We start from the raw sequence: 70,284 nt of genomic DNA, 5'->3' as shown, positions 1-70,284 counted from the left end.
ATTCTAATTATGTGTACCAATTATCAAGGAAACTGTATCATAACTCCCTCAGCACAATTCCAGAATATAATCCCAATGCCTTAGTGTTTGGGATAGTGCAATGCTGCAAGTTTGAACACCATGCGATTTTTAAGCAATGAGAAAAATATGTGAACTGCCATTGTACACATCTTGTCTTCCAATGCCCAGTTTTCAAATAGCAGTTCAGTTTTCCAACTTGATTTATGTGGCTCAGAAGGTAAAGGACTGAACTAAAACAGTTTTCTCCAGAAAAAACATCTCATTAAAACCTGACATTCAGCCACTAAAGAATTCTCCAGTGGCCAAATGAAAACTGAAGAGTGTTGAGGGATATTAATGTCATGCTAAGCCATATCTGCCTTTGCCTTCCAAATTACAAACAATCAGAATTAGCTGAAAAAAATTGCTCCAGTCAAATCAAATTTTAAAAGATACAAAATTATTAGAGTGAAGTAAATTCATGGCAAATGTGAAGGGCAGCTGGAAATGCGAATTAATCAGCGATACGGATATGGAGATCATGAAAACAAAATGGTTCAACAAAATTGTAGCAATGTTGTTTTCTTCTTCTTCCCAGACAATTAACAAATTGGATTGTCTCTGTATTTTACCACTGATTAAAAAGCTGAAAGACCCATTCTGATGTGCCAGAGGATTACAAGGGAAGGCATCCAAATGTACAGCCTGGGCACTGCCACTGCCTTAGGCACACTCACCACAGACAGCTGCTCTCCTGTTGCCTCCCTCAATACACCAGGCCACTGGCTTCTTGGTACCTAAATTCTCCATGTTTGCTTGGAGTTTTGATGAGCATTGTAGTCTTCATCACCAGGATGAAATAAAGAACTTGAAGCACACATAATGGGTAAGCTACTGTATCTGGTATTTCAGTAAGACAGAGACTAGGCTCCTTTATTTCTGAATTTACAAAAGCAGCTCTAATTAACAGGTTGTTAATGCATCTGCCAGATTATGTACAGACCACATGCAGTCCTCCTATGGAACTGGCCCAACACCCTCCAAAGAAAAAGAGCTGTTGCAAGCTATGCTAAAAATGGGACCATCTTTAATGTTGGGCATAAAATTCTTATCCGGAGGCACAAGAAAGCTTATGATAGTGGATGACTACATCCACTGGAACAAACATCTTACTCTGATCCTTTCACATAATCTAGAATCTTTCAGGAAGAAGAAAACAGATTGTTTCAGTAGCCAAACAGTATAAATTATAATAAATTATCCTTTGAACAAGCAACTGATCCTCAATGTGTATATGCACATTTTGGGAATACGAGTATTTTTAAAATGTTTCCTAAGTGTATATCAAGACTCCACTAAAGTGCTTTCATCTTTATTTTATGCAATGCAAATTTAATTCTCTTTTGCTACTCATATTCTCAGTTTAAGCAAATCAAAAAACAACTTAGACTTTTAAAAATGATAGCATGAACAACAATAGGCATCTTTCTTTTGGCACCATGGGAAAGCTGCAACAACAATTTCTTTAAAGAAAAGCCATAAATGCCATTAATCTAAATGACCAGGGAGCAGATGCAGTGGCCAGCAGACAAATAATTTGCTGTTATAAAATAAAGCATCCTTTTATGCAAATGAGCATCAGTGATACCAGGATAGGTAGGATGCATTAAGAAGCTTAGGAGCCAAGTTCACTATTCCAGTTTCTTTAGCATTATTTCTGTGACTTTTATGACTTTTAGTTATTTCATCCTGTCCATGCAGTAACTTCACTATACATTCCTGCTCCCAGACTCTTCCAGGTCCCCTTGTCTTACCACCTTCTTTTGGCATTAGGATTTCAACAGCCGTGGCACTTAAGCAGCATGCTCTCCCTCCCTCTCATTACAGCCCATGGGCTTCTAGCACCACTCACCTTCTGTGCTCCTATAAGGTGGAATATTCATGACTAAAAAAAAAATTAAATATTAACTAAGCTATTTTTAAATTTACAGCCATAACTCCTCGCCCAATCCATTCCTCCCAACCCAAACCCTGCTGTACAAGCAAAATAGGTACAGCACAGCAAACGTGTTAAAGGCAGTGTCTCTCCCAGCATCAGATGGGGGCTATAACACAAGGCTTTCCACTCTAGATTCCTCTGAGAGTCCTGCAAGGCAACTGCAGTTAACAACTACTGCTACAATTAGTCTCTCACTTTTAAAAGGGTTTTTCTCCTTCATTGCTATTTGGTAGGAATGGTGTTAATTGGTGGAGACCCCTTGCAGTCTGCAGTTCTAGTTAAGCATTGCTATGGATTGTCACAGAGCTGAGCTTTAAGGGGTGGTGAGGAAATGCAAAATGTGTAAAAAGCAGTGTAATGGTCTGCTTGAACAAAAAATATTTCATTTTCTGACAGGCATATTCTGCTCTAATTTTGCAAAGCTGTCCTGCTTCACTGAGTTTGTTTTACTAGCTCTTATCCATGGCAAATGGACATTTTAATTCATAGCTGCATATTACACTTGTTCTTACACACCATTTGCAGTTTACACTGCTTCTCATTGGTGATTATTCCTCTTGGAAGGAAACGATCAAGCAAATTAGTGGACAGCATTCAAGATGAGCCCTTCCTCCTTTTCCTTTAGGATATTCCTGAAGTGCAAATGCTGAGAACATGAAATGGTTCACTACTTTTTAAATAGCTGTTTGTGTCAAGGTTAATTAGATTCCATCAGATAGCCAGATATTCCTAGAGAGAAAATCTTTGAGGTTATCTCTGCAAAACCTTACTGCTCTGAAGGGCATGGCCACCTCAGCTCTGCAGGCCAGTGTGGCCTGAGATAGTCATGAGAAGTCTTGAGATGGACAAATGAGAAATCCTGGTCGTGTTGGGACTAATCCAAATTCCTGCATCAAAAACCTGTGGAAATGGGGATTGGCTCCTATAGTAGTTGCAAAGGTGGAGCCAGTTCCATGTGAGCTGTGCTTTGGAAAACACACATACAGTAATAAACAAAGGAAATAAATGACATCTGGAAAGAATCACTGAGGTTTCCAGGTTTTGAATGCAAAACCTACTTGCTGCTTCAGTTGGATTCCTGTTTAAGATGCAGCTGCTGTGGGAGTACGTGCAGCATATTTAATTTGAAAATATTCCCAGAACTTCTTTGCTGCAGACAGAACTTGCTCAAATGCGTAAAGAAACATATTTAGTTCTTTAAATCTCAGAGGGTTGTTTTGTTTGCCACAGATGTCACCCACAGCAAACATTTTTAATTAATGGCTCTCTAGCAGTCATGTTACCTTTCTCACTTGCCTGACTTTGAGGGCAGCTAATTTCTGTGTTTATCTGTTCTACTTGGCACGTACATGATGTGCTAATGAAGAGAGAAAGAGAACAATAATGATGCTCAGCACTTATACAGCATTTATTCCATTTTAATGCATAAATATTAATTGTGAATCTTCACAAAAGCCCCAAGGAATAGATTAATACTATTATCTTTCTATTTAGGGAAATAGAAGCAAAGGTGAAAGACTATGAACAGGAAACAGAAGTGCACAGATGTACTTTGCAAAGCTTTTTATAGCTTATGAAAGAGGTCTGTAGATGTTGTTTATAAATCTGATTACAGTTTATATTTAGGTGTTATAGGAATAGTAAATCTTGCCTTCCTCCCTCTTTCCTGGGAACCTGACAAACGAGGAGCAGAAACATCCAACCAAAAGATGAGAAAGTTATTCCATCAGGGAGGACTTTGCTTCCAAAAGCCTTATTTTAATGGACATTAAAGATAGTAGAGACTTGGAAACAGAATGAATAAAAACCACTTTTCTCAGTTAGGCACTGCTTCCCTGCCAGGCTGCTTTCTCCAGCAGAAATCACCCTGCTCCTCCATGCCCTGCCCTGCTGCAGTGCTGTTTGGGCTGCTTTAGTGTCACTGCAGGTCCCCACACCATAATTCTTGCATCTGTCTCTTTAACCTAAAGTGGGCAAGAGAAAGGACACCTTGTTCTGGACAGATGATAAGCACTGTCTGTGCTATCATCCAGTTTATGACAAACTCTCCAGGACTTCTTTAGTAATATTGAATATATTTAGTTCCAAAGAGCAGAAATTAATCAGTTCAGCAATTAAGGCACTTGATTCTATGATAACATTACTATCCTTGAAGAAACACAATACGTAAATGGTTTTTATTGCTTGTATTCCTTGAAAGATGCATTTGCCCTTTCAAAACAGAGACATTATGTTCTCAAAATCCATTTCCAATTGAAAAGCCTCCCACTGCCTACATGCAGGTGTGGATATTTTCTGATTACTCCTAATCAAAGTTCAGGGTTGCTGCATTTCCCGTGCAAGGGAGAGCAGGATAAATGCATGTTAATGAAAGAGAGGAAGCAATATTAGTCCCAGAGATGAAAACAGACGGGTTTACTCTGACTTCCATTGAATTTGCAGAAAGGGAGCAAACATTTATTTTAGATAGAGGATGTTCAATTAGATGCAATGTTTTCATGTACAGAGTATATAATAAAAAATGTGTTTATATCCTTTGAGATGACTCCTCTGCAAGTTGAGGTGTGGATGTCCCCACCTCAGTTTGTCTCCTCATTGTGTCAAGGGAGGGCTGCAGTATTTTGTGTCTTAGCTTGTGAATAACACTTGGGGCCAAACCTGCAGCACAGAATGGCCAGGACAGGAGGCAGGAGAAACTTGGTGCGTCCTGGCTTGGCACAACAAGGCATCACCCAGCTCGCAGCTCTCCCGGTGCTTTGTCAGCCCACCCGTGTAGGGGTGAGCCTGGCATGCACAGGCTTAAACATTTCAGTGGTTTATCAGGACCAGAACTAAAGAAAAAAAGCACATACTTTTTAGTTAGTTATGCCTGGTTTTAACAAGTTTTTCTTCCAAAGTTATAAGGTAACTATAACACCACAAGCTATAAGGTAACTTAGAATTTCCAAAGCTGAAAGGGGTGCTGAGGACCCTGCCCTCTACTTTCAACATCAGTCCTTCCTTGTACTCCAGGTTCATTGGAGTAACCTCCTGAGTACAGATTTTCCTCCCCAGAGTATTTTCTCTGAGATACCAGCAAATATAAAAGTAGTGCTTTGACATCATAGTTAGAAATGACTTCTTCAAATCTTCCTTGTGTTCCTTAGTTAACACATTTCCATTTTTCTCCTCAGGACTGCCATAGGTACTTTATAGACCATTAATTGTGAGAAGCAGTGGTTGTGCTGAGACCTTTGTAGAGTTGTGGCTTCCAGCTCATTGTGAGCTTGGCAGTGAGTCTCTGCTGGTGGTTTTGCTGCCTGTATTAGTTAATTTTGCTGCCTTTTCTCAGTTCATGTTCCTCACTCCACCTACTGTCTGGTACTCCTTCTGCCACAGACTTTTAATGTGCATAATGCAATCTGTGACCAGAGCCACTTGGAAAGTTCCTTGTTTTCAGTAACAAAATGTACCAGTGTCTCATGGCTGCTGCAGCAAATCTTGCAGTTAATTTATTTTAGAGGATTTTGCCACTGTGATGAGCAGATGTTTGGGGCAGATTGCAGCTATGCAAATGTGCACTCACTGGCCAGGGCAGTTGTGACTCCTGCAATGTCTGCTGCTTTCTTTGACAGAATTTTTGCTCTGCCCAGCTTAATTCTTTCTACCTTTTGCTTCCTGAAGGAAAGCAGTGAAATTACTTTAAGTGGCATCCCAATAAGTTTTCATTTCAGAAATAAATCTCAGTAAATTAGACCACAAGTTATTATAAGACAGACAGGCTGCTAGTGACTCAGGCTGTTTCTTTTGATTTATTTTTAATTATTATTTTATTTTAACAAAGACACCTGCACAAAGCACTGCACTTAAAATTGTTCATTTGACCCAAACAGCCCCCATTCAAACTCCTGGCAATCAAGGAAACACAAACCCCCTCACTTCAATTTTGTTTTCTTAAGCGAGCAAATGCAAAGTGTACTGTGTCAGTATGGGCCAATTGAACCTCACTGCATCTTCTGGTTACTCTGAACCATTCACAGGCAAAAACTTTTCTCTTATTTGCAGACCTCCACATACTTTTGGGAAAAGTGCCTTCCCAGCAGGGCCTGGTGATTAATTGGCTGTAAGTTTCCAGGAGTCAGTAAAAGCAAGTAGATTGGGCTGATCTCTTGTATGAACCCATCAGTTTTTGATGGAAAAGCTTGAATGTTAAAAAACTGTGGGATCCTAGCAAGTATGAAAAACATTGTTGTCTCATCCCTTTGCTTTTTAATGGAGATTACTGCCTCTAATATATATGAACATATTGATTTATCTTTTGAGTAAATGATAAAATGTGTTTCTGCATCTTTGCTTTTCATTAGGCTGCATTTGTAACTGGTGCCAATAAATCATGATCTTGAGCTAAATGGGAGCTAAATGGTCTGTTACCCCTGGTGTTCCCGCTGGGTCTGTTGGTCTGCCTCTAATATATATGAACATATTGATTTATCTTTTGAGTAAATGATAAAATGTGTTTCTGCATCTTTGCTTTTCATTAGGCTGCATTTGTAACTGGTGCCAATAAATCATGATCTTGAGCTAAATGGGAGCAGTGTCTGTTACCCCTGGTGTTCCTGCTGGGTCTGTTGGTCTCTACATCCACAGGGATCAGCCCATGGTCAGAGATGCTCCCTAAAAGCACTGCTGTACTTGGGAGGCCTGTGCCAAGGGATTTAGGAGCTACAGAGATCCTGGCAATCCTTCCTAGTGTTTGCTGGAGCTACCAAGCCAGCACTTGGAATTTTAAATTGTGAGCTCCAAGACTTGAGGGATGCAGTGAATATTAATTCTGTTATATATAGGACTGAAGCCTTTCTGGGGAAGGTGATAAGGCAGCCCTGAGCTGACAAGGGCAGCTCAGAGTTTTAATGCAAAAAGGAAATGGCAGACTGTACAAATGGGATCTGGTGTTTTATTCCATGGAAATCTAAGAGAATTGTCCAGTGAAAGTGGTTTGAAGCCTTCTGCAAAATGAGTTGCTTGAAAGAAAATGAGCTGACTCATTGGGTCACACCAGGAGCCTTTTTACTGGGCTGGCTGGGTGGCTGAGTTCTGTTTTCACATGGTCTTCACTGGGTTTCCTCTGATTTCCTTTGAAATAGAAATTTTTGGCTGAAATGAGGACCTGTGGACCAATCTTTGCAAAGGACTATGTATCTTTCTATATTGCATCTCATCAAGCAAACCTTCAGAGGCACAATTATCAGATTAGGACTGGAAAATCATGTCAGGCTGTTTATTCAGATCAACAAGTTTGGTTTTTAGCTTTGCTTCTCAGGGAGGTGACAGAGCAGGGCTGTCTGTGCCAGCAATGGAAAGGCTGCCTTGGATCCTCTTTTCTGGGGAATTGGACCACAGCCATTGGAGAGCTTTCATTTTTCTGTAAAAGCATTTAAGTAAAATCAGGATTTAGGGCACATTATAGCATCTTTACTAGGACAGAAACTGGGAGCAGCAGGTTTCTACTATTTGCTTTCCTCTAATTCCAGGTACTATTCAGCTGGCTGAGACTTCTGTTACAGTCTGGGTACTGGTGTGAAAACAGCAGCATATCACATGGCGGGTAAATCTCTTTCCTTATCAGTAAATAAAGCATTTCATTTCTAGCATATTATTGCAATGACAACACTAACAATAAAACCTGAAGAGCAGTTACACTTTGACACAGTTGAAAGATAAATCTGAAATGATCCTTATCACTAGTACCAGAAGCTACTCTCATTTTTTCTGCCTCTCTCCCTCATTGCAATGAACTGCATTTTTACACCAACCCCCTGCTAGTTATCTTCTCTGATGCTGAAGAACTGTATCTTCACCTCCCAGAGTGCTGGAAGGGCCCTTGTTCTTCACCTGGTTGTAAACAACACCCTACTGCAGTCAGCTTGAACTAAATAAGTACTTGAGGGCCTAAGGAGGCCGTAGACTGCTGGGGCTCCTGCTTCTGTGCTGCTGGGTTGTTCTTGCTTGCTTCCATATTATTCTTTTACAACATTGGATTTGTGGTGGTTGAGGAAATAATGAGTTCTCTGCTGGAAAGTTTAGTAAACACAGGAAAAAATTGCATGCAGTGACTGAAGACTCTGGTAGAGGTTAAGCACACAGCTCTCAGGTATAATAAATACAGACAATCCTGGCTTGAGACAGAGAACCAGACTGTAGAACTGCAAGGCTCCTTGTAGCTCAATTTCAATTCAGCTCACACAGGCTCAGCAAACCAACCTGCTAATCACCTCCACTCTGTTCCTGAGCTAGGCAGGAACACTGCAAATTCCTGTACACAGCTAAACCCTGAGTGCAGCTCCTGCACCAATGCTTCCCAGTTCCTCCTCCACTACTTGCCTTCTCTGTCCTCTGAGCCTTTCTGGTGGGCAAAGCCAGCAGTCCTGCTTACAAAGATGGGATTGATCTACCTGTGCAGCAGGCACGCCCCTGAATTCTCAGGTTTGGTCATATCTGTATCTGGTATGGCCACCACAAAAAACATGGGAGAAAAATAATAAAAGCAGTAGAGCCTTTCTGTATTTGCAACTTCTCTTTTTCTCCCAATCCCAAATTAGTGGTGTCCTTACTACTTTTGTGTTATAAGTCACCTCAAGTCCTTACCAGGTTCCCAGCTACCTAGTAAATAAATTCTATATTGCATCTCATCAAGCAAACCTTCAGAGGCACAATTACCAGATTAGAACTGGAAAACCATGTCAGGCTGCTTATTCAGACTCTTAACTCTTCATGCACTCACATTTATTGCCTCATTTTCTCAACTTCTATCTGAGGTACAATCATTTCTGTTCGTCTGGTGGACCTGTGTTCTTGCTTCCCACTTCTGCCCCTTTCATCACATTGGTCTCCAGTTTCCACAGAAACTGCAAGCCTCACCTTGCCCTTGGAATCATGGTCCCTTTGTTGCATTTCATGACTGCAGAAGAACATTAGTTTGCTCTAGGCATTTAAGTAAGAAAAAAGATGCATTTGATTCCCTCCACAGAAGCATAATTTAAATGAGAACAGCCTCAGACCACGGAGGGACTAGAGAGAGCAGGTTATTGTGCAAAGGTCACTGTGTGGAAGCTTTAATGAAACCGAGTTCCACGGAGCACATAATAGTAAATGAAGGCAGGACCTTGAGATCTCAAGAGGAGGCAAGACTATTCTAATTCCTCTAATGCAGAAGCAACAATGTCCTTAATACAGAAAGCCAGCAAGATTAACAGGTGCTGCTTACAGCTCCCAGGCATTAGCTGTGTCTGCAGTGACCTGCCCTCCTGTTGGTATGAGGCTGGCTGTGCACATTGTGCACATGAGGCACTGCTGCTGTGTGTGGCTGAAAGGAAATACCTGTGGCTGGAGCAGCTGGAGCTGGCCTGTGCTGTCTGCTGTGCAGGAGGGCAGAGAAACAAGCTCCAAGTCCTGTTAGCACTTCTCTGACAAGGTAGTGAATACAGAGATCACCTGGAGCAGTGCCTGGGAGGGAGGGGTGCAGCGGGGCACAATCACCTAGCTTGGTTCACTGGTGTCATCTGGAGCTGTTGCCTACCAGAAACCTGTCCAGTTGTGTTCCCACTGCTCCTGCAGGAATGAAAGAATAACAGAGCAATGTTTTCATCCTATGCCCAAATGCCATCTATTAGGGGCCAGCACTGGTAGCCAAGGGAACAATCCTCCCACAGGAAAATAAGAAAAGCACAGCTGAGCAGCATGTAGAGAGGACAGAGCACAAAAGGCTCGTTCGATCCTGAGAACATTTGGATTTTGTTGTGGGGTTAGAGTTGTTTCTCTTTTTTTTAATAGAGATGTCTAGTTCTAGTCTTTTATCCATTCAGAGCACTCCGACTTCCTGCAATCCTAAGTGCTGGGGTACTCTTCAGCCTTTAATGGGTTCTCAAAAATCTTCAAACAGCTATTGCAATCTCATCAAGTAAATGCACAGCTGGGTCTGAGCTCAAAAACTCCCTCAGTCTCTAAAACTCAGACGTGTCTCTGTGTGTGTGCACCTACCCACTGGCTCAGATGGGAAGTGAAGAAGCCAATGAGAAAAAGCTATATTTTTGTTTCCAGCCCTCACCTCTTCTGCCCTACAGGGGTTTTAAGCCTGGACCTTATTTAATAAGTTCCCATCAACACCTAATCTATGCCATAGAGTCATATTCCTGTATGGAGTTTCACTCCATAGGGATTGCAGGATTAATTAACAGGGGAGATTTTGGATTGCCAAAGATTTCTGTTCCAGGTTGTCCAGACACCTTGCAGATACCTGAGGACTAATTTGATCTGATTTGGGATTCTGTTCCAGAAAATACATGATCTGAATATGCCATGATCTGGATCTGGCTCCTTCATTGAATTGGGATTGAGATGATTTCCTTTAGGAACAGGAAAAAAGGATCATCTATCTCCAGAGCTAAACAAGGCAGTCCAGCATCTCTAAGGAGTCCTCCCAGACTCCCTGTTGCACACAGCATAACTGCAGCTCTTGCTGCACTCTGGAGACATCAGGAAAAAGCAGTTTGATATGACCCTTTCCTGGCATCAAAAGATGCTTCAATGGCCAAATTAAATTACTTGTCCTTTTGGTTTACTGCATGAGCAATGAGAATAAATAAAATTCGCTTCAAATTAATTAATCACGTGCTCTCATTTTGTATAAGGACAAGTAGGTTCTGGCCAGAAATAATTCCTCTCCTATGCAATTTATTCCTGATCATTTCTGTTGTGAAGCCACCCTTCTTTTCAGACTTTACTATTTTAAAAGATCCTGTTTATCTTCACCAGCTCTGCTATGAGCTGTCCTCTTGGAATGATTGGGCCAAGCTGAGTTACGCTCCAGCAAGTCCCCTAAAGCAATCACATAGGTCCCAGGTGGGGGAAGCTGGTGCTTGATGTGCTGCAGGAAGTGTGCAGAGTGCCTTTGGTTTGAGCTGTGTTCATAGGCTGAGCAGGATTGCACATAGCAGGTTCTAACAAGAAACAGCGTTTATGTTTGTCACTTATTAGTTCAAGCCTCCAAGTACAGACAGTACTCAATCAATTCCCCTCCACACATTCATCTGATCCATTTGCAGAAGCAGGACAAAAGCAGAGAAATAGCCCCAAATCCCCAGTTGCACAAGGGCCTTCCTGAAAGAAAATTTTCAAGCATTAAGCTTCAGTGTAATTAGTTTTCAAGGGTACATCTGTTTCCAAGCCTCACAATATCTCTGGTTCAGCCAAGTGAACAGGAACTGAATCAAAAAGCTTTGTTCTTTCATACTTTACACATCAAAAGATGTTACCTTTCTTTCTGTCACCCTCTGTCCCCAGCAACATGAATGCATTTTGAGAACACCGAGCAAGGTGTGAGCAGCCTGGACTTGCAGCCCCTCAGCAGTGTGAGCAGCAGGAGCCTGAGCACCAGGTCCTGCCTTGCCTGTGGATGCTATTTTCCCAGGTTGTGTGCATGATGCTGGAATTGCACCCTGCCAAATGACCTTGCCTTTGGCTCTCCAGAGGGCAACATTTTGACTGGAGCTTCAAAGATACAAAATTTTTCCAGAATTTGGCTCAAAGCTCAAAGTCATTGATTGTTGTAATGTATCTGCCTGTGGGATGACAGCAATTATTCTGGGTCAGTACTGAAAAATGCAGGGGGAAAATAGTCACTGAAATCAAGTGGAGGTTACTTATTTATTCAAATCATAGAACAAAAGCCTTTCTTGAAATTGTTCCCCAAAGATTATAACGGGGAAAACAGTCTGTATGTATACATATACATGTAAAATGGCCTTAGGTTGCAACTTGTAACTGTACAATAGCTAAAACAAAATCATCCTTCATTTAAAAGGACTGAAAGCTTTAAATTCTTACCTAAAGGGTACAGGTACTACATAAGAAAATATTCTCTGACCATAGGCTTTAGTTTGACACACATATCAGGATGGCATTAGATTAGGAAAGAAAGGTCATAGAGAGTTAGAACCAGTCACTAGAGATCACATATCTCCTGTCATTTATAGAGCTATATTAACTAGCTGTTGATTTGTGTGCAGTTTAAGCCATCAGTGGATCAGCATTGTCATTACAGTGTGATAGTGTGGTCTGGAAATGTCCACACCCTGCTGTGGGAGCAATGAACAGAACAGTCAACAAACATCACACTTGGGCATTGCATGCTGCAGTACACAGAAAACAGAAATTATCAAGCCAGGTACACTGCAGAGATGTTTTGGTTAAGTGTTAAAGGGTGTGGAAAGTTTTCACTGTTTGCTGTAACAAAACCATTGTGCTGCTCCTGCAGAAACCTTCACTTGTACTGAATTTGTTCACATATTCTGTGGCTTTTGTAACCATGTCAGTCCCTGGCATCTTCTGCTATCAACCCCTGAGTTCTGAGGAACGTACAAAACTCACAAAACCCAGCAGAAAAGAATTTAGAGTAGGGTCATGATTTCAAAAATATCTAGATTTTTTGACTTCAAATTATACATAATCCCTCTGAGGGCCACTGTCTGTTCATGAATACTACAGCATGTGAGCTGCCAGTCTGAGGCAAGTTTGGATCCCTGTGACAGCTGATGTCCCTCTAGCTCAGCCTCCCTGACAAGTAAGATATTTTGTATTGCCTTTGTGTCAGCTGCAGAACAAATAAGTAAAACAATGCTGTGGAGAAAACATTTCACTTAAAAAGACACAGAAAATAACTTCTCTGAAGGGCTGATTGCAGTGTTGACAATGTCACAGCTTCTTATTTTCTCTTCAGCCATTATTGATAACACTTGTGCTGACGTGGCTATCACATGTGTCTGCAATAATACTCCATAAATATTATCAGGATAGCATTCAAAGGGCAGTTTCCCATCTTAGTGTTTCTTGGCTTGTAAAGAATTGATAAGTCCTTGCCTTGCTAAATATCATTTGGAGAATAATCAGTTTGGGCCCCTACTGACATTGTGTGTCCTGCAATGAGTCAGTAGCTGCTCAGTGGCTTGTCCTCCTATCCTGAACTAAAGACATAATCCAGGTTTCCTTCTCAGGAGTTTGCAGAAAAGGTTGTTGCAAAGCAACAAGAGTTTCCTGGGCAGGAAGCTCTATAGGAACATGGCGTGCTTCCAGTGGCAGGAGAGCTGGAAGGAAACCAGCCCGCTTCTTTTCAGTGTTTTTGGTGAAAATGAAATGTGCACACCAGGCACACCATTATGTGTCAAAAGAGGACTGTCAGAATAGGGACATGTTATGTCTAACATAAATTCAGGTTAGCCTCATCTTCAAGGTATGAAATTACATCACAGCCAAACAATTAACACTTTTCTTTGGTGGCTTAATTGCCCCAGCTCTGTATGGAATGGCTCTCTGTGAGCTGGAAAGGACTTGGTGAAGTGCACTAGAATCTTGTGGGTGACAACTGCTGTACAAACATGTGGGTTTTTCTCATCTTCTTTCTTTCTTCTTTTTTATCAGTTGCTAAGAAAAACTCCCCAGGGTACATTTAAAGCACTGTTCTTCAGTTTTGCACAGACAGAATGAGAACTTACAGAGAACTCCCACCACACTCGTGAATTCGAGCACATGAATGCATTGCAATTATGCTGTTCACAAATCTCCATCTGAAATCACCACTCCAAAGTGGCCTAAATTTTATAATTCCATAGCACACAAATGTCTGACTAGTTGATGAGGATAAAAAGATTACAAAAAAATTTTAAAAAATTTTACAGAACCATATAATGGTATTACAAACAAGACTGCAAAAAACTAAGTGTTTGTAAGAAGTAAAAACACATTTGGAATAAATACAGCAATGGTAATTTGTAACTAATATTAAGAGTAGAAGACAATAACAACAAATAAGAAATATGTGATATAGTCTAAAATTATTGTAATAACTGGTTATTGTGCTTGCTTCAAGTATGGATACAGAAAAATGAAAGAACTGAGAGGCTACAGATCTGGCAAATGAAATCAGACATCAAAAATTTGGCACAGAATTGATCCTTATAGTCTAAAGATTCTTGGGGAAATCTGTTTTTTGTGGATTCTGGGCTGTATTGTTGATACAGTGTCTGGAAAATGAGAGCAGGGTGCCAGTGTTTAGTACTGAAATACATGCTGGGACTTTGGACCATCCTGAATCTTAGACTGTGGATCTCTGGATCAAGGGTGTCATTATGGGTGCACACAAATGGCATAATGTCAGAATCTGAATTGAACCCCTGGGTGTTACCCCAGCACAGATTACTGCAATAATGATACAACCAGATTTATTGCTTATTTCCTGATCTGTTTCTTGCTGTGCAATGACTCCTTTTTCTTCCTCTCTCTTCTTGCTTCACCCCCAACAAAAAAGCCAACCCTGAGCAGAACTGTGTTGCTCCGAGGTTTAGTGGAGGAGATGCTGGGAAGCATAAAGGAAGGAGGAATTCTTCTCTTTCCACTTACCAAAGGAGAAGAGCTACTTGAGAGTTCTTCTGTCTTACATGATGAAGTGAAAAACTGCCAACAGAGTGAATTTCTTTCTGCTGACCAAAAGGTTTGTCCTATAACAAGGAACACTACTATTTTTGTTTCTTGGTGTGATGATGACACAAAATCTCCCAGACCATCCCTCTGGGTAGGTGTGTACTGCCACAAGAACTCCCTTCACACACACACTGCAGAGAAGAGTTGTTACCAATGGCTGAACAAAAGGTCAGCAAGCTGCAAAACTGCTTTTATTACAGTATAGCACATAAACAGAACCACTAGAACGATTCTCTTTATCTACAAAATCATGTGGCTTCTTTACCCAACAGCATCTTTTGTCCAGGATTAATCCAAATGACACTTAATGACACATGATGTGGTGCCAGTGTTTAATCTTAGTTCAAAACCAGCCCTCCAGTGGTGATCTTTTCACAGCTGCAGGAACCATCCTGCAGAGAATGCTTTCATCATTTACAGCCACGTATTCAAATGCCTATTTAATTAATTAGGGTTGGCTCCTTCTGAAGTATATTGCTGCTTTATTAATAGTTGTATGCTTAGATCAATACAAACAAATGAAAAGGAAAGCAGACAGTGGTTTAGGAGCTGTGAAGCTGAGATAAACTCCTTTATTTCTTAGAAAACCCACTGATCCTGGAGAGCTCAACAGGTTCTTCCACATTTCCAAGTATTCTGCTATGATCACATATCTATCACTCTTTCTTTATGACCTCAGAGGCTTTGAAGAAAGTTTTCCTCCAGAAGAACATAAAATTTAGCCTTTGTAACATCAGGTAAAAAGAAAGAGCAGGAAGATATTGGCCTTTTGGTAATACCCCCATAATATCAGAGCAAGATGGTTATAAGCCAAGATTTGCAGGACAATTTTCACCTCTAAAGATTTTGATTATGTCTCCCAAACAGAATCTTGAGGTTGAGCATAGCCTGCTATTCATGGAGTGTATATTCTGCTACAAACTGCATTAACCACATATAATTTGTAATACTCTGCAATGAGACTGGCTGACCTTTTTTTGGATGCTTTGCCACTTTGGAGGGAAAAGAGTCATATAGGCAAGGGCCTTAGCTAGCTAAATGCATCTGTCATCAATATTTGTGTAAAAAAACCTGTTCAGAGACAGCCTGAAAACACAAGAGCCTTCCTTAATTTGGCTTTGCCTTTTCAACCAGTGGTGCAAAATTGGATGACATTTCATAAACCTATCTTACACACTTCACAGCTTTTATGAAAATGGTTTCCTTTACAGTATTTAAGCTCTGAAAGTCTGTGAGTTCTCAAGTGCTATGAAAAAACCTCCCCACAACATGCACTTTATATGTGGCTTTAATTATCCACAGTGAGCATCAATCTACTGGGGATGTTCTCTGGTGCCTGTTTGCTGTGTTGATTGGAAGTTTCTGGGAGGATCACTGACAGTCATTAGTCCTGCTGGAAGAAAACTGCTCTAGTGCTTGGGCTGAGGATCTGAACAAGGCATTCTGTGGCAGTGAGCATTACAGGGCTTAAAATATCACCCAATTCTCCAGTGCCTTGACCCCCCTGTAATTGCCTACTCCAGAACACACGGATTCCAAATTGTTTTATTACTAGTGTTAACACTCCACAGAGGTAGCATTTACTGACCTTTCCCATGTGAAACAAATGCTCAGAATAGTACCTAGCAAAAAATCAGGCAAAGAGTGTTCCTCTAAGAGCTTCACCTTTTTGAACTGCCAAAAAGTAATACCTGTTAACAGAAAAAATTACTCTGATTTTGCCACTGCTGTTTGTTTTTTTTTCCAGGCTGCACCAGAGCCACACCAGTGTGCAGTTTTCATACACTGCCATCTGTTGTTACAGGGTGCCTGTGTCACTGCTGTGCTGTGCAGCTCGGGTTTCTGTTCCAGCAGCAAACATCCTTCCCAAGAACTCTGTTAAATTGGAAGAACTGCTTTAATTCATGCATGCAGTGAGATTCCAACAACTCTGCTTTCACTTGTGGCCACAGCCAAAGTAATGTTGCTTTTAATCCCACTTCACTTATTTCAACAGTGAAGTTTGTATCTTTATTTAGTCTAGAGCCAGAGGATTTAGGTTCAGAGTAGTAAATCTACAGCAAAACATATACACCACAAGCGTCACATATATTTACACACACCAAAATTACAAAGGATCCTGTCAGTGCACAAATACATTTACAAACATTGCCCTGCTTATTTAAACAGCTGTTTCAGAATCTGCATGTTTAGCTACAGTTTGCATATATATAGGCTATGGATTTGAGTCCAGGATGAGTTAGCACCTTGTTCCCTAAATCTGAACTAGAAAAAATAGAACATAATGTTCCAGAAGCTGGCAGGAAGGTGAAATAATTTGTGTGTGATCCAGTAAGGAGCAATCGTGTTGGGAGAGCAGCCTGCAGCACTCAGACACATATGACAGGCAGATACAGAGTCACAAACCAGTTGGCAACTGGAGGAATTAAGGGAGTGAGGAACTGGCCTAGAGCTACGGAATTACAGATGAATATCCATGCCTTAGATATCTGCACAAGGGTGCAGCTATCAAAGTCCTGAAAATGCTTGTGAGAGATGGAACAGTTCAGACTGCCCAAGCTGGGATTACCTGCAGTTGTGGTTTTTGTGTGTGCTAGAACTGGTCAGAGCACAAGCCTGGATATTGAAGCATTGGACACAAAATAGATCCTTTGTGCTTGAAACCATGAGGGAAAACTCCCAAAAGACCACAAGTTTTTGGCTTCCTTAATAAGAAGGGAAGGATGTAAGCAAAACCCACTCAAGAACTTGTGTGTTCAAAAACACAGAAATGCACAGCAGAGATAATAATTTCTTGTATCCACAAAAATATTATTTTATTTGCACATCCAAATACAGGATATTTATTTAAATGAAAACTGTACGCTCACAATTTAAATAACAAGTTCACTTGCCATTTAAAAACCAGTCTTAATATCTGCAACTGCCAGTTTTACTCCCCGAATGTTAGGGAACTTGCAGCTTCTTTCTGTTCTTTATGCAACCGTTTTGCCCTGTTTTTCAGATCCTCTGCCTTGGCATCATTCTGCTCAACGCCATCTCCCAGTTTGTACATGCGGCTGGCGTTGGCACAAGCCCACACGTGCCCCAGCTCACAGCCTTTCAGTGAGTACTTCAAGGCATGGCTCATGTCCTTGGGGACCCCAGGTGCTCCCTGCAGGTATATCACACTCAGGTTGAAGCAGCTGGGAGCAAAATTGCTATCACAGGCTTTTGTGTAATAGTCTCTAGCAGCAACAGGGTCAGGCTGATCATTGTTGGCTCTCCCGTCCTGGGCCAGCAGCCCAGCGCTGTGACATGCATTTGGTGACTTCTTCCCACCTTTCTCACATGACTTGATGAAAGATTTGTAGGCAGCTTTCAAATCTGGATTGAGTCCACCTGTCAGTCAAGACATTACTGTGAGGACATGTTAAAACAGCTGGGAGCTTTCTGCTTTGCAGGATGCTTCCCACCGGAAATACAGCATCCACCACTTTAGATATTACAGTCAACATTTAGGACCTCAGAGACATTACTGTTGCCTCAGTGACAAACATCTTTGACTTAGAAAACTCTCCTCCACTCACTAGTAATCACAACAGCACTGGTAACCAAAAAATAACCCAGACCCACAAAACATTCATTCCACTACTACATCCACGGATTTAATATCTTAACACTAGCAAGTATTATTTTGCCAGTATACCTACACCAAGACTGTTACTAGTTTTGAACTACAGTAATAATATTGTTCCTTACTAGTACTTTCATTTGGAAGATCTCTGACTAATTTATTTTCCGTTACTGTGCCAGCAAATACATTTTGAACAGACTTGGGGACTACTGAGGTATGCGTGTTACTAGTCTGTGAGTTTCCTTCTTTGTTACTTTCTTTCTTCTGTCTGACAAGAAGAAATGTTGTGAACTGAATATGCAGCAACGCTGAGCACTGGTTGTACGTACCTGTTAAACAGTTGTAATTATATAAAAATAATACACAGTTAACATACAGCTGATTTTCCAGAAGCAAGCAATTTTAGGTTTTCCATCCTCCCCCACCTTTTATGAGGTGACCATGAAAGGGGCGGGACAGGTAGTTGGCCTGCTCCTTCAAGGTCAGGAGGACAGGCAGATGTGAGGGTGGCCAGCAATCGGAACAGGTTGCCCGGGGAGGTGGCGGAGCCACCTGCGGCCCGAGCGGCAGAACCCCCCTGCCCACCTTTGCCGAGGGCCTGGTAGGCGCCCAGTTTGTAGCAGCTCTCGCTGTGCCCGTGCACCTCGCAGTTGTCGCGCAGCACCCGCGCCGCCGCCACGAAGTCCTTCTTCACGGCGTCCAGGTAATCGGCGAAGCGCTGGCAGCCTGCAAGGCACGGGGCACGGGCTGAGCCTCCCGCCGGCCCCGCGGCGGCGGGCGGGGGGCGGCGGGGCCTTACCGTCCGGGTCCTTCTCCTTGAAGCACTGGTAGCTGTACTCCACGTGCAGGTTCTCCAGGTACGCCCGCACCTCCTCCTCGTCCGCGAAGTCGATGAAGCCGGCCATGGCCGCGCTGGGTCACGGCGCGATCGCAGCGGCGCCTCCCGGGAGCGCCGAGCGCTCGATTCGGCACCGCCCCTTCCCTTCCCTGCCCGCCTCCGGCCCCTGCGGCCGCTCCTCCGGTCACTCCCCCGTCTCTTCCCCAGCTTCTCTTCGCTCACCTTCCCTCAGCTCCTCTCCTCACGGTTCCTCCTGTGTGCTCCCGCGGTCATCGGGAACTCTGACGGTTCAGCAGTTTTAAGCGATAACACACTGTTAGAACTTTACTTTCAGAGTTTTGCGCCACCGGATGCGTATTCCCAAGGTCTGATTCTGCACAACCCATAGACTGAGACATGACAGTACATTAATTGCGCTCTGCATGGCCTAGAAGCCCGGCTGCTTTCCTATTCCTCCGCCTGCCTCCTGTATGCTTTTGTCTGGAGTAACAGCTCAATAATTTCCAAATCCGTTTTAGAACAGAGGTGCTGCTGTGAGAGACGCTCCCAGCCACCACTCCTTTCTGTGGTACCATAAAAGCTCTCACAGGTGCTTTTTGAAGTACTGGAACCTGCACTGAGCAGGCAGTGCTGGGGCACTGGGAACACCCAGAAACGGGTAAGCACTTAACACACAACGAACCCTGCTTCTCCTGGATCTGAGAATCACAGAATAGTTTGGGTGGGGACACCATGGGGAGGGAAGGGACCTTAAATACCATCTCAATCCATCCCCCTGCCATGGGCAGGGATACCTTCCATTATCCCAGGTTGCTCAAAGCCCCATCCAGCCTGGCCTTGAACACTTCCAGGGATGGGCACCCACAACATTATGGATTAATTCAACCCAAATGTGATAATAGAATACTTACAGAAAACATGGCACACTATCCAATTCCAGCAATTCTGAGCACTAACTGAATTTTCTGTGAGTAAAGTAGCACATTAGAAATCTGTGTGATGAATTGCTTAAAATCAATCTGAGTTTGAGCTAAAATAAATTTCAAAGAATATTTGCAATATTTGCAAATGCCTTGTCCCAAATTATTTAAGTAGAATAACACCAGCTTGTCAAGTTTCTGGGATAAATACACCTCAGTTAAATCCTCTGCAGAGTCTCCCATAGAAAGAAGCCTTATCCTTTAGTAAGGGCTAGAGCTAATTTTGACCAACCATCACCATCACCAGCTGGACTGGCAGCAAACCCTGCCAGGTGCATAGTTGAAACACCAGTTACACTTTCTAAAGTATTTCCTTAAAACTTTTTAGATTTAAAAATTTGGTTTGACGTTAAAACACATTTTCCATATGCAGCTAAAGTCTTGTTTTCAACACGTATTGACCAAAACCCACTGCCATGTGTGTGAGACTGCAGGAAGAAGATACACATTGCTTGGCCACTGCTGGCTGCAATCTGAGAATGTTTGGGTGAATCTCCATTCTGGACGGGGCCTTTAGAAGATGAACTGCTTTTGTACCAGCAGTACTGTTTCTCTGGAAATCCAGCTTTGAAAACATTTCAGTTTGCATAGGCTCAGTAGCAATTCCTGGAGTTCATTAGTTTTTAAGTCCTTGAAGGGTCTGCTCTTGCTGGGATTTTGTCTTTGCAGTTTCTGATGCCGACGCTGAGCCTGTGCCAACTCAACCATATGGCTGCTCCATACCAGGAGTGGATTCCTGAGCACAGGGAGGCAGGCTAAGAACAGCCACTGGGAGCAGGGGGTCAGGCTGTCACTGAAAGTTTCCACTGCCTGAACCCAGTTCCTATCATAAATTTGGAAAACAAGACATCTGGTGATAGGTCAGAGTGAATCAGTGAATTTAAGAGCCATTGAATGGGCAGTCTGGAATCTTGCAAAGACATTATGAAGTGCAAGAAACAGGTAATGGACTAAGAATAATAGTATGAGCTGCTTCCTTATCTAAGCTAATATCTGTGTCCATAATTATATAAGTTGTTTCTTCTAAGCAGATTAGGTTTTTAAGTGGTTAAATTCAGAACTTGAAGATTCTTAACTCTGTGCTGTCAGATCCTGAGCATGTAATTTATTTTCTCTATATCAGCAGTCTAATCTAAAGAATTGGAACTATAACTGACCTTTATTATGCAGTCCTTAAACTGGTAAAACTGTGTTTCATAGTATTTATAGACTCTTTTGCCATCTTGTAAAGACAGAAACATAAATAATTTTAGCAATTGTTCCTTAATATTTATTTATGTGTCTTGCTGCTTTGCAAACAACAGCTATCCAAAGCTTCTGCATGTAGAATCAGCAATTCTTTTACATAAATTCTGTATTCTAATTCACTTTATTTGGATAGGGAATTTGTATCACTCTTCACTTTGTATACTGAAACAAGAAATAACTGTATTCTCCTGACCAACAGTACACTGTATGTATAAGACAGGTTTTCTTCACTACTACTGTTATGTGAAACCTGAAATTACTTTGTACGGAATGGTTTTTGCTTACAGCAAAGCTCCCCTCCAAAGCAGGTGGCAGAACCTCTTCTCTGGTGTAGGTTATTATTCATATTACCAGAATAAACCAGTTTGTGCAGGAAACACTTAAATTGCCGAGGCTTGAGAGCACGAAGCGTGAAGCTGACGCCAGTTCATGGCCGTGGGAGGGCCACAGAGCTGCGGCTCACCTGCTCCAGCCGGGCGCTCAGAGGCGCCTCAGAGTTCTCGGGTCCCGGCTCCACTACCGGAGCCACCATGCCGAAGAAAAGGTCCCACACACTCGTAGCAAGAGAGGCCGATGCTCTTTGCTGCGCAATGGCCCCTTCTCCCCACACTTCGAGCCTTAAACGCGAGTGTGGAGGCTCCGCTCCCCGAGCACGGCACGAACCTGTGCTGGCGCAGCCCCTTTAAGGGAGGCGGGTTCCCCGGCCGGCTGAGTCAACATTCACTTCCAGGTCGGAGGGGTAAACACGGGGGAAGGGAGGGAGGGAAAGAAAAAAAACGAAAAGAGAAGGAGCCGTGCGACGGGACCGGCTGGCGGGGCGCTCGCCGGCGGCACCCAGCGCCGCGATGGTGAGGGGATGGCGGTGGCGGGTAGGGACGGTGGGAAGGAGGGAGGCGGGAAGGGAAGGGGAGCTGTTCTCCTGCAGTCCCGGGGTGCCGGACCCGGTGCAGGTAGCGGAGGTGACCCCGGGGAAGGGGCCGCCATGGCGGCGGCGCAAACCCGGCTGAGGGGCTCAGACCGAGCCCACTCCTCTCCCTCCTGCCGGTACCGCGGCCGGGCCGGGGCAGCCCCGCCGTTCGTTGTGTAACCGCGGCGCTGCCGCCCGTTATGTAAAAGGGCGCACGGGACCCGGCGGACGGCAGGGAGGGAGGCTCGACCCTGGTCGGTGTGTCCGGGTGTCCCCAGGGCGCCGGGAGGGCGATGACGGCCGGGGTAGACCCGCCGCCCTGACCGGCCCCTCACAGCTCCGTGCGCGGCCGAGCACCCGCAGCCGCCCGGGCCGAGCGGGGCAGAGCCTCTCGGCCGGCCGGCGTGAGGGCACAGCCCGGCTCTGCACAGCCCAGCCGCCTGTGCCTCCTCCGGCCCCTGCCTCCACCAGCCCCACAGCAGCACCTTCCCACTGGGAATTGCTTTGTTCGGGGTCTGTCCGGAGGAAGCCGTGCCAAGGCACGGTGCGTGGGCCTCCCTGAGCTCTTGGAGCGCGGAGCTGCCGAAGGAGCAGCCTTTCCCTGCTCCACACAGGCCGGGGCAGAACATATGGGAGCTGTTTGGATTGCTCCTCTGCTCCAGACGTGAGTGTGCATATTTGCTTTTCAAGGACTAGCAGGAGCTTCCTGGGCAATCTAGTCTCATCCCTTGTCATTAAAAGCCTAATTTCAGTCAATCCCCTAATAAAGTTATGTGTCATTGTTATTGAAGTAGGTACATTTTGTGCCTGCTCTTCTAATCAGTAAACTAGGGTAGAATTTCATTGCTTAACTATGTACTGATGTCTAAATTTATGGCAAAACTTCCAGTTCATGGCATTTCTACATACCTTTGTTGCTGTGCTGGCAGTGTGCTTCTCTTTAATGGCTTTTTTTCCCCTGTCTATAGTTTATATATATTGTGCTGTATTTATTTATAGGTGGCATTTGTATCTCTCACCTTTTGATCTTCGAGGCTAAAAAAAGCTGGGTTTATGTCCTATTCCCAATGTGCTTTTCATCCCCAGAGTATCCTAGTAGCTGTTACCTTTAAACTGAAATGGTGCAGGTATATCTTAACATAAATAGCCCTGTGAGATCTCCTGAGTGTCTTGAAAGTGGCTTCGTCCTTCCTTTTTTTTTTTTTTTTTTTGCTTCTCCTGGCACCTTCTTTGGCTGCTTCACCCTGGTTTTTTGCGGCTCAGCACACCACTCTGGTTCCACTCTCTATAATTTCTAATTGATGAACTCGTGTCTGAAGTTCTTGATATTAATCTTGAAATACGTGGCCTTACTATGTCGTTCTAATGGGGCACTATTTAATTTTAGACCTCTTGTGATCACTGCTGACTTTGTATCAGTAGCAGCTTTAATCTCTATGTTCCCACCTTCCCACCTCTTGTGCCAGAATAGTTAACATTAAATTGGAGTTTTTGAGCATAATCCTTCCTTGAGTCTGGCTAATAAATCACCTACTTCCATTTAATTCCATTTAACTTAATTTAAATAGGATAATTATAAAGCTTTCTTAGTAGCATAAATCATGAAACTGTTTATTTTTCTCTGCCTTTCCTCTATTAGCAGTCAGAAGAATTTTGATGGCTGTTGCTTGAGTTGCTATTTCTTAATTGTTTTAAGAATGTTCATTTTAAGAAAGTAAGTAAAGCTCTGGGGCTGTGGAGAGGTGGAAAACAGCTGGAAAACATGGTACATCCAACACCGTAACTGAGGCTCTAAATTACCTCTTATTTTCCTGTTAATGTTTTGAGAGAAATGACCACCACAAATTGAAAAGTCCTTAACCCTGTACCCATCTCATCCTTTGAGACTTGAGAGAGGGAAAAGCAGGTGGGCCTGGCTTACAGAGACTTGGCATCTTTGGGGCTTGTCATGCTGGGTCTGCAGTTGGGTGTAAAACTTGGGGAGCACATCACAGACGTGGCTCTGTTAGAGATGAAATTGGTATTTGTCTTCCAGTGTTACATACTGATTTATTGAGGGGGAACAAGAACCAGCCAAAACAAAACACTACTGATGGCAAAAAGATTTGATTTTTAATGAGTCTGGGAGACAGAGCCTGAGTGAGAAAGACCCACCCAGCAGTGGATTTTTTTCTTTTTTTTTCTTTCTTTTTTTTTGCTAAACTAGGTTGTAATGACTTTCTTTTTTTTGCTAAGCTAGGTTGTAATGACCGAGAGAAAACAGCAGTTACACCTGTTTCTTATTTTTCTTTAAGTATTGTTATATAAGCCTGGTGATGCTTCCCCAAAGGAACAGGATTTTATTTTGATACCCACACTCAGCCACTATAAACTGGATTTATAATGTTTGCCTTCAGATTCTTTAACTTATTCCCAGTGCTTTAATGTGCCCCCTTAAGTTCTTTTTGCTTTTTAACTGCACTTTGAAATATGTGTTGAGTATATCTAGTGGTATTTAAAGCTGATTCATGGAATTCTCAAAAGAAAATGTGGAGGATAATGTTCTTTGGGAGAACCTTTCCAACTGGCGTGAGCTCGAAGCTGAGCTGGTAACATCAAGTTGAAGCTGGTTTTGCATTTCAGTTCACCTCTGGATTGGATTACTGTTAGAGGCCAGTAGCCAGGCAGTTTGCCCCATCCCCCTGCACACTTTTGGTTTGCCTTGATTATACTGAGCACTTTAAAACTTTTTTGTTTTAATAATTAATTTAAATAAGCCTTTAAAAGCCCATCTAAATGCAATTATTCAACTTTTTATGCTATTCCACAAGCTAGCCGGGTTTTAGATGTGTCACATTACTCTGATATGTTTTAGTTTATGAAGGCACCCCAGCTTGCATAATATAATTCATAATTCTGTGGTTTGGGGAATTAATTTTTATATTTGTTTTCTGGCTACTCAATTAATTTGATATAATAAAAGAAACTGTGAGAGTAATTGAAGTATCAGATAATTAAGATGACTATGAAAAAGTAAAATAGCATAATGGAAGTTCTACTCAAAAACTGCTGGGTGATGTTTATTAAATAATAAAAAAAACCTAAAGTGCTCTGCTATGGTTGACATACATTTATAGTGTCTCATTAGACAGAAAGTGATCAGAAAACAAATGGCAGGTTTGTCTTCGACCTGACATTCAGAAGCAGAGCTAGAGAAATGAACCACTTAAATTCTGACCTTGTAAGAGCTTAAATACAACTTTAACTGGGCAATATTGTCTTGGAGTGTAGAGGAGTGAGAAAAGGGATGCCTCCAGCTCACAATAAAGGCTTGTAAACTGCATTTAAGTTTTCTATTTCAGTAGCAGGCAGTCCAGGAAATTATTTTTAGGATGCTTGTCAGAGGACTTTATTAGATACAGATAAAAGCATTTTGCCTGTCTGCCCAGGTTACCTCAGGAGCCCTTGTCAGGGGTGTTTCCTCAGCCTTTTGTCAGCAACTTGAAGAAATATTACAAATGGCTCCTATAATGGGAATGAGTGGAGTTAATAAAACCAGAATTTTATTGTTTGCAAGTGTAATTCATCCCTGCTTGTGCTTTTTGTTCATTGATTGTATGGAGATGCCCTGCATGAACTTCCAGAGGGATTATGTAAAAATTAAACTTGCATTTCCAAAGGACAGGTTGGCCACTCAGAGGTACTGGTTGAAAAAATAGTTTTCTGAGTCATATGCCAGTGGCCTATCTACAGGGCTAAAAATTCTCATTGGAGTTTGTTCACTGATACATCAAAGTGTTTCAGCTTTTCTGGCAGACAGGAAGGAACAGTTCCAGGAGGAATGAAGAGAGACAGTATTCTGATTTTGTCATCTTTGAGCATCAAATTAGAAACACAAGATCTAATGGAGATGTGGATGTCTTTGCTTCAGTAGGAATGATTTTTATACACCTTTGAGTAAAGATTCTGATTTTTCTTTGATTCATCAGCTGTCATAGAAACCTAGGGTATATGTATTGATTTCAAGTTTGACAGGAAATTTTCCCATCTCATATAAAAACATGTATTATTTTAAAATAGTCAAGCATGATTACACACTACAAAGAAACAAAAAGAAACAAAACAAATTCACAATTCCAAATTCTGTCCTTTGTTTTCTTATCATTTTATGATTGGGGGCAGCCAAAATTGCCATTTCCTGGTATGGGAGCAAGTTGCATCACAAAGTAACTTCTTTTTTTGTAACAATACAATGTAATAATAAAGCTTAAAAATAATGAAACTTAAGCACTTAGCAAAACTGAGTTAAAGGAATAAAAGTTGCGTGTCAAAAGCTGCAGAAAGAACTTGCACTTGAATAATTTGGTGATTTTATTTCCCAAGCCTGTACTTAAGTCTTCAGGATCTATTAAACTGCAGTCTCTAATTGTTGTTAATACATGATTCATTAAAGATAGACTCCATTCCATCTTTGCCCTAATGTGGTACCTCCCAGTCCTCAAATATGTGCACGTTATTTTAGAAGACTTATCTCTGTAACCTTATTTATATTTCTTCTCTATACCCTTTAACATATTTCAGTACTCCTGTGATCAGCATGTTAGGCAAGCGAAGCAACAGAAGTTAACTGAGCTGAGAAAGAAAGGTGAAATTATCCAGAACTTTCTGTATAAAAGGGAAGCTACTATTTTTCCTGCAGATGAGATCTGACAACAGTTGATGCTGTTATTTTCAATATTGTCTGGGGGAGTATGTACCAGTCACTCGGCCTTCTTTTGTGTGGTGCTGGGGATGATTCACAGTGCTGGGAGTCATTCTTTATGTTGGTTAATCTGTGTGCCTGCAAACAGTGGGTTATTATTAGACATGGAATAAAAAAACCCTTTGAGATTTTCATGTATCAGTGTACAACCTCAAACTCTGAGGCAAAAGATCAAGTTTATATTCTGCCTTGTCCTTTGTACCCAGACTTCTGCTATAGATGATTTCCAAGTGCAGAGTGCCTGGAAGGAGGAAAAGGATTACTGTAATAGATGTTAGTTTATTGCTGCACAGGATTTGGAATTAAACCAGTTCTTTTTTTGTTTCACTTTTTGATGTGAAGCTCTAGCTGCCCTTTTCAGTATCAAAAATTGCTCCTATATATGCAATTTATCTGTAGGATCTGCATTTCTTATGTAGGTTGGTAGTACACTTCTATTATGCATTGACTTAAATGAAAGATTAAAAGAAATATTTTAAATCCAGAAGTATAATTTGATTTTTATATCTTCTTTCAGTCTCTCTTGATTGATTAGTTCCCAGTAGACTCTATAAATTAAAATTTTTTTTCAGCAATTGCATTTCTTCCTCTGGGAACACAAGTAGGGTTCAAAGCCCAGCAGACGTGACTGGATGTGGTTCTAGGGGTGACTGGGGAGGGAGGCTCCGTCGGTTTGGCCAGTTGTTCATTGTGTGACCTGACTTTGTGGGGCTCTGAGGGAGACATCTCGCCCTGTAATATTTGCCAGACTAACAAAAAAGACATTACAGAGTAATGGAAGGTTCATAGAAAGAATGACTTGACTAATCTCCTTTGTTTCATTGTGTTTTACATATGACAGGAGGAAGCTTCTCCATATTCTTTACTTGATATCTGTTTGAATTTCCTGACTGCCAACCTAGAGAAGTTCTGCACAGAAAGGCAAGATGGAACATTTTGCTTGCAGGAGCCAGGAATGTTCCCTCAAGAGGTGGCTGATCGACTGCTGCAGACCATGGCATTTCATGGTAAAAACAATCATTTGTGGGTCAGTGGTGAACTTATTTCCCTGGAATGTGACATTGCAGTTCTGCTATATTTTCTAGTAGAATCTGCTGCTGCAGCTGTTAAACTGTGTTCTGTAATCCCTTAATAGAGAATTTTTGGTTTTTTTGCTTTACACAGTTTCAGCTGAGCTTTGCATTGCCACATAGATCTAAATAGAAAGTTCTTAGTCTTGGTTTATGAATTTACTGTTAATTTATTTGAACATTAAATCTTCTTTCAATGATTTGAGAAAAAAAAAAGATTCTACTACTTCTAGCACCAATATCTCTTGAAGAGCATTTAATTGATTTTTTACTGTGTGCTCCTGTGATTAAGTTAAAAAGTAACCTTTTGATTCATTAAAACAGTTTCTCATCTCTCTTAACGCTTTTATTGACATGGAATTATGTTTCAAAGCCCTTAGTTTTAGAGTGGCATAAACGGCTTATGGTAGTCTTACATTTTGTGTTCTGGCTTACTGGGTCTCTGTCAACATTTCTCTGAGGATAGGGCTTCCATCTTGGTTGCTTGCTTTAAGCATGATAAAATTAGTATAATAAAATTTCTTATCATGAAAAAGTAAAGGTATAAATTGTGCTGGAGTAGAGATAAGAGACCCGTTCCTTGTGATGCTGGAGACTTTTGTTAAAAAATGAGACGTGACGCTAGAAAAATTACTGCAAACAGACCAAACACCCTATCCTATAGGTGCAGATTTTATTTGGGTCTTACTGGGCAAGTAATGGTTTTTTCAAGTTGTTCTGGTCAGAGGTAACAGAAGGAATGGTCCTAAAATAGACAAGCTCATTAAAAAAGGGTAATCTTTAATATACTCTACTTTCTGATAAGGAGTTATTTAGAGTAGTCACAAGAAATCAGATTAAAGGAAACTGAATTACCAGGAACTTACTACCAGTGCTGGAAGTGGTGAAGACACTTCCAGACATCAAAATACCACAAACACAGAGAATGCAGGATAGAAAAAAGTGTGTGGCAGGTAAATACAGTGTGGCTAAGGTAGGCTAGGGAGAGAGCTTTGGTCCTTAAATGAAGATATTAGCAAAAATTAAGAAGTAATTTAGTGATACTTTAACCAAACTGTAATTATATTTATTGCTTTTACTTTTTCTGCTCCATACCAGTTGTTTCATCCCATATTTTTGCTTTCCCTGCAAAAGAGGAAAGTATTCCTCTGACTACTTGGTCAGAAATGCCTGAAGCATTTGCTCCTTAGAAAGGTCTGCAAATCTTTATATTTGCTATTGTCACAGAGGCAATTACTAGCCCATGACTTAAATCCAAACTGTAGTGGCAATGATGTTATTATTCAAATATATTGCATTTTTCTTTCATTTTCTGTGTTAAGTACGTGTGAAGATAGGAGATTAAAAGCTAGGAGTGTTGACATTTATAACCCTGTAGGAGCAAAACTAGGACATGTTCTTCCTACTCCTTTTGTGTGGATGCTTGTGCAACTGTACCCTTCACATGGCTTTTCGTAATCCTTCTGTTGGTAAGACACCAAGATTTCATATTTGTATATTCAATGCATTTTTGATAATTCAGGGAACTCAATGTATTGTTTCAGTTAGGATGTTGCCAGTGTCTTGCAAGAAAAAGCTACTTATGCATTCTTTCTACAGAGTAAAAAGATACTAAACAAGATTGTTGCTTTTTCTTTTTCTCATTGCTGTCTTTTTCTCCTTCCCACCCTTTCCATGCCCTCTTCTTTCTATTCTTTGAATCACTTCTTAGGTTTCTTTCTCACATTCAGCTTGTTTCTGAGCAACACTCCTACCTTCTTCATATAGAACTTAATTAGCTTAATTTAGTATTGATCCTACTTATGAATTCAGTCAAATGCTAGATTATGTAGTTAAAGCAAGATAAGAACAAGTCATTAATAGGTGGTGCAATCTTGAGGTTAGTGGAACTGTGGCCAGAGGAGAATTGCACTCAGAAATTTTGAAATTCTGCTTTTAGCACACTTATAACCAGTTCAGTGAGAAAAATACAGCAAATGAGGGCAGCAGTCTAATTGTTTTTGAATCATACCCATATTTTATTTATTTTGTGTTCCATTTTCTGAACTAAACAGGTAACGTGCATTTACTGCTTCTTATTTATCTGTCCTATTCTTAAACCTGGAATTTTCCAAACACGACCTCATAATTTTCAAAGTGGAATTGCAAATATAAGATTTTGGGATCGGTGGCGTGACGATCCAAGTCAAACTACTTTGTAATTAATTTTCTCTGCCAACACTTCGTACCTTTTGGGTTCTTAATCTCAAAGTGGTGGTGTGTAAAACTGGAGCCAAGCACTGATGCTGTTTTCCCACAGGGCTTCTGAACGATGGGACCGTGGGCATCTTCCGAGGCAACCAGATGCGCCTGAAGCGAGCCTGCATCCGCAAAGCCAAAATCTCAGCCGTGGCTTTCCGCAAAGCCTTCTGCCATCACAAGCTGGTGGAGCTGGATGCCACGGGGGTCAATGCAGATATAACAATCACGGACATTATCAGTGGGCTGGGCAGCAATAAGTGGATCCAGCAGAATCTGCAGTGCCTGGTGCTGAACTCGCTGACTCTTTCTCTGGAAGACCCCTACGAGAGGTGTTTCAGTCAGCTCTCCGGGCTCCGCGCGTTGAGCATCACCAACGTGCTGTTCTACAACGAGGACTTGGCAGATGTTGCTTCACTTCCCAGGTTGGAAAGTCTGGATATATCCAACACCTCCGTCACTGACATAACAGCACTCCTCACCTGCAAAGACCGGCTCAAGTCTTTGACCATGCACCACCTGAAATGCTTGAAAATGACCACAACCCAGATTCTGGATGTTATAAGAGAACTAAAATACCTGAATCACCTCGATATTTCGGATGACAAACAGTTCACGTCGGACATAGCTCTTCGTTTACTGGAACAGAAGGATATCTTGCCTAACCTTGTGTCTTTGGACATTTCTGGAAGAAAACATGTCACAGATAAAGCTGTACAAGCATTCATTCTGCAGCGGCCCACCATGCAGTTTGTAGGACTGCTAGCTACTGATGCCGGCTACTCGGAGTTCTTAACGGGAGAAGGAAACCTGAAGGTTAAGTGGGGGAATTAATTTCACTGAAAAAATACAATGTGCAGGGAAAATAGAGCTAATTGTTTGTAACAAATGTATGTGTGTGTTTCAGAAGGAGGTTGTAGGTTAATTTATTTAAACTGTTTATTATAATTACTGGCTTTATTCCTACTTAATTTTGACGCAAGCTGCTAAATTTACATGATACTGTATGTATACTGCATATACTTGAAAGAGGCATCTGTTTTCTGTGCCTTTTCAGTGAACCTTAGATCTTGATTTTCCATATCTAAGAGAGCTGAACTTTGTCTTGTCTGAAGTCACTTAGTGGGATAATATTCCCTGGCTTCCAGACAGTATCTGGCATAAGTCAGCAATGTGTAAGGGGTGGAGGTAGAATTTGCATAAGCTTTGAGCAGTTCATGATTAACACGGCAGATACAATAAAGCTGAATCACTCAGCTGCTGTTATGCTCCATCACCACTGCTATTTCCTCTTACAATATTTCTGCCTATCTTGAAAGGTCTTCTGGTGTTGAATACATCACCTGAGAAGCAATAACTTAGGATGAAAGACTTCACAAATCCTCAATTACTTAGCCCCTTTAGGATGAGATGATGTTTTCTGAAGTGCATTTATTTATCTTTTAGAGCCAGGCAACAAGACATCATTCCCTGTTGTGTAAAATCTGAAGGCAGTTATTGGAGAATGAGCAGGTCAGAATTAATTAAAAAAAAGTTGTTTTAGACATGTCAATGGTATATCATCTTTGACACTGAGTTTTCCTTTCTGCTGTGTCTTGAGGATGATGGAAGCTGCAGAGGGAATGAGGAAGAGAGCCTAATGTGTCCATAGTTTAGTCTGTCTCCTGTGCAAGTCTAGTTTTCCACTTCAGTTTTAAAATTCAGAATGCTCTTGTTGTAGGCAAGTGGAGTAACACAGGTACACAATTTTGTATTTTTTCCCCCTGAAACGTTCGACAGTTGTTAAGGACCGGGTCTCTTGAGTGCTTAGTTGTCACAGCTGATAGCAAGTGTCTCAATGTTGAAATTCACAGAGAAAGCAAGTTCCCCTTTGGTATGATAATATCCAGCTCCAGGAGGTTATACCTCATGTTTGGTGTAAAATAATACAATGTAATCCTTGCTGTTCAGAATACTTGCTTCATTGAACTGTCTGTGCCATGAAAAGGCAGGAAGGAAGAAGGTTCTAGTAATGTGAAAGTCACAATGGACTTATGGCACTGTGGTTAGCAAAATGCAGTTTGCATTTCTTTTTTTTTTTTTTTTTTTTTAAGGCATAATTGTCAAGAAGAGACTGCAGGCTATGACTGGTTTTATTTCCTTTTTTTTTTGTGACCTAAATTCATTAGTAACTCTACTGAAATATTCAACTGCTTAGTCTAGATACTGCTAAAGAGTAAACAAGACACAGAACTCATGGAAACGGCAGAGGTAAAATATTACTGTCTTTACAGCAGCCCTGTGAAATTTGATTATGAACACTGGGCAGATATTACAGTTAAGAACATGAAACCAAGTGGAAATTTTTCATGTAGGGTACAATTGGCTGTACAACATGTCAGTAAACAGGGTTGCCCTCTTCTAATCAGTGAGAATATAAAACAAAATCCAAGATGATATCAGTTCTCTCAAGGCTGTAATATATTCCTGATATCAGAAGTTTGATAAAAATATGCCTGTATACAATACAGGATGCACAGAATGTGACTCTTCATATATGAACATTTTGCTTTTTTTGTATGTGCCATGTTAAGTAGAACAAGTTCTGCATGCTGCCCTAAGAATTTTAAAAAACAGTGATTGCAGCAATGTTTCATTAAATAGTAGGACTGAGGAACAAACCAGTTACACAATTTACAGTTATAAACAGAAAATATCATTAAATGGAAATCAGAGCAGGCTGGCAATCATTTGCTTACTGAAGGACTTGGCCAAATCACTGTCTTTGAAACTGCAGCTTTGCAATTTTTGAGAACACAATTTTGAAAGTAAAATGCTGACATCTTGAACTAAAGATTATTTCTGTGTTCACAGGTGTCAGGAGAAGCAAATGAAACTCAGATTTCAGAAGCACTGAAGCGGTACAGTGAACGGGCCTTCTTTGTGAGAGAAGCACTCTTTCATTTATTCAGCCTGACACATGTAATGGAAAAAACTAAGCCTGAAATTTTAAAGGTAAAATAATAGTTTTGATGGTTCTTCCTGAGCTCATCCCCAAAAGCTTGGTATAAATTAGTTTATAAGCTTTTTACATTTTTGGCTGTGTTTTTTAAGATTAAAATTGTAATGTTAAATGAAAAAAAGAACTATTTAAACATGAGTGATGTAGAAGATGCCCTGTAGTGTTTTATGTTAGGCAAAATTGTTCTCTGCTAACAGAAATTATCTAAATTTGGTAGCGTGTAAATTATTTTTTTCACATACCTTTGATTATGATATGAAATATTCTTCAGATGCTGAATTCTGTCATTAGATCATATCTGTTTGGGTTCTAATCAAAGGTGTGTCTACTCTTATTCACCAGACACAGCAGTGCCTTCTGCTGATGCTCATGAAACAATAATAATAAGGAAAGAATTCAGTGACAGTTTCTCTACTGTCACCCTCCAGTAGGGTACTGGGTGAATGGATATTGTTAGTGTTCTGTATGGGGCTGTAACCTGGAGCCCAGGAACTTCCTTAGAAATCCATTCTAGGCATTGGCTTTCCATGTCTAGAACATCAGAGGTGGTTTAAGTTTTGTAGGGATCCGAAAAGGAGGCACCAGTAGGACACGTGGTTTTTATTTTTCTTATTCTGTTTGATGTTGAACAAGTGGCCTTAAATTTGCTGGCATCAATATCAAAAAGATGTTGTCAGTCAAGACAACGAGAAATATTAAGTGTTTATTTGGTGAGATCACAATTAACATACATAGCCAAAAACATCATTCAGGACAAAGCTGCAAAAAATCCTTCCTGACCCAGCAGCTCAGGATGTGATTCCAAATGGATCATCACCAAACAAGAAGGCCACTACATCATTATCATTGCACTGCAGAAACTCTGTCCTGCTTCCTTCACCTCTGAAAGGGTTTGGTGATTTTATCCCAACCTGGCTCTTTCTAGGAATTTCTTGCAATCTGTGCAGCCTCTTCTTTGAGAGGTTGCTACAAGCTGTGCAAAAGGACTCGGAGCAGTAGAAGTTGCCAGCCTTGATTCGCTGAGCAGAAGGAAATGTTACTCCTTGAGAATTCAAATCACACCAGATGGATTTCTCACTCAAGTGCAAGGGAGGCAGAAATTGGGTGCTGTGAGTCATTGCTGTGGCCTCGAGCGGGAGGCAGATTGTTCTTGGGGCCTGTGTGCAAATGTGCGAGCAGCTAACGCGGGCCCACCTTGTGCCGCAGCTGGTGGTGATCGGCATGAGGAACCACCCCCTGAACCTGCCCGTGCAGCTGGCGGCGAGCGCCTGCGTCTTCAACCTCACCAAGCAGGACCTGGCGGCCGGCATGCCCGTGCGGCTCCTGGCAGACGTCACTCACCTGCTGCTCAAGGCCATGGAGCACTTCCCAAATCATCAGCAGGTACGAGGCAAAACCTCTCTGATTTCTGTGCCCTCCTCTGTCTTGTGGGTCCCAACTAAAGGTTTCTCCACATCCCAGCACCTCGTGGAAATATGTTCATAGCGAGAAAGTGTTCTGAAATTTGTGTGTTTCTAATGAATAATTATTTTTCATTTCTCACAGCTGCAAAAGAATTGCCTTCTTTCGCTATGCAGTGACAGAATCCTTCAGGATGTCCCATTTAACAGGTCAGTTTTAGATGTCAGTTGAAATGAGTTGTAGCATTGCAGAATATTTTTGTTAGAAGCTTTGTTTCTGGCCCCAGTTTTGCTCAGTTTAAATCATTCCAGTGTGCTGAATTTATCTGGCCTATATTGTTTTAGGTCTGTTGACCCATATATATGTATATACCATTGAGTGTAGGTCTGAAAAAATCCTTTGTTTTACAGGGTTTTTTTAACTTCACCCGGATGGGTCTATCCTTGATTCCGTGTAACAGATGTCAGGATTTCTCTAGGGTTGCTTTTTGCAGACATTTTTCTACTCAAATGTTTTGTCCAAATACTTTGAAGTGTGATGATCTGCTGTTTCAGAAGATTTTGCCAAATTTTTCTTCCTTCTTTAGAAGCACTTCCTGTGCACTCTGATACCTAATTAGAAGTAAGAGACCCTAAGTCAGTACTTCCAATTTCACTGTGTCTTTCTACTTTTTATGGTATGAAGTATACTTCTGTTGTCTGTGTACATCTTTCTTTTATTGTCACTTATGAGACTTATGAAAATTATGTTTTTTAACTTCCAGGTTTGAAGCAGCCAAACTTGTTATGCAGTGGCTGTGCAATCATGAAGATCAAAACATGCAAAGGATGGCTGTAGCCATAATTTCCATTCTTGCTGCAAAGGTATGGAATTAAGCTTTGAGATAATAGGATAACATTTCTAAAGTCTAAAATAATGTTGATTTGCTTTTGTTTGTTTACAGCTTTCAACAGAGCAAACAGCTCAACTTGGTGCAGAACTGTTCATTGTTAGGGTAAGTAGATGGTCTCCTGCCATCCCATCCTCTCCAGCTGTTCATACCAGCAGTATTCCTGAAGATACAAAGTAAACATAAGGAGATAAAATTCTAAGAACATATTAACATGTAAATTTCCTGTGAAAATTATTTAGAAGGTAAGCCAAAGTGGAAAGACTTGACACAATTAATGCAAAGTAAGATAGCAAGACATATCTTGATTTTAAATTCATTGCTTAAGATGAAAGATGCTCAAAATGAGAATATGTGAAGTAAATACTGCTGTAAAGGTTCAGAGTTCTGTGGGTGGCTTTGTGCCATCTGTAATACCCCTACAAATGTAATTACTGTGGAAACAAGGAATTCCTTGAGCAGGCTACCATGTTCAGAGCAGAGGTAAAAAGTTTATAGCCAGTTTATTTTGTATAGTTTGACTCTAAGCATGTATGTCTTTACTCTGTGTATAAATGACAGCTATGCATTGCCCACTTAGTGTAGAAAAAGCAGAGGAGTTAATACATATGTTGATACTTTGATGGTTTTTTTTCCCCCCAGCAACTTCTACAAATAGTTAAACAGAAAACAAATCAGAATCTTGTGGATACCACCCTCAAGTTCACATTGAGTGCACTTTGGAACCTCACAGATGAATCTCCAACAACGTGTCGGCACTTTATTGAAAACCAAGGGCTAGAACTTTTCATGAGAGTCTTAGAGGTGAGGAAGGGGGGCTTGGTGGTGGATTAGCAGCACAGGTTTATAATTAAAGCTGTTTCAATAATAAGCATAAACGTTTATTTGTTTTTGTTTCCTCTATCCACAGTCTTTTCCATCTGAATCATCCATCCAACAGAAAGTTCTTGGACTTCTGGTGAGATGAAAAAGAAAACCAGTCTGAAATATGTACTTCTAAAATTTTATTTTGAAAGGATTTTTTTTATGCTGTGTTAATCTGAAAAATCAGTTTTTCATATCCTAGTATTTTTTATGTTCTTTAATCCTTATAGTGTGTATTATTTGCAATTGACATGTTTTTGGACTGTTTTGTGTTTCTTCAAAAGTTATATTGAAATTGATGGTTAGAGTAAATAAAAAGAGCTTTTCAGAAGGGAGAGTGTGGCTTCACATGGGTCCAAATGCAAAATGTAGGTTGAAAGTCAGCGGAATGCAAAATTTTGTACTGCTGAAATTTTTTGAAATTGGGCTTGAGAATGTTAAAAATTGTCTTTGATTTAGTGTAATCTAAATGTTAATGGCATAAAATCACTTAGGAGAAAACCTCTTTGTTTTGATGCAAATTCCTGCATAGACTGGAAAAATGTCCTAAAGCAAAAGTAGTATTTTGGCAGGTGGTGGTCACTGATGTACACAGATCTCATCTGAGTGTTTACCTGTGTCTACTCACACAATATAGTTCAAGTTTGTGTTTGTCTCCCTCACACCATCTTCTTTCTGTTGACATTTTCTCTTTTTTTTAAATTATTTATTTCCCCATTCCAGAATAACATAGCTGAAGTGAAAGAACTCCATTCTGAATTAATGTGGAAGGACTTCATAGACCACATCAGTAAATTGCTGCACAGTGTGGAGGTGGAAGTCAGCTACTTTGCAGCAGGGATTATTGCTCATCTGATATCTCGAGGAGAGCAAGCCTGGACATTAAGTCGCAGCCAGAGGACATCTCTCCTTGAACAGCTGGTACAAAAATAATGGTGAATTTTATCACAGTCTTTTCTATTTTTTTTTCAATGTTTGTATTTAACAATCAATGTTCTTGGTTCTGTTTTACAGCATACTGCGATTTTGAATTGGCCAACCCCAGAATGTGAAATGGTGGCTTACAGGTAACTACTGTCTTATCTTGTGATCAAGAGTTTGGGGGAAAAAAGCATACCACATATCTACTTGCAGGCAGTTGTCTTAAATGAGATTTAGATGCAGCAGACCAGCCTCTTAACATTTATCAACGTCTCCTGTAGTTAACATGTGGCTGAATGAACAGACATATGACCTCTGAAGTAATAGTATCTAGTAATAAAGCAAATAACTGTTTCATTTTTTTTTAATAGGTCTTTCAATCCATTTTTCCCACTACTTGGCTGTTTCATGACACCTGGTGTCCAGTTATGGGCAGTGTGGGCCATGCAGCACGTCTGCAGCAAAAATCGTATGTATTGAGAGAATATTACCCTTAAAATTCTTATTTTTTGGTGTGTTATTCACTAGCATGAAGTGGGAAAAATAAGAATTTCTGGGGTATTCACTCCTAATCCTCTGGAGAAACTACATTTGGGGCTTGACTGAATGGGGCAGAAAAGGAGAGTAGTAAAAGTTCCTTACATCTCTTCGATTAACTGAAATATTACTGTTGAATGCATAGTGTTAATTCCAAAATATGGATTTGTTAAGATTTAACTACACTTTTTGCTTGCACATGTGTTTTTATTCAAATAAAATATGAAAATATTAATGCTGGGCAACAAATTCCTTTTCAATTAAGAGCAATGACCATGGCAGGTAGCAGTGTCTTACTATGGGAACAGAAGCTATCGTTATTCCTCATCTCTAATTGCCTTTTTGCAGCAACTTGCTGTGACATAAATGTCACTTTCTTAACCTCTCTTTCCCATCTGCAAAATGAGAGGTAGAATGATTTGAGAGCATCTGAGACACAGTTGCTGGGAAAAGGAGATAAATCCCCCACCATACCTAAGTGTAGGAGGGGACAAACCTTCCTGGCTTTTAATGTTGGGGTTTTTTTGACAGAAATTTTTGGCATGAATGTGTCTATATAAAGCAGATTTCTTCTAAAGTATTTAAAGTGTTTTCTGTGCCAGGTTTTAATCTCCTTGATGGCAGCATATCTAGGCTTGTTTATCCCTGTCCCATAAATCTGTATTTCTGCAGTGATAAGGCATCTATTCAGGACCAGCCAATAACATCACTTAATATAAAACTGCGCACAGAATACTGTTTTGCTGCCCTTCATAAAGCTCATAAATATGCCACTGTTCCTAGGGTACTGTCCAGAAATCTGTGAGATTTTTCATGATGAAGTCAGACTGTTCTGACAGAATTGTTTTACTGGTCAGATCTGGATAACAGATTATAAATAAGGCCCTGTAATTTCTCTTTGTGCCTCAGTCCTGTTAACTTTACGTGGTCCTATTTGTTCTGTTTATTTTTGGTATTTTGTTTGCCCTCACATTTAAATTTTTAACATGCTACTGAGGTTTGTATTGGCCTACTCCTGATTTGAGACCAAGACAGAATTTGTTACGTTCTGATGGTAGTTGATGCCAGAAGCTTCTGGACAGAGTTGCAGAGAAACCAAATGTTTGGTACCAAATGTAGTAACCTACTGTGGGGGAAAAAGTGTTTAATTCTGAAATATTTGGAAGGAAAATCTTCAGCTTTAGGTGCTTGGTACCAAGAAAGGTTTTAGTAGTCCTGGAGAGGAGATGCTTTTTGTTTTGACCTCCTCTTATAGACGACTGTGTAAAGTAGTCTGGAAGTAATTGGTTTAAAATTTTTGTATATTTTTTTTTTATTCTGCTCCTGTTTGTCTATGTCATAGTCACCTCAGTGAGGTAAACTAACTAAAATATTTGTAGTGCCACAGTAAATGTGATCCCCAGAGAAATGCTCAACATCAGCATTAAAACAAATCTGGTGTTGGATCACTGAGATGAATGGTGAAATTGGGCCTGTCTGAGGTAATGCCCTGTGGATTGCATTACAGTCATCCTGACCTTTCCAAAACAACTTCTGGAGCTTGCACATTACATTCACCCTACAGCTCTTTTTATAGCTGTTCCCTGCACTTAATAATGCTGCAGCTGATGGGGGTGTGATTTCAACTTGCTGAATTCCAGAATGTAAATGGAAAAAGCCCTGGAAAGACATTTGTAGCAACTTATAATTAATGAGAGGCCACCATCAATATATTTAGCAAACTATTGGAAGGAACTAGTTTGTATTTTCTCTCCAAGCCTGGAGGCCTCCATAAATGATGTGGTATATCTGGTACCTTTTTTTGGTAACTGTTCAGTATCAAGGTTTTTGGGAAAGGGGCTGTTATTTCCTGGATGTTCACAGACACTATAGTGCTTTTGATTCCCATTTCTTCTGCACTTTAAATGCCTGTAGAGGAGCTGGGGGGAAGAGGGAATACTGTGCATATTGCAGGGCACTTTCCAGTCAGCTGAGACAGACTGGTAAGAGACCTGATTACAGCTGGAGTCCTGTCCAAATAACTCTGTTGTGTTGTCAGGTAAAGTACTCATGCACTTCTGTGGACACTTTAGGGAGTGTCTTAAATACTGCCTGGAGACAAAAGTGGATTTGATCAGTGTTTACAGTATCTCCTACCTTTACCCTAGATAATTCTGGTTTTAATTCCCTTTTTATAATCCTATTACAGCCGCCAGATACTGCAGCATGTTAATTGAAGAAGGTGGTTTGCAGCATCTGTACAACATCAAGGAAAATGTTCACACTGATCCTCATGTCCAAAGGATTGCTGTTGCCATCCTGGATAGTTTAGAAAAACACATTATGCGCCATGGGAGACCACCACCGTGTAGAAAACAGCAACAAACCAAACCAAACTGAAAGCTGCAGGTAGAGGAGTGTAAAGTATTGTCTTTGTAATAATCCTCTCTGATATGTGTGTAGTTGGAGTAACTTATAATATATTGGTCACCATTAAAGTGATTTGCTGGTAACTGTGGTACCCAAACCATGTGTGGTAACCTTGCTGAACGTCACCTTTAATGGCAACCTCGTACACAACTTGTAAAGGGTCACAGCTTGAGCTGGTCATGCCTGCAGGGTTAGTGCTGGCTACCGGGAGATGGGACTTGTACAGATCCATGTGCACAGCTGGAAAGAAGACTTCAAAGAGTATCTTGTTTTGTGACTTCTGGGAGAAAAGGCTGTTCCATCCTTGTGATTGCTGTTCATAACACTGTTCACCAGTTTGGTGTTTGAATAAAACTGTGTGTGGTTGTGAGATCAACACTTACAGACTAAAACAAAAGTCCATGCATGCAGGTGACAGAGAGACTTGTAACTAAGGCGACCAAAATGTCCATTGTCTCTTCACCCCTCTAGACACAAATGGGGTCTTCAGCTTCCTTTTCCTTTGCCTGCAAGCCATGTTCTTTTGTTTTCCTTGCTGCTGGGATGATGCCTTTTTACAGTTCATTTCTCCAGAGTCCTCCCTGCTCCTGTCAAGGTGGGGACCAGCATCACATTCAGGGAAAGGGGAAACCCATTGAAGTAAAGCAGTAGAAACAGAACTAAAATGAGACAGTACTAAAAGGATGTTTGAGAATTTAAATTTTATAACAAGAATGGGGTTTTGTTGTTGTGTGACTACTTTTGGTTGTGTGTGATATCTTTTTTTTTGTTTTTAGAATACTCACGGGGATAGGAGAAGGCTTATTAGAGCAAAAACCTGACATGACTTCATCATGGAGGGGGTTGCATGTATTCATAGAAGGCTGGGATATTTGGTCACCTTATTTATAAGAGACTAATGATTGCTTTCATTTTCTGTAAATATTCTGTGAGTATTGTGCAGTGAATTATATTTCCAAGCCATCACAGTGAGTGCAAAGTATCACCCAATGTTCTGTGTAAGCCCTGTGTCAATTGCATTGTTTTGTGGAGTACGAAATTTTACATAAAGATGCTAATTGTAACAACTTATTTCTTTCTTGGTTACCTTTGGGTTTCAAACCATGTGTTGAATGAAACATATTGCACAATGTACAGATGCCTGATAGAATGCAAGTGATGGAAGCAAACTGCATGTCCATTCAAATTCAATTTAATTTCAGGTGTTTTTGTTTATCTGCTTAGTCTCCATATTTCCATGGCAACTGATTGATATTCAGAGACTCTTCTGTAAATACTGGGTAATTGAATTTAAAAAGAAAACTTATGTTTGGTAGCTTACCAGCAGAAATGGCTTCTTCATGATGACTGTATTTTACTATTTTTAAATCCTTTCCCTCCCAACTCCCATCCTTCACATAAAAACACCACCTCTTATCTTCAATAACCTAATTAATATGTATTTCAGCAACCTCAGAAGGTACTGATCCAGTAATTTAATCAGTGTTGTGTAATTGTTTTTTGTACTAGAGTATAATTTTGGCTGGCATCATTTTAATCTGTGGATCTGGTTATATAAAGTTTTCTCCATTCCAACAGAAATTCAGCTGGCTGTAGCTTTGAATTATGAAGGTGGTTTAAAAATTAAAAACAGTCTACAGGCTTTTACCCACCACCCTTCTAAGATGTCTGCTATGGAATTTCCTTTACATTAAATGGAACACAAAACTTGTCAAAATTGGTGTCAATAGAATGAATATAAATCAATTGCTACAAGATTTTAAAATAAAGATGACAACTCTCCTTGCAGTGCTGTCTTTTCCTAATAACAGGAGAATTTGCTGAAGCAACTTAACTGAAAAAAAATTACTCCTTGCAGCACAAAATGCAAGGGTGATGCTGACATCAGGCCAGATGAGAGACGTGCCAATTCATTAAGTTCTGCAACCAGCAAGCTCAGAGATGCTAAATACCCATTTTCTTTTGCTGTCCCACTCTTCAGGCAATTGGTGAGCAGAACTCTTTAAAGCTGAAAACTGCATGCCTACAAGGTAAAAGTGCACTATATCTCTTTGTATATGCCACTTATAGAAAGGTCTCTTCACACTCCTGTGCAACTTCAGAAGTTTCTGCTAGGGTAGAATAATTCTGGAAGCAACTTTCAAACTTTGTGTTCCACCTGTAGCATTTGCCATCTTTTGTGAAGGCTGAAAGTCCTGACTCTGCTTTACCTTTGCAGATCTTTACATAGAAAATTTGTATGTGTGTAATTTGGTAAGGTTCCCACACACTTTTTGCACAAGTGAAACTGTGGTTTCCTTTGATACTATCGTAGCATGAAGTTCCAATGTGGTAAGCCACATCTTATTTTGATAACCTATAAAGCATTTCCTATACAGCATTTCCTAAAACCATGTTTGCTGATTAATTAATTTTTCAAGCCCCAGTCTAGGGAAATAAGCTGTAGAGCTAAATTGTGTGGCATGTTCTAGTGCTGGAGAACCTCAAAGCAGAAGGAGAAAATAACTTCCAGTCAGCTAACAGAGGAAAACAAGTGATGGAGAGAGATTATGTGCCCAGGGTGTCTGGCATAGACTGATGTGATGGCCTCATGTACCTGTGCACATGCAGGCCCATGTTTTCTCAAGCACTGGCTCCAAAGGGAGGTGAGTTTGGGTTCCTGGAGTGAGTCAGTGTTACAATACTCACAGCAGAGCTGGGGTCAGGGGCCACTGCTCTGTGCCTGTTCTGTCAAAGCAGTTGGAAGAACACTGATACATCTTTATAAATTTAATTTCTCTCCAGTGTTTGTTTTTCCTGTTTAGATGCACTATGTTTTCTGCCTTTTTTTAAAAAAAAATTGCTTGTGGTAAGCCAAAACTTCTCCACACTCCTTACTTGACATCTGTGTGAAAGCCATAACCACTGACTTCAGATGAGCATGCTTTAAAGATCTGGTGTACAAAGTTAAATCTTTATTTGGAGACTTGTACAGAAAAATGATCCAGTGGAATAGTTAGAAATGCAGTCCAAGTGCACAGAATGGTGTCATAAAAATAATCCTAAGAAATCAGTGGATCCTCCTCAGTCCTGCTCCATCTCCAGAAACTGAAGGGGAAGCAGGAAGCGTTATTTGCCGGTGAACCGAGGTGGTCGCTTCTCCCTGAAGGCAGCCATCCCTTCCTGACGGTCTTTGGTGGGAATATTCTACATGAGAAAACAAATAAAACGAAGAGGTATGTTTTCCATTTACAAGTCTGGTGTGTTTTTAAGTCCTGACTAATTTGGCAGTAGTAGTGTAAGACTGAGATTGCTTTTCTTTCAATGATACATAAAATTCCACGGTTTGCAATTAGGAAAAAAGAGACAGGGTTGTAGTGTAACTCACAAACATAGCACCTAAGAAAACAACCATAGAGCTATATAGGAAGACAGTTTTCCCATAATCTTCATGCTCCATCATCTTAAAATATGCTGAGAGACACATTATATTGTAGTATTGTAATACCCTATATTGTTCCGTTAACTGAGAAAGGTGCATGCTCTCAAAACTTGCCATGAAGAACTACAGGAGGAATAATTTTGAATTTTTTAAACTAAAACCATTTGTAAATCTCATTCTATAACTAACATATAGTTGTTCCTTTCAGGAATGAATTCTGAAGGCAGTTTACCTGGGCATAACACATCCCCTCAATAGCCATCCCTGATGCAATGTCAACCTGGGAAGGAGAGGAAAGGTGTGAGGTTTGTCTGAAGCACAGCCCTCAAATCTACTTCATAGCTTTCACATCAATGAGAGCAGTCAGTCACTCTCAAACACTCAAAGTAAGTGAGCTTCACTCCAAATTAGAAGTACAGTATTACTATCTGTAGAAAAAATAATATCCTGCCATTTTACTTTTATCTTTAAAGAAATATTTTAAAATCTCTGAAATGCTTTTAAATGTCTGATATAAAGAAAAAAATTATAACTCATCTGTTCTAAATATTTTTACTGTAGTAATTTGTAAGAGCTGCTAATCTTTTCATTCACTTCATTATTTAAACAAAAATAATTATTACCTCCATTCCTTTGTTTATTGCCAGTTTTCCCATTTTCACAGCAAATGGTGCCTTTATTAAAAACAAAAACAAACCACAACAAATACTTTAAAATCATTAAATTCACATTGATTTATAATAGGTGAATTGTTATATTATTCTTTTGCTCCATATAACATCTTGGTCTACAGAAATCTGTGGTAAGTTAATAAGCATTTTATAAAAATCAATTTGCTGTTGTCTGCAGTTCACAGATGAATACGGTGTGAGGTTTCAGTGTGTCCTGCAGCTGGGAGCTAAACCTGTCCTGTGGGTTAAGCAGCTGGATGTTAACACTTGTTCCTACAGTAACTGCATTCACACAAAGGAACAGACTTAAAAGAGACTTAAAGATCAGGAAGCAAGACTTCAGCATTTCAGAGAAAGGAATTCCAGGTGTTTGTTTGCTCTCTCTTAAGGGGAGCACAAACGCTGTCTATACGTTGGTCCCATGAGCAATGCACTTACCTGGGGCAGGATTTCTTTAGCCAGAGTCAAAGCTCTCTGGTAAGCTGCATCTCCCTCGCTGTTCTGTGGCACTGAGTGGTTTACCAGCCCCATGGAGGCTGCCTGGTCTCCATCAACCTGTCTGCCAGTGAAAATGAGTTCCTTTGCAAGACCTATTCCAACACATCTGGGCAGGCGCTGCGTTCCACCTTAGGACAACGGGGAAAACACCATTTTCCATTTCTGACAAATGCACCAGAAGTATTTTGTCTCCTTATAAAAACTGAAACCTTAAAAAATAAAGGGATCATATATTTCCTTACTAACTGCTAGCTGAATATGTTAACATTTTTGGAAGCATCTGAAAGTCTTCAGTATTTTGGTAAAAAAGAAAAGGTGTAAAGGGACTTTCCTGCATTCAGAGTAAGTCTGAGACACAACTCTTTATTCATAGATCTCTTTTGTGACTGTAAGATGCTGCTTCTAATTTACATTCAAAACACTTCAAGTGTTCAAGAAGACACTCTATGGCAAAAATATTTACAATACAGCTGAGAAAGTGAGATTTAATGAATATTAATGAAGGTTTAATGAAGGTTAAGATTTAATGAAGGTTACCTGCTCCAGGCAGAAGTCCTCGTGTGGTCTCAATAAGCCCCATTTTAGCTGATGAAGCTATTAGAAAAATAAATGCAAGGTTAGATACCTTTTGATTCGTATAACTACAAGTTTTCCAGATTGAACTGATCAATAAAATTAGAAACCGTCAATACTGAGCTGGAACTCCATTTCTCCAGGTAGCCAGAAAGTCTGAATACTACAGTGTTTACTCCATGTCTGTCTCAAGTCTGCTTACCCCAATGTAGCAATTTTAGCTAGAAAAATTAACCTCACCTCCTTGCTAGATAAAATATAATGGATGGAAGTGTGGAAACAGAAGAAATAAGTCTTCCAACCCAAACTGATTTAAGCTGGGAAGGTTAGATCTAGCCAGAGTATATCTGATCCAGTGTTAGGTTACTATAACTATTCAGTCTTACTAATAAGTAGATTTCTAAAGAAATCCTAATCTTACCTAAACATAGGCTTTACTTTTTAAGCATGGGAACCACTTTCCAAATAACTAAATGTCACCATTTCTGTACAACCTTCTCTTAAATTTCTCTCAAGCTTCTGGATTCCATTAACAATCCTCTGTCATATGTGTCAGTTCTCTTTAAAATGCAGCCATCAGTTCCCAGGAGATTGCTACACTGAGCAACACAAACCTGCCACTCGGAGGTCACAGGCCAGGGCCAGCTCTAATCCCCCGCCCAAGGCGTAGCCATCGATGGCAGCGATCGTGGGCACAGGCAGGGCAGCTACAGAAGAGAGCACAGATTGCACAGTTGTGTTCCACAAGTTCTGTTCCACATGGCCCTGGAATTTAAATCCTTAAGTTCTAAAGCTTTCAGTTCAGAATTGCTCAAGGACTCGTTTTTTTCTGCCACAAATTTTCGGTCTGGAAACAGTAAAAATGATCTTGTACTTCTCCCTTCTTTGTAAGAATGCAAAACATGATTCTTCCATGCAAAGAAGCTTGCAAACAAAGTACTGCAATGCAAAATAGAATCAGTCCTCTCCTTGCAAATTTATGACACGAATATTCATCTGTTGCAGTCAAACAGCCAAAGAGAAGACACCATCCCTAGGCCATGTCACAACACTTAGCTTTTGTGGTGCTTTTGTTAGCCAAGGCTCCTGAAAACAGGAACAGTAAATGCTGTTTAACAAGGTTACCTCATAGTTGAGGAGCTTGATGTATCTGGAGATTAGCTGCTTGATACTGTTTTAAATACTCAGGCAGCTGGATGCAAACTTCTGAGGTGAGCTAGTTCTCTGCTGTAACCGCCCCTCTGACTGCTCCTGTCATTTTCAAAAAATTATTGCAATTCTGATTGGTATTTTAGACAGATTTGACTTTGCTGTTTCTTTCTAGTGAGAGCAGATAGGGGAAGAAAATTAATTGCTGAAGCTCATATTCATCTTGCAAAGAAAAAGAAAAGGGAGGTGAGTGAGTTGTAGATACAATCCCTCCTGACACTGCATAAATCCATTTAGCAAATCCATTCAGCGATTCAAATCCATGTTCTTAGGTCTCTGCCACATTTTGAGTGTTTCTGACCATGTACTGGAAGTGGGACAACCAACACAGCACTTGCCTCTCAAGGATTCCACAGAAGTATGGAATAAATAAATGCTTTCTTGGAGCAGGTATTTATTACATAGGTGTGTATGTGCTGTATTGTGCATAAGAAATACATCTTGTCCTTCGAGGGGCAGCAGGATGGTTGGGACTTCATTCTAATTGGATCTTTCTTTCAGGCATAAGCTGAAGCCATTGGAAAGCTACTCCTAGGTGGATAACCTGCTGGTTATCCCCTCCTACAGTATTTCTAAATGTTTCACTTCAAGTGGTCTAGGATACATTTTGCAACTGATGTAATCCTTTACCTATTTCATCCATAAGATTTCTCAGTCTTCTAACAAACTCTCCAACTTCTGCATCATCCATCTGTGCACGTTCCTTTAGATCTGCTCCTAAATAAAGGAGAAAAAGGTTAGAATCCAAGAAAAGACATCTTAAATGTTCCCTCCTGTCTCTCTCAGAGGACAGACCATTTGAAAAGACTTGAGATACAGCATTCCAGCTAAGTAAGGCCCATGGAAGTTGGAGTGTGCACGTTTGGGGTGCAGCAGTAACGAGGGTGCCCCTCTGTGCCCTTTTGACAGATTTATTTTTATTTCTTCTAGCGCTCGTGTCCAACTGCTTTTCTGCTTTTCAGCTGCATTATCTGATTGGCACACAGCCCTAAGAGCCACCACATTTTCTGAGAATAGTTTGCAGAGCCTTTGCTACTCACCTGCACAGAACACTCCTTTCACCTGGCTCTTGAACACCACCACACGCACCTGCTCATCGAAGCGGAGCCGCTCCAGGGCACCGAACAGCTACGGGAGAGGGAGTGCAGACAAGAGAAAAAAACATTTAGGCACATGGATGTGTACATACACTGAAATTATAGCAAGTTCCTAATCTATCATAGAAGTGTTTTGGTTTCTTTCCCTGCAGGTGCAAGAAAATTCATGGAAATCATGTCAGGGAACCAACAGGTTTTTCCATGACAAATTCAGAATGACACATTTCCCCATCTCTTTTTTCTTTCCACTCAGAGATGAACTTTTGCTGTACCTAAAACTTCCCTTCCTGTCCAGGCACGAACCAGACTTTCTCTAGGATGTGTCATCCTTGAACTGTTCACCTGCTAAGGTGTGACAATGAGTATGCTTTTGTTGTAATGACACAAGTAAGGACATTAATTTGCATCTGAGTTAACTTCAATAAATTAACTTAAATTAGCTTACTTAAATAACCCAGGTATCTCTGTCCACATCTGAGGCAGTAACTGTTGCATTCTGTTTTTCTCCAGGTTCACCTGTCTTACCCCAATGCCATTTCCCACTGCCCTTCACCATGAGAAGTTTCTTTAGATTTCCCACAGCTATTCTCACTGCAGTTAGTTATTGATCATGGTTCCAAACACACTCACGGGCCAGGCCCATACTCACTTCATTTACAAATACTTTTCCCAGTGAATTTCTTGCGTGGGGTCGATTCATTAGGATTTCAGCAATACCTTAGTAATAGGAGACAATTTCAGTTATACTTCATTTAGTTCTCTGACACAGTAATTCAACTGGGAATAATATCTGCTTATGCTTCTCCTTCCTGAAAATGCATATAAAGTATATTCTAAAACAGTCAGTTATTTCAAAACTGGAGGTGACACACCATGTCTATAAAACCCAGTTATGCAGAACAACTGTAAAATTCAGTAGGCCTGTAAAATACTATGAGTAAGGAGACTTTTAGAAAATTATCAAGACATCCAAGAACATATATCTTAGAATCACTGCAGAAATGGGAAAAAAACCCACCAAACAACAAACCAAAACCCAAATGATCCATCTTTCATTTCTCCTTTGAATGTCATTTAATTTAATTTTTATTGTACAGTCTTGCTGTGTTCAAGTACATTCCCTAATGAAGGAGACCATTCTCTTGGGATTGCTGTTTGCATGAGAACAGCACAGACTGGTCACACTCAGTTCATGTTCCAGAACCATTTTGAAAGTGAACTCCGTTTAATTTCAACATTCTAAGCTCATCAGCAGAAAGGACTCTACTCAAAGTTCCTAAGTCCAAGCAGAAGCATAAAACCACAACATCTACCTACATCTCCTTAGTACATGTGATTTGTAAATTATTATCCAACGGCTTCTGTATGCTTTGGAGAGAAAAAAAACATCTCCTATTTCCTTGCCTGGACTTCTGCTCACTTCCCAGGCCTTAACACTGGAAAATGCTGTTGCTGTGCTGTAGGTGCACAGCTGTACCTTGCACCTGCCCTGCTTGGTCCTTCTGCCCTGCTGGAAAGTCTCTGTTTATTCCTCTGCCCACGGCAGTGGCCAGCTGCTGAACCGGAGATGTGTCCCACTGGAACGGAGACGCACGTGAACAGCGGGAACCAGCAAAGGAAATGTACAGCTGGTAACTGCCTAATGTCTTTGTAACCAGCAAAATACCAAGATAAACTCCTGCAACAGTTACGCAGAAAGTAAATCCATGGCAATCTGAACCAAACCTCACACTGTTTCGTGGCTCTCATACATAAATGTGCACAGACATGTCAAGGTCCTGTCCTACCTTTATCACTGCCCATTAATGCTGTTAGAAAAATCTAAAGTATGCAAACCAGAACTTCTTGCGTTGAGGTCGCATTCACACATAACTTTAGGGGGGAAAAAAAAGTATCTAGCTATTCATTCAGCAGCAGCGTTCTTGAAAAAAAAGTATCAAGGCACGACTGAAATCAAAACAACAAAGAGCGCCCGGGACTCGGCAGGGCTGTCCCCCCCGCTCGGCTGGGAACGCACGGCCACGCTCACGCCAGGCCGGGCTGTTTCCAGCAGGAGCTGCCAGAAGCGGGGCCGCACTCCGAGCCCGGCACTCACCGCCGCCGGCCGCGCTCAGCAGCACCTCCGCGCCCCGCGGCGCCCCGCCGCCCGCCACAGCCGCAGCATGGCCGCCGCCGGAACCGGCACCGCGCCCGCCCCGCCTCCCGGGAGCGGCCTCGGCAGGGACGCAGCGCCGGCACGGCCCGCCCGGGGAGCCGTGCGGTGGGGAGCGAGCGCGCCGCCGCAAACAGCGCCGCCAGAAGCTTGGCTGAAGTTGGCGCCGGCTGTGCGGGACGCCGCCGGGTCCGTGTAGGGCAGGAGGTGATTTGCATCCTGCCCGGGCCGTGGGGATCCTCAAGGATGACAGAGTGAGGGAAGGGGAAGTTGAGTGGATGAAGGGAAGAGTGAGTTGATGAAGGGTCAGGTGTTCAGCTCTCACTGTAAATAAATCTGTATGTAACAAGAAGCACTTCAGAAAAAGAGAACGATCTCGTCAAGTATCCTTCCTAAAGACATCTCTGGAGGAAAAGAATTACAGAACCGCAGGATCAAATGGGTTGGGAAAGACCTCTGAGACCATCAAGTGCAGCCTATGACTGATCACCACCTTGTCCCCTAGACCATGGCGCTGAGTGCCACATCCAGTCTTTCCTTAAACACCTCCAGGGATGGTGACTCCAGCACCTCCCTGAGCAGCCCATTCACCCTTCCTGTGAAGAAATTCTTCCTAATGTCCAACCTAAACCTCTTCTGGCGCGACTTTAGGCCATTTCTCCCATGCTGTCCCTAGTTCCCTGGGAGCAGAGCCTGACCCCCAGGGTGAGGAGCTGTGGAGAGCAGGAAGCGCCCCCCGAGCCTCCTTTTCTCCAGGCTGAGCTCCCTCAGCTCCCTCAGCTGCTCCTCACAGGACTTGTACTCCAGACCCTTCACCATCTTCGCTCTCTGCAGAAGCAGCGAACTTCATTGCACCTCCGCTTAGGGAAAACGTCTGCTAATCGCCGGGATGGGGGAATTCGGGGGGATAAACAGGGATGTTTGTAAGACTGGCCATGGCTGCGCTATGGACAGGGACACCAGGCCCGTGCCGCAATGGGGGCGCTGCGCCTTTAAGGGGCGGGTCCGTGGGGCCTGGCCCCCGGGCTCTCGCTCCGCCCCCGCCCGCTGGCCCCGCCCCGGTGTCGCTGAGGGCCCGCGGGACGCGGCGGCAGCAGCGGGGACAGCGCGTTCGTTCCGCCGCCATCGCCGTCATGCAGCGCCGGGTGTTCGTGGTGGGCGTCGGCATGACCAAGGTACCGCCACCCTCCCGACACCCGTGCGTGCGCGGGGGGACACGATCCGCGCGAAGCCGATTGGGCGGCCCCCCCGGCTGTCATCTGAGGGGAAGGTGCTGCGGGAGCCGCCCGCGCCCTCCCCGGCGCGGCTGAAGCCCTCACGGGACGCGGTGGCACTTGCAGGGCGCACTGGCAGAGCCCTGTCCCGGCCCGGCGGCAGCGGCTCCGCGCAAAGTTCACCCTCGCTCGGGGCGTGGGGGAGGCCGGACCCCGGCCAAGGTGAACGTGCTGCTCCACAGAGCAGGTCGATGCAGCAGCCCTGCAGCGGGCACGGTGTTTCCGTGTCCCCGCAGCCCCTGGCCCAGGGCCCGTCCCGGGACAGGGGCTCAGGGAGGGCAGGGCCCTGCAGGTCCGTCCTGGCGCGTTTCTGTTCCTGGCCCTGGGGTTGTGAGGGCACGGTTCGCCCCGCTCGGCTCCTCCGCAGCTCCCCGGGAGCAGGTGCACCCGGGCGGGCCTGGGGCTCTTCTCGCCAGTAACAAGTGATGGGACAAGAGGAATTGGCCCGAAGTTTCCACAAGGCATGTTTAAGGCTAGAATTAGGATTAAGTATAATTCCTTCACCGAAAGGGTTGTCAAACCCAGGAACAGGCAGCCTGGGTTTGGCAGTGCTGGGGTAACAGTTGGACTTCTTTAAGGTCTTTTCCTACCTAAACGATGTTATGATTTTCAAAGAGGAGCAGTAAAAGAACCATTTTTGTCTTGATAGATGAATCTTAAGACAACTTTGACATTTGCCAGAGTGATCAGAAAATCCTCCATCTTGTCACCATTTAAATAATAACTTTTTGTCTTGTTGCTGCATGGGTACCTCTCCAGCATGCGATGTGATAGGGGAGGAATTGAAAGATGAAAAGCAATTCTGTTAATTGTGTTTATTGAACTAGATCACACAATGTAGTGATAGAAGTTATTGAGCTCACTTGTGATATCCTCATGGAAGAGACAAGTAAAACCTGTCAGACACCATATTGCATCTTAAGTATTTTACAATGACATTTTTTTAGGACTATATTGCTTCTATTTGATCAGCATTAATGATGTAATGACTGCTAAAATTTGTTATATCTTCCCACAGCAACAGTCCACATTTCGTGTGTGTAACTGTCAGTTCCCAGTGCTCTGCATTTTCAAAAGTGGATCATCTCAGTTATGACATGAGGAATTGTCAGAACTCTCTTCTCCTCTCTGTTAGCCCAAGCAGCAGCAATCACTCTTACAGATATCTACAGTGACCAACTCACCAACTGTTTCTTTTTATGACCTTTGCTATATAGGTTCTCCAAATTAATGAAAGGAGGCACTGCAGAATGTATAGCCAAGTGGTACAAATGACTGGAGTCAGGGACATAACCAGAAGGAGGGAGCAGATTAACTTTCATATGTTCACAGGGGACATCAAATAATTTGTGGGATTATAAATAGCATGAGGATTTCTTTTAGCAGTGATACTTTATGTTAGTGATGTAAAAAGGCAAACCACATGTACTTGTGGTGGTCTCTAATGAGTCACATTGCAAAGAAAATAGAAATTCCACCTCTACTCCAATGGTGAGGAGTAAGGTATGATAAATTCTCTACAAAGAACAAACATTTTCTTGTTGCAAATAGAATTATAACAAAAAAAAAAAAAAAGTGAAGGAGAAGTATTTATCAAAACCTTAGTGAATCTTATGATGAATTGGTGAAGACTGCAGTTATTCTCTGTCCCACCCACAGGCTTTGGACAGGATTATTGTCCATCTCCATAGTCATGGATCATCTTTAACAGTGACTAGAAATGGGTCTCAGCTCCCATAAAGTTGCACTGTTTTCTCCTTTTGGCCATTGCAGGGTCTGGCAGCAGCACTTGGGAATTGTAAAGATTTTGTACATGCACTTTGGGTCAATGAAATTACTTTTTTTTGCATTATTTAAAACTTATTTCTAAATTAAATATAAGGCTTTTAAATATACTAATTTGAGCAAAATATTAATTAAATCTCACTGTGATTTATTCTCAGCTTGTTTTCCTTCCTTTTCTCTTGCCAGTTTTCAAAGCCTAGTGAGAAGTGTGCTGATTATCCTGACATGGCTAAAGAAGCAGGTAATTTAGTAATAAAGCATTTTGTTTGATTCCTGATGCTTATTTTTTAGGTCTTACAGCCAATATTTTTATTACACATATGAAGGAAAAGCTGCTGTTTAATAAATAGATACATCTGAAAAGCAGATTTAAAACTCAGACCACTTTCAGCAAATCCATAACTGACCTGTCCAGGTCAGCCCTTCCAGGCTGAAGTCAGCAGGATGGCTTAAAATTGAATTGTGCACTTAAATAATTGAATACTTACCTATATTATTGAAAACCTACTCTCATTGGGATGAACGACCCTAGTGCTTGGGCACAGAATTGATTGAATGAAATTTTCTGAAAAAGAAGCTAGAACTCAAAATACTGTGAAATTGTCCTTATGAGTCTGAAATTGTCCTTATGAGGTACAAGACTATATTAACAGTTTGCACATGGTAGTGAGGAATTTCTACAACTCTCATTTGTGAATGCAGAACTCATACATACTACTCTAGGTTTGCTTGTTGTGGTTGTGAGAGCTGGTTTTTTTTTTTAATTTCACCTTCAATTTTAAACTGTTTTCCCAACTTTTAAACTGTGTTTTTTAGGCCAGGCAGCTTTAGCTGATGCTGGGATTCCTTATTCAGCAGTGAAGCAGGCATGTGTGGGTTATGTTTATGGTGAGTATGGTTTGATTGGGATGTGACTTTGTGACAATTGCAGACTTCTGTGTGGATAAAGTATGAGGAATGGCATCAATAAGCTTTCTATTAAGGGGAAATCTATTTCTGTTCCAAAAATATTCTTCCATTTACTTTCCTTCTGGTTCTCCATTAACAACTGTGTTGTGGCCACTGAAGTAGGGTCAGTCTGCTGTGATACTTCGAGCAGCTCCCAAGCCACACCTCCATGGCCCTTCTTTCCAGTCCAGTTATGTCCCTTTGATTCACAGACTGTGAAGCAGAAGCAGGACAAACTTCTGGTTTTAAAATCTGAGGAGTTTCATCTTGTTTCTGAGGTTCTTTACTGTGGATACCTGAGAGCCATACTCAGGGTGACAGCTCAGAAGTTCAAGTTTACAGTTTAGTTAGTAGCACTGCACATACCTGGCAGCAAACTTATGTGAGTTTGTACCTTATTTTAATGTTGTGTTTCTGTTTGAAGGTGACTCAACCTCTGGGCAGAGGGCAATCTACCACGGTCTGGGTCTAACTGGCATTCCCATCATCAACGTTAACAACAACTGTGCCACTGGATCCACTGCTTTGTTCATGGCCAGACAGCTCGTAGAAGGAGGTGGGTTCTTTTGCTCTGTGCACCTAAGAGATTGTCTGGCATGCAGGAGGATGGTGTTTGTGCAAGTACATATCTTCTCCTGTGTCATGAGCTGTATGAAGCTAGTCAGTTCTGCCAGTTAACTGTTTCTGCAATAATTGTTTGGGCAAGTGCCATTGTAGTACTGCAGGCACTAGATTCTCCAGGATGAAAAGAAGAATCTGCTAAAAAGCTTAGCTTTTGTCTTTTAGCTTTATACAAGTGTTTAACTACTGTATATTAAACAAGTGTTTAGCATACAAGTGTTTAATTAAGATGTTTTTGGAAGGGAGGGGAGAGAGCAGACTGGCAGACCATGCTTTGAACTGCCAGATTAGTATTTCCTCCTATTTTTGCAGCTCGTTTGTGGGCTTTGATACTTTCTTGCACTGATGCTGATGTTTCTGCAAAGACAACCATAGTAACACTGTGTATGATTGTTGAGTATTTGTAGCTGAGACATAAATGCTTGGTTGTCTATGAGAGTTGCTGTCAGACAGTTAAAAATAAACCCCAATCCTGCAGTGATGTTTTATTCTTAGGTAGCAATATCTTTGTATCAATATCTTGTCCATCTTAATTTGACTCTTTCAAAAATGAAGGAGGAAGGAAGAGCAGCTGGTAGGTGTTTGTGTACATATCTTGTAATGGAATAGTTGTTGGTACCTGGTGTCATTTATAATCACATTGTGTTTAAATAGCCACACATTTTATTTTAAGGTTTGGCAGACTGTGTTCTGGCACTCGGCTTTGAGAGGATGGCAAAAGGATCTCTTGCTTCAGGTGTAAGTGTCTGAAACACTTGATATGTTTGTGTTTGTACATGAGATATATTTCCTCATACTCTGAGATGTATTGTCAATAACACCACTTGCTTTACTGTAGATAATGACAAAAGAAATTAGTTTGGTCTAAATAATCTTTTAATGAGTTCTGTGATTCTGATGGCAGCTATGACATACTATAAAAAATAAATTCTAAAACATTCCATGCAAAATTCATGTATCATGTTTGTTGTATTTTACCAAGATTATGTTAAAGGTTGGGTTAGTGGGGAAAAAGGAAAATACCAGATAAAATGCTGAAGCTTTGAGTAACTGAAGTGTCTTTCTCAAACAACACAGCAAATCAAAGAAAGATTCTGGGTCTTCTGGTCTGATGCTTACTCGCTTGACCTGTTAACACACTCCCAAAAACTAAGGGCTTCTTGACTCTCATTTGTTTTTACTGGAGAAGTGTGTGTGGGTTTGTTTGTGTTTTGCCTTAAGGCAAGCAATATTAGAGCCCATATGTCATTTAACTGCAGAACTGCCAAATTCGCTAATATATTCAAGAGGTTTGGGTGAAAAACGTTAAATTTAGCAAGTGATAAAAGTGAAAAAGAGTTATCTTTTAACAGGCTTTAAGTATTTCATCTAAGCTTAATTGAAAATACTACTTGAGTATTAATTTTATAACTTGAAACTATGTAAATGGTAGGATTTTAAGGGAGGTGAAAATACCTAAAGTCCTCTGCTGAAAATAGTGACTGTGATACCAATCATGTAACAGTGACTCTTGTTATGAATCAGTGCAGTGGTTATAATGTCAAGCATTTTCTGCTTATTTACTTTTTTATAGCTGGGAAATTATTAATACTTCTGATCCCATCACTGAAGTGCAGCATACTGCCCAGGGACTTGTTAAAATATTAGAAAAACCTATCATTTATTTGAAATCTGTGACAGTTTTGTGGTGATGTTGAAAAAAAAGGAAATTATTATTTGCTTTGTATTTCTGTTTTCAGTTTGCAGACAGAACTAATCCTATGGACAAACATTTGGAAATTATGATAAATAAATATGGCCTAGCAAGTGCTCCAGTGGCACCTCAGATGTTTGCAAGTGCTGGCAAAGAACATATGGAAAAATACGGTCTGTTAAAATACATTTTTTTGGTTGTCTTCCTTTTATGAAGGGATTTAAAAATAATAGGATTTTGTTTTAAGAAATGGTAGCATTAAGGTTGCACAACTCCCTGCATTTTACCCCTGTGCCTTAGATGGTAGATGGGCCTGGGGCTGAACTGTTTGGCAAAAGCTGTTGGGTATTTGATTTGATTTAAAACCTAGTACATGGCTGCTGCCTCTGCTGTTTGCTACCCCCTGACCAGACAAGGAACTGGCTCCAAGGTAACAGCCTGCCTGTTGTGCATCTTTTATTTGCACTTTAGACTATTTTATGAAAACAAATGTAGACTTAGACTCTACAATTTCACTGCAGCTGTTTTGCACTGATAGGAAAATGATAATTTAAGTTTCAGTAGGAGAATAATACATCAAATAAAATGCACTTGTTTTCTGTGGTTTTATGTGAGTGTTAAGTACTCAGGTGGGTTGTTCTGTCAGCTAAAACTCAGCCATGTTTAGTAGTCTTTATCTAGTTTTGAAACCTCAGCTGAGTTCTAAGGAAAGTCTTCATAACTGCGTGTCTCTTGTAAAGATGCTTGTAAAGGTCAGATTCTTATGACACAATGTTTGAACTGTTATATCAGCACTGTTTGAGCAAACAGAGTATTTAAACACAGGTTTTTTTCCCCTTTTCAGGGACAAATCCAGAATACTTTGCGAAAATTGCATGGAAGAACCACAGCCATTCAACCAACAACCCGTGAGTCACGTACTCTGCCTCTATAGTCAACATCCCTGGTTGTTAAAAATTCATGCACAACAAAGTAGTATTTTAAGAATATGTTCAGAATATTTTCAGCATATGTTCTTTATTATGGAATGAGAAAATAAATAAATAATTATAGAAATATGTGAAAAATTAATTCCCTATCCAGTGCCTTATACTTTGTAAAGAGAGCTCTACAGCTGCCTAACAGTGTGATATCAGTATGTGTAGTGCTCAACCTGAGATGGCATCTGTGTGTTTTCCTTAGGTATTCCCAGTTCCAAAAGGAGTACACATTAGATGAAGTTCTGCATTCTCGCAAAATTTTTGATTACTTGACTGTCTTACAGTGTTGGTAAGGAGAGGACTTTGCATTGTGAAATAGATCTTGATGTTAAGACAAATATGGTAGGACATCTATTTAAATAAAATCTGTTTGTGTGTCAATTATAATCTACAGATTGCTTTAAGTAGGACTTTTAATAAATAAAACAAATGTGGAAATTCTGTCATGACCAAACACTAGATACTTGCTCTCAGTGTAATACAGTGAGCTGAAATAAGTTTTGTACTTTGGGGTTCTCATATAATTCTGTTCTTTTACTAATGTGCATCCATTACTGTTTAGTGTTGATTCTTCTCTTCAGCCTTTCCTAAGCTCTCTTGGAGGCTGTATATAGGTTTATATATGTTTATAGCCAAGTGGAAGCTTTGATTTGTCCTAAGTTGAACAACCTTAATGACACATTTCTATTTTGACGTAATGATTTTCAAATGTCTGGTATAAATATTACTGAAAGTGGCCAGTAAGCATTGATGGGATTTATAGTTTCAGTGATATCAGCCAAAGAAAGTGGAGTTTTGTTTGTTGGGTTTTTTGGTTTGTATTAAAAGAGAAATCTATGGAAGATCAACAGTTTAATGAAGATTAACATTACTGATTTAGAACAATAACATCATTATTTTTCTTTCAATCAGTCCAACATCAAATGGTGCTGCAGCTGCAATTTTGGCTAATGAAGAGTTTGTGAAAAGGCATAAATTGCAGCCAAAAGCTGTGGAAATTCTAGCACAGGTGATGGCTACTGATTATCCAAGCACATTTGAAGGAAACAGTTGTATGAAGATGGTAGGTTTACAATTCTGTAGTCCCTGGTACTCATTGGGGTGCTTTTTCTGAGGTTTTTTGTTATAGTTTTGGGTTGGTGTTTTGTGGGGTTTTCTTTGCTTGATTTTGGGTTTGGGGTTTTTTTAAGTACCTGCAAGTCCTAGTGATGCTATAAACATTTTCATGTCAGTGAGCAAACATATTATGCTTTGTGGTGAATGTAGAATTGATTTCATTTGGACAGATATGGAAAAAGCAAGGAGTACAATTGTGGAATGACAATAAGGAACTTATAAACAGGCTATCAGAAACCTAGTCTTTAACAATTATTTACAGGCTATTTTTTTAAACAGCTTTAACAGCAAAGGAAAATTCATTTTTCTCTTTATCATAGTAATGAAATTTAAAACAATCAGGTGGATCACAGGAGAAGGTAACAAGACAATTTGAGGGTTTGTTTTAAGGCTGTTGGTCTGAGGCATGCAAAGGAACAATTTGGGTTGTGATCAAAGTTAAGGGAATAGAGGATATTCCCCAGAAAGGTTTTGCATGCCAACAATAAGACTTAGAATATGTTATTTCTTTCTAGACAATTTTTATTGTATGAATATCAAATTCTGACATGTGATGCATTGAAATAAATCAGTATGCCATCTTCTTCTTTCCCTGACAGGATCTATAGAAGCACAGTTAAGTGTAGAAATGAAACTGAGCTATACTTCTGCAATGATATTTTAACATAGAATTTCTCCTTTTCTCAGGTTGGCTATGACATGACTAAAAATGCTGCACAAAAATGTTTTGAAAAAGCAGGGCTGAAACCTACAGATGTTGATGTGATTGAACTTCATGACTGCTTCTCAGTTAATGAGTTCATCACCTATGAAGCTCTGGGACTGTGTCCAGAAGGTAATAGCAGCAATAGAGATAATTGTTTTATTAAAATGGAAAGCACCAAGAATACCCAAATTAAGAACTGCTGTGATCTCAGTGTTAGGCCCCTTTTTTGGAGCTGCATTCTATCATAACCTTACCCCAAGATTTTCCTCCATCTATGTGTTTCCTTTTAAGAAGATAAATATAGGACAAAAATCCCCTGGGGGGTGCTTAGCAAGTCACTGATCTTTGAAACATCTTTGCCTCAGAGTTATTGGCAAATTGTCAATGTGCATCTAAAGTCAACTGTTTTACAATGCTCAGATTAGTTTAATGTCAGTGAATTTGGTGGATTTACAACAAATTAAATGGCAGTGGAATTTAGTTCTGTGTATGTAAGTAAAATCATTAAAATTTTCTGCTGAAGAGGGTATTTCATTATTTCAAATAAATAATGCATTGAACTGCTATTTCAGTTCATGATGTATTTAAATTGTAAACATATTCTTGTTTTGCATAGATTATCATCTGATATAATCTTTCTCTAATTTGTTTTTAACTAATTGTGAGGAGATACCATATTCTGGCACTAGGTGGTATATTAAGTCTGAGCTTTCTTACTGAAACAGACATTTATGGAACTCCAGGAAGACTTATGTGTTTGCCTTTGAATATCTGCTTTCTACTGTCATTTTTGCTGTGTTTTTATGGTATCTGCAGCAAAAATGGTAAACGTTTGACATATTTAAATAGGTACATTAAGCTCTTTAGGTTCATTCCTTTAATTGATATTTGACTAATTAGCCTTGTGCATGGTTGTTTAATAGTGCTGTTCTCACAACCCTTTGTCAGTCTGGCCTTCATAGTATATGAAACTCATCTTGCAATGATAGACTAATGAGGCATAAAGATTAATGAAATTGCATAAACCACTGTGGATTTAGATGGGCAAATCTAACCTGGTATTCTCATTTAATGGCACCATGGAACCATGACAGATCTTTTTTACACTTCAGTGTTAAAAATGTAGGGTGGAGAAGCTGGTACAAGAATAAATGAGTAAGAGCCTGGTTAAAAGGGAGGATTGTCTGTAGTCTGGAAAGCTAAACAGTTCTGAACATTAGTCTTCTGAGTGGTTTTATTCACTATTTTAATGTCTTAATGCAGCCCAAGGTACCATTAGTTGGCCTTTGTGGTGAGGGCTTGTGTTCAACTGGGTGTTCACCTTCCAAGTCCTGGGGATTACAAATTACAACTTACAATAAATGTAATTATCACTGCAGTTTCATGAACAAAATATAAATAGCTTCATTATACTGATTATATCACAATGCTGTATACACCAACAGAGCAATTCAGCTGCAAATTAAAAACAACTTTTGTACCAAATGCTTCTCTTCCTTGTTATGCTTTCTCCCATGGTATAAGCAAGTCTCATTAATGTAGTTTGGCCAATATTTGCTCTTTGTGAAATATGAGCTGTAACATTTCCTAAGGTTTGACTGACATGCAGCATCTCTGGTAAGTTACAGCAGAAGTGAAAAATCACTTACAAATAAAAATAAGAACATTTTTCTTACATGAATGCTGTTTTATAGGAAGAGCATGTGACCTGATCGACAGAGGAGACAACACTTATGGAGGAAAATGGGTTATTAATCCCAGTGGTGGCTTGATTTCCAAGGGACACCCTCTTGGTGCCACAGGTATGCAAAACCACTTCATTTAATCACACCCATTAGATAAGAGATACAGCTCTTGAGCAGGCAGGTGCTTCCCACCTGTGCTTGAAATGTGAAGGCCTCAAAACTTCTTCCCAGTCTTCTTTCCAAATAATCCAAGTGCTGGAGCAGGTTAACACAGCTTAACCTTTCCTAAATAATTGCTCAGTAGTTCAACTTCTGAATAGTATTTGAATAACTATTCTAATATGATGTCATCCTTTAAAATTCTGGTTTTGGAGATTTTTACTGTCTCTAAATAGCCTGTAAATATCTCTAAATATCTGTACTAGAAGCCTATTCTGTTAAGTCTTGGGAATTCTGGTTTTGGAGATTTTTACTGTCTCTAAATAGCCTGTACCATTGTTATCTGTACTAGAAGCCTATTTTGTTAAGTCTTGGATGTCAGAATATTTATCTGATGTTTACAACAGAAGCTCACTTGATCACCATTTCCCAGCAACAGAGGTTTCCCCTTTTTTTTTGTTGTTTGTTTGGGGTTTTTTTTTCTTTTTTTTTTTAAACTGCTGTGCTTGTTTTTAAATGAGTTGTCTTTTGGACAAAGTGTGTTTGATTTGTGAATGTAATTCACCCTCCTTGTTTGGAAATGAGAAGTTATCAGAAAACTGGAGAATATGAAATCTTGTGAAACACCAAACCTTAATCTAAACAGTTGTAACAGTGGGATACAATATGCAGTTAAGTGTGGGGGCCAGGGGAAGTGTTAGCAAACTTTGGAGGAAAAGGTTCCAGATAAATGAGACTGGATATCTGGAACAGGGTGAGAGTATTGCATTGCCAGGTTTATGGTAATTTTTGTCAGCTACACAGTGATAAAAGCAGAGGCACTTAGTGGCATTCTTGCTTCTCCTGTGCCATGGGATGGAGGAAGAGTCAGTAAAACGCAGAAAGAAGAAGTCTTAGCCTGTCAGCTTCATTTCCCTTGGAAACAGTCTTGAGGCCAGTTATATACTTAACAAGGGTCATGTAGATCCTCTGAAATATCCAAACCATTCCAGGGCAGGCTGCACCACAGTACACACCCTCTCCTTGAGGCTGAGAGGATATGAATGAAACCTGTTCATCCTCATCTGTGACTGGAATTTTAAAACTTCTTAACTCCTTCGTAACGTTTCAGTTGGCAATATGTACAATTCTGTGCATGAAATGCAGCTTGCTTGTGTGCCTTGTCCAAAGACCTGTGCAGTTGTCCAGGAGAAGGAAGAGGAAGGGATGGGGGAAAGGAGAAGAGTGTGAGGAATGTGCAGAGAAGGGCAGTGGAGCTGGGGAAAGGTCTGGAGCACAAATCCTGTGAGGAATTCCTGAGGCAGTGGCAGTTGGGGAGGCTCAGCCTGGAGAAGAAGAGGCTCAGGGGGACCTTTCTCACTCGGTTGTAACCCAGACAGATTGAGACAGGATGAAAGGACACAGCCTCAAGCTGTGCTGGGGGAGGTTTAGGCTGGACATCCAGAGGAATTTTGACACAGAAAGGATGCTTAAACTTTGGAATGGGCTGTCCTGGGACGTGGTGGAGTGTTGCAGGGAGGACTGGCCATGGCACCGTGGTGGAGTGTTGCAGGGAGGTCTAGCTGACAAGCTCGGCGCTTGGTCACGGGCTGGACTCGATGGTCCTGGAGCTCTTTTCCAATTGAATGAACTCCGTGATTCTGTGCGTGAAACTGGGCCCTGCTGCACAGAGAGCTGACGGCATGGCGGGGCGAGACCGAGGGTGACCACAGAGAGTTCGGGGTTGCCATGCAAAGGGGTTCCCCTTCCTTTGGGTTTCCCAGGGACATGCCGTTCCCTCCTGGAAGTTCCTCAGATCCCGTTGCCGCGTCCCTCGGTGCGCGGGGAGGCCGCTGGCTGAGGCTCGCTCTGCGCTCGATGTTTCAGGGCTGGCGCAGTGCGCGGAGCTGTGCTGGCAGCTGCGCGGCCAGGCGGGGCGGCGGCAGGTGCCGGGGGCGAAGGTCGCGCTGCAGCACAACCTGGGGCTCGGCGGGGCCGTGGTGGTGACGCTCTTCAGGATGGGCTTCCCCCGGGACAGCAGGTGAGCCGGGGCTGACACACGCCGGGGGCTCGCCCGGCACGGGAGGAAGCGCGGGCTGCGCCGCCAGGCCTTCCGGAGCGCTCGGCTGGGGCTGCACGGGGCGCAGGGACAGAGCGCTGCTGGCCCAGCCCGGCCGTGCTGCTTCCTGCGCCCTCAGCGCTTGGTCGGTTTGGAGTTTTATTTAGAGTTATTACGCTCAAGGGGCAGATTGCCCTGTAAACTAAACACTCTTGCACTGCAGGTTAAAACTCACACACTCTCGTGTCACACTGAGCACTGAGTTATTGAAGAGCTCAGACTGGCTTGGGGAAATGGCTCATGTAAGGACGAGTGATGTTCGGAGGAAAAAAAGCCACCAAATAAAAACCATTCCAAGAGTAAAACAGGTCACATTAAAATTAATTAATTGAAACTAGGTGTCTGCTAAAACCAGCGAGACATTCACGGGAACAGAGAAACCACTGCTTTCACTGCTGAAATTGTTACTGGTTAGCTCTGTGAAGGATTGTTTTCAGCTGTGCTTGGTGTGTACTGTAATTCCTTAGAATTCTGGGGTGTTACTGGCTACAGATTTTGCACTTGCAATTGTAGCCTGTTTCAGAGGGAGAGAACACTGCTATGAAGCTGTCTGCACTCTGCTGTAGCTCAGTGCTCCAATGGACAGGAATTGAGAGAAAACACTTAAAATTTGGATTGTTCTGATATTTCAGGGGAGACTTACAATACTGTTCCCTTTACATTTTCACTTTCAGCTTTCCTTAGAAAGATTGACCAGCTTATTATGGATATTATGGCTTTGAAAGCTCGATCCCAGTGCTTTGTTTTCTCTGAAAAACTGTGAATAGCAGCGTTTATCATACACTGGCCTTTCAGAAAGAAACACACCCCTCACTCCCAGCTCATATTTCTAACACCTGTTCCAGCTAAACCTGTGCAGTTCCTGGGAGGAGACAATATAACCTGTGGAAGAGGTGATGAGGGAAGCCACTGAACTTTGAAAGGCTGAAGCAGTGATTTTTTGTAGTGAAGGGAGTGATCATTCTGTCTCTCTTTTAATCTATAAGAGGTTGTACCATGTGAGGAAAAATATGTCTTCTCATGGATTCTCTTCAGACATGCTCACATAAGTTGTCAGTGGGTGTTGGTGCAATTTTACATCTGAAGGGAAAAGACTGTTACAGGGAGGACACTTTTTCCCATTGCTTTGAGCTTTGTCTTTAAAAATACTGTCACTTTATGGAAAATGTTGCTATTTTTATGTCATCAGCCTTGAGGTGCTGCTAGAAGTAGTCCTTCCTGTCAGGGAGATCTTTTCATGTACAGATAATATTTCTCCTGAAGAAACTTAAGTCTAATCTACTATGGCTCATTTCATCTTCACTGGTGTTCAGAATTTTGAAAATACTTTCTTTAGTACAACTCAACCCAGAGAAATCTCAGCAACACTCGTTTCATCTTATCCTAGAGAAGCTTAAAGGCCTTTAGTTCTCCCAAAGGCTCCGTGTGGGAGATCCCTGACACTCCTGGAGGGAGTTGCACCAATGTGTGTCAGACTTTGGAATGGAGCAGTGTGGCTGGTGTGCTCAGACACCCCTTGTGTAACTGAGTTATGATGTGCATTGTGTAATTAAGGGAAAGGTGGTGAAACTCCATGTTTATGAAGATCCTTCACACCAGTTTCCTACAGTACAGTTAGTCACTGGTTCCAGATCAAGCCTGTGGCTTTAGTAATAGCTGGTAAGAACATGCATCAAGGCAGCAGGACTTGTATTCATTTTTGAAACAGTTCTGCTTTTTGTTTGGTGGCTTTTTCTGAACCTTACAGTTTCCATCCTGTACAGCCCTGGTTTCTTAGCAAAATGGATGTGTCTCCTTCAGACAAGACAGTGCCCACTCTGGCTACCCTGTCACACATCTGCAGGGCAGTGTCAGTACCACCCCAGTAAGCTCCAGCAGCATTTCTTGAGCAATTCTTTCACTTTAGCAGTATCAAACCTGTCCACAGTTCTGGGCTCTGCTGCCAGGAGATGGTAAGAGCAGTGAACCTGTTCCTCCTGCTGCTTGAATTGCCATTTCTTTGGACATTTCTCTGTACTTTGGCTCTGTGTGCCCCTGCAGAAATTGGGCTCCATGTTGCTATCAGGCCATGCAGGGTGATTTCTCCAGAGTATCAGGAATAAGATTAATGATTTACTTCCATGATAAAATTAATCTTCAGTTCATGCACACAGAACACCCAGATATCTGGAGTGATTGTAATTCAGGCTATCAAGAGAGCAAGCTTCACTTTGATACCAGAGTTGCTTTATACTGCTGAAATGTTTCTTTCTGGTGTTAGGCCAATTAGAGAGCATTTGAAGATGCTGAAAATGTGATTGAAAGTGTTTAAATTAATGGGCTTTTTGTTTCAGCAACGGCCGTATTGCAGCTGTGCCTCTCAGTGCAGCTGTTGATGGATTTAAAGCACACCTGGTCTTCAAAGAGATTGAAAAGAAGCTCCAAGAGGTATCTGACTACTTCTTTTACCTGCAACAGGATTTTAGTTGATAACAGAATGTGTGTGAAACCTGTTGGAATGTATTAGCATCCACCACTTCTTCAGGGACTGCTCATTGAAACAAATGCTACAGATTTGGATTTTGTAATTTTTACAATTCTTTGTAAAAGAATTTTTACAATTCTTTGTAAAAGAAACCTTTTACACTGTGCCATGATTTTAACTTACCTTTTTTCCAGATAGTTCCTACCTGCATAAGTGGAGGCAAGTTTAAATTGTAGATGAGGAGTTTGCTAACTAACCAAACAAACTTTGTCCTTGGTGTTAGGTGCTTGCTCTTTAATTGAAATTAGAAGCAGAACTTGCATTTTGTCAAACTTATGTCAGGACAAGGCTATTAGGGTTCAGGGACTGCTCATTGAAACAAATGCTACAGATTTGGATTTTGTAATTTTTACAATTCTTTGTAAAAGAATTTTACAAGGCTATTCTTAGTTTAATAGATTTCAATATAGATAGTCATAGTTTGAGTTTTTTTGTTTGTTTAGATTTTTTTGGTGGTTGTTTAAATGATGTCTAATGGGAGGAATAGATATTTTTATATTAGTAGAAATGGTGAAGGTTTTTTTTAATTACTTTTGTTAAGACTAACTGAAAATTGTGTTGAAGTAAATTACTTTCTTGTTCCATGGTCATTACAGGAAGGAGAGCAATTTGTTAAGAAAATTGGTGGAGTCTTTGCCTTCAAAGTTAAAGATGGTCCTGGTGGGAAAGAAGCAACTTGGATAGTAGATGTGAAAAATGGCAAAGGCTCTGTGGCAGTTAATTCAGGTCAGTGCTCTTTTATTATGTCATTGCACAACACACATAAAACTGATGAATACAGACTCATTTTCTGTTCAGGCTGTAATGACCTTGAGCAAAAATTCTATCTTAATTTTAAACTTTTCTTATTACTGACACTTTTAATTCGTAGTGTTTCAGACCAAGAACTAAACAGCTTCTACTCTGAATCTGTCTAGAGATAATAGTGTCTTTTCTTAGAGGCTACAGGCAGATCTGTCATATGATTTCACAGGAATCAGAATGGAAAAAACAAAGTGAAAAGACAACCTCGGGGATTTTGTTTTTCTCACTTCTTAAAATTTGGGCCAGAAATGTAATTTCTAGCTGTTTCTTCAGTTGCTTTGTTGGAGACACTGGCAGGCAGTAAACTGGTCTGCCTTGTCAAGTTACTTCTCCTCTGCAGGTAGTTAAGCAACAAAACTTGATTGGTTTCAGTGCTGTACCAGCTGACATAAACTTCAAGTTGCATTTTGAAAAAGGCAGAAATAAGAAACAGACTGGGTGTTGTTGGGGAGCCCCAGAAAAATATTGAGAACACAAGATTTGTACCCTTGCCATGAAAATGTCTTGTCTCGAATTTGAAGTCATACACCTGAGTAATGAAAAATGAAAAAAAAACAACAAAGACAAGAGCCAGTCCTCAAAATCTGATATATCCATGAACCTGCATCACAAACTTTTAATTAAAAACATGATGGGGATTTGATTCAGAAATTCATTGTTATGTTATTACAAAAATAAGACCACAGTCTTCTGTTGCATGGGCAACAATTTATCAAAGATTTCAATTTAATAATAAGATGAGTGTTAAAATGTGTGCAGATTTTAGCCCTTGGGTTTACATATCAGTATTTATATCAGAGTTTATTAAAATAATTTTCCAGCTTACTTTAGTAAGAAGATCCTAGAAACTTCTGTACTTGAATTAATTCAAATGAGTGCTTTCAGAATGCACATGTTGTTCCCATGGAAGGAGAGGGCAGGAAATGCCTAAATGTCAGTAAAGAGGAGAGTGTCACAGGGGAAAACTCATCTGTTCCAAGTTGACCTTCATACTAGCAAATATAAGTTTGATAAAGCTGAAAAATGATTATCAGTGCTTGCAATGAACATTCTGTTTGGATACAAGTAGATTATTATTATTTTCAAGGAATTAATTTGCTTGGCTTTTCAGGAAGACCCATCTTTCTTCAGTGTTGGGGTGGTCTGTGCTACAAGGTGGCCCAGCTACCTCTTGGCTTTGGGTGGCCTCTTGCTGATATTTTTTTAATGGCTCTTGCTTGTACATACTTCAGGTGTCATTTGCTGACCTGTGGTCTGAAGGGATGCTCCACACAGCTGTAGCTCCTATAAGTGCTTCATTTCTCAGTTTGAATCTTCATTCTACTCCTGTCTTGCAGACAAGAAGGCAGACTGTACCATCACGATGGCTGACACTGATCTGCTGGCACTCATGACTGGCAAAATGAACCCTCAGACAGTAAGTACAGCAAAGATGACCTGATCAGGGAACTGGTTGGTTTGTTTGGAATATGTTTAAGTTAAAATCATTTGACTGTTTTCATCCAAAACTGCCATGGCTGATCTGAAAAATGGCAATTCTTGGTGTGCTTTGAACAAATCACCCAAAGTGAGATTCATCAAGAAGGACAGGGATGTGTGTCAGATATCCTGCAGGAATGTGTCCTCTGTTATATCCCAGCAGGAGATATAATAGTGCTTGGTTTGCAGAGAAGGGGGGCAATCCAGTTTTTGCAACATGCCATAACAAAGAAGGAATGTGGGCCTCTCTTTGGAGGGCTTTACCCCAAAGCTGACATTAGTGTAAGGAGTCATTTTGATGCTGAAAAGTAGAAGTTGAGGTGAGCATCCACTGAATGCCTGCAATTTTTTGTTGTTGGGTGGTGAGTTTGGGGGGTTTTTGTTTGGTTGGTTAGTTTAATTTCTTTTTTTTTATTCCTCTGTACACCAAAAGCAGTCATACTGTACAAGTAAACCAGATGTTTAAGTTGATTTTAAGTTACTGTTCTGTGCTTCCAAATTTGAAATGCTCTGGGAAACTGTTTCAAGATTTTGGTCTGGTAATCATGGGGTAAATTTTGCCACTGAAATGTGTCTTGGAGAAGTTTTAAGATAAAACATGTTATAGAAATGTTCTAATATACATGTAGAAAATTCAGAAGCAACTCCAGCTTTACATCTACTTTTTGGATATTTTGGTGCATGCAGTTTATCTCCTTACAAGGTCTGGAAGAAAAAAATCCAAATTTTCTGCATGTGAAGTCACAAACAGACATTTGTAAAATTGAATTGATCAGGAACAAAGCCAGTTAAGGCTGAGGAGGACTGAGCTAAGAAATCAGTTGTGGCACCTACTGTCACTGTGGCTTTATTGTTTGCAGTTGAAATAATGAGCTTGTCTGCTGTGAGGAGTCACCACCCAAACATGGGGTGTTCTGCCTGCTCCAGGTACACACCCATGGCTGTGATAATCTGAGAAACAAGCAACTTTATTCTCTTTAGGTATCAAAAATATAATAAGAATACAACTTCCTCAGCTTGCTGTTCTGCAGTCAGACAATGCATTCATTGCTGGAGGTGTCAGAACTGTTGGAAATACCAAACTGCTCATCCATAAAAACCCATAACTGTCTGGAGGGGTGCATTTGAGATAATATGTTGTATTGCATTTCACAGAATCTTTCTTTCTTTTCAGGCGTTCTTTCAAGGCAAATTGAAGATTTCTGGGAACATGGGCATGGCAATGAAACTTCAGAATCTACAGCTTCAGCCAGGCAAAGCTAAACTCTGAGCTCAGTAGAGTAAATAGTCAGTATTTGATATTCTTGATGAAAAAGTAGAATCAAACTAGACATTATCAATAGTATGGCACAGGCTGGGTTTGATTGGACCTCTCTCACCTAAATTCTGTGGTTAGAGACCTTAAATCTCTTAACAATTCCATCGGTTTCTCCGCAAAGCTTGAGGCACTAACACAAATGGTACATTGTGGGGCTTTGTGACAGCTTTTGTTCTAATCAATATGGACAATTTTGTAAAAATTAGAGCTGAATTAGGCTGCTTACTGTTGTTGAGGTTAGTTGGGAAGGAAGAGAGGAAAGTTATAAATAGCTTGGCATATCAGTGAAATGAGTTGCATTTTTTAAAGGCTGTAATAGCAGATCATACAAATGCTCTCAGACTCCCATTCTCTTCAATTTGCTGCTGCTTACATTAAAATGATCTTGTAAAGGGGATCTCTAACAACATTTTTTAGAATAAGTTTTAGGAATTTGCTATAAAATACTTTTCGTATTACTACTTTGGAATTAAAAAATAAACAAAATATCCAGAAGTAAGCAGGAACTAGAATGCTGCTTTGAGGTTCACAGAATTTGATAATACTATACCTTGAAAGCAGGTTAGATTTGCCAGGAGAGCAGAGAGGGAAGATAACCAATATTTTCTCCTGTTTTCTCCTGGTAAAATCTGGTGTTGATCATGATGAAATTCTTGTCAGTTATGTAAAAGCTTTAAGTTCTGTTTTGGGAAAATGTATTCTGGTTGGAAGTTTAATAGAAAATTAAATATACTTTTCCTGTTCTTCTGTGTGTCTCTTTCTCAGATTTATAAGCATGGATTTCATGTTAGTGTACTGAACTGAGTATTTTATTCAGGTTGTCACAAAGGACAGCTGCAGGCATGCACTTTTTCCTCCTCAGGCATTGTCAGTGCATCATTCATAGGCTTCATCTCAGTCCAGTAGACACATCTCACATCCTCACATACTTGGGCTGTGGCTGAGGAACTTACACTGGAACTTTCACTTTGATCATTCATAGGCTTCATCTCAGTCCAGTAGACACATCTGACATCCTCACATACTTGGGCTATGGCTGAGGAACTTACACTGAAACTTTCACTTCCCTGGCTTAACTAAAATAATAAAAAAGAGCAAATTCAAGCAAATCATTCTGCCTCCTATTGGGAATGGTGACAGATTGCTGAGCAGTTAGAAAGGCTCTACTGCGTCAGACCAAAAACCCTTCTGGCCCCCTGGATTTGCTCCTTGTTGGTACCTTGGAAGGAAGATGGACAATCATCTGTTTACTCAAGAGTGCTTTCCTAACTGCTGCTGATTGTGGGTTTTTTTTTTTCCTCATC

General features: G+C 41.0%; 4 protein-coding genes across 4 annotated transcripts; 2 read left to right on the top strand and 2 right to left on the bottom strand.

Moving 5' to 3' along the window:
• Positions 1-17,299: 17,299 nt before the first annotated feature.
• LOC121345238 (cytochrome c oxidase assembly factor 7) lies at positions 17,300-21,804 on the bottom strand. The gene is made up of 4 exons (XM_041421924.1): positions 21,655-21,804; positions 18,925-19,244; positions 18,711-18,851; positions 17,300-17,890 (listed from the first exon to the last, which is right to left on the bottom strand). Exons 2-4 carry the CDS (start codon positions 19,028-19,030, stop codon positions 17,442-17,444), a joined length of 696 nt encoding a protein of 231 aa, XP_041277858.1. The 5' UTR covers positions 19,031-19,244; positions 21,655-21,804; the 3' UTR covers positions 17,300-17,441.
• Positions 21,805-21,900: 96 nt separating this feature from the next.
• ZYG11B (zyg-11 family member B, cell cycle regulator) lies at positions 21,901-41,951 on the top strand. The gene is made up of 14 exons (XM_041421922.1): positions 21,901-22,039; positions 27,681-27,846; positions 30,209-30,963; positions 33,001-33,141; positions 34,355-34,531; positions 34,694-34,758; positions 35,313-35,412; positions 35,493-35,543; positions 36,081-36,242; positions 36,349-36,396; positions 37,026-37,223; positions 37,317-37,369; positions 37,595-37,692; positions 39,949-41,951. Exons 1-14 carry the CDS (start codon positions 22,037-22,039, stop codon positions 40,137-40,139), a joined length of 2,208 nt encoding a protein of 735 aa, XP_041277856.1. The 5' UTR covers positions 21,901-22,036; the 3' UTR covers positions 40,140-41,951.
• A 1,150-nt stretch (positions 41,952-43,101) lies between these two features.
• ECHDC2 (enoyl-CoA hydratase domain containing 2) lies at positions 43,102-49,783 on the bottom strand. The gene is made up of 10 exons (XM_041421923.1): positions 49,734-49,783; positions 48,288-48,355; positions 47,582-47,669; positions 47,172-47,258; positions 45,947-46,039; positions 45,297-45,353; positions 44,700-44,887; positions 44,214-44,264; positions 43,823-43,870; positions 43,102-43,355 (listed from the first exon to the last, which is right to left on the bottom strand). The coding sequence occupies exons 2-10, from the start codon at positions 48,336-48,338 to the stop codon at positions 43,278-43,280; spliced, it is 741 nt and encodes a 246-aa protein (XP_041277857.1). The 5' UTR covers positions 48,339-48,355; positions 49,734-49,783; the 3' UTR covers positions 43,102-43,277.
• A 1,064-nt stretch (positions 49,784-50,847) lies between these two features.
• SCP2 (sterol carrier protein 2) lies at positions 50,848-69,723 on the top strand. Its single transcript, XM_041421658.1, has 16 exons — positions 50,848-50,965; positions 53,036-53,090; positions 53,666-53,737; positions 54,222-54,353; positions 55,092-55,156; positions 56,158-56,284; positions 56,956-57,019; positions 57,294-57,380; positions 58,004-58,154; positions 58,895-59,042; positions 60,608-60,715; positions 62,624-62,777; positions 65,189-65,282; positions 65,976-66,105; positions 67,521-67,600; positions 68,837-69,723. The coding sequence occupies exons 1-16, from the start codon at positions 50,924-50,926 to the stop codon at positions 68,930-68,932; spliced, it is 1,605 nt and encodes a 534-aa protein (XP_041277592.1). The 5' UTR covers positions 50,848-50,923; the 3' UTR covers positions 68,933-69,723.
• Positions 69,724-70,284: the final 561 nt, after the last annotated feature.

Source organism: Onychostruthus taczanowskii, unplaced genomic scaffold (assembly GCF_017590055.1).
Source record: "Onychostruthus taczanowskii isolate IOZ18803 unplaced genomic scaffold, ASM1759005v1 scaffold7, whole genome shotgun sequence".
NCBI classification, from domain to species: Eukaryota; Metazoa; Chordata; class Aves; order Passeriformes; family Passeridae; genus Onychostruthus; species Onychostruthus taczanowskii.
Note: the sequence above shows the minus strand (reverse complement) of the source record. Positions and strands in the feature narration are given on the sequence as shown.

Bases quoted from the DNA above. Each gene is read 5' to 3' on its own strand.
- LOC121345238 (XM_041421924.1), bottom strand. From the start codon at position 19,030: ATGGCCGGCTTCATCGACTTCGCGGACGAGGAGGAGGTGCGGGCGTAC. The intron at 18,852-18,924 runs GTAAGGCCCCGC...CGTGCCTTGCAG, and splicing joins CAAGGAGAAGGACCCGGACG to GCTGCCAGCGCTTCGCCGAT. The intron at 17,891-18,710 runs GTGGGCAGGGGG...CTTGACTGACAG, and splicing joins CTACCAGGCCCTCGGCAAAG to GTGGACTCAATCCAGATTTG.
- ECHDC2 (XM_041421923.1), bottom strand. From the start codon at position 48,338: ATGAATCGACCCCACGCAAGAAATTCACTGGGAAAAGTATTTGTAAAT. The intron at 45,354-45,946 runs GTTTGTGTTGCT...TTTTTCTAATAG, and splicing joins CTGTGACCTCCGAGTGGCAG to CTTCATCAGCTAAAATGGGG. The intron at 43,871-44,213 runs GTAATAATTATT...TCTCCTTCCCAG, and splicing joins CAATAAACAAAGGAATGGAG to GTTGACATTGCATCAGGGAT.
- ZYG11B (XM_041421922.1), top strand. The intron at 34,532-34,693 runs GTACGAGGCAAA...CATTTCTCACAG, and splicing joins ACTTCCCAAATCATCAGCAG to CTGCAAAAGAATTGCCTTCT. The intron at 36,243-36,348 runs GTGAGGAAGGGG...CTCTATCCACAG, and splicing joins TTTTCATGAGAGTCTTAGAG to TCTTTTCCATCTGAATCATC.
- SCP2 (XM_041421658.1), top strand. From the start codon at position 50,924: ATGCAGCGCCGGGTGTTCGTGGTGGGCGTCGGCATGACCAAG. The intron at 56,285-56,955 runs GTCTGTTAAAAT...TCCCCTTTTCAG, and splicing joins AGAACATATGGAAAAATACG to GGACAAATCCAGAATACTTT. The intron at 62,778-65,188 runs GTGAGCCGGGGC...TTTTTGTTTCAG, and splicing joins GGCTTCCCCCGGGACAGCAG to CAACGGCCGTATTGCAGCTG.